Source organism: Ambystoma mexicanum, chromosome 14, assembly GCF_040938575.1.
Source record: "Ambystoma mexicanum isolate Mex_15411 chromosome 14, UKY_AmexF1_1, whole genome shotgun sequence".
NCBI classification, from domain to species: Eukaryota; Metazoa; Chordata; class Amphibia; order Caudata; family Ambystomatidae; genus Ambystoma; species Ambystoma mexicanum.
This window is the reverse complement of record NC_090940.1, coordinates 557886262-557956709: the sequence shown is the minus strand read 5'-3', so window position 1 is coordinate 557956709 and position 70448 is coordinate 557886262.

The window sequence follows — 70448 nt, the reverse complement described above, 5'->3', positions numbered from 1 at the left end:
CACTCGGGACTGAATCCACTTTAGGAAGGGGGTCATTACAAGTTTTCCGGTATCTTGCCGGTAATTCCGTTGGGATGCCGCCAAACTGACCCTACCATTTCCGCCTCCTGCTATCCTGTAATTTCCGGGATATTACGGGTGACAGAAAGGGCAGAAAATCCCCATTCCATGGAGTCTGGTTCAAGAAATACCAGCTGTTTTTTTGCCGGTGGGGTGAACCCCAACTGGCTGACAAGTTTGCCAGTCCGGGGAAATTGACGGTCATGGATTTTTTACCGGACTGGCAAACTTCTAGGGAACGGTGAAGGAAAAATCAGAGACAGACCATTCCCACGGCACAGGTGGTTGAGATTGGTAATGTGTCTGACTCTGCCCCAGCCCTCGCAGCCTATCAGATGCTGTCAAGTAATGTCCCTGGTGATCTGTAACTTGCAAGCCAGTCCCTCTGCAGACATGCTCCCTGGGCTCACAGAAGCTGTCAGCTGTTGGAGATGATAATAGCCGGCTATTGAGTGCTTTCTGGATAATGTGATTCGGGAAGGGAGTCGCACTGGCAGCCCTGGCGGTCATTTCTGCCTTTTCCACGAATGCGTCGCATACATTTCAGTTATTATCTTCCATTTAAAGAGGTGGCGCCGCCGCGCCGCACCTGGTGCTTTCTGTGCTATTTTAAGTTGCGCTCTCTGCACCGCGTCCGCTTACCGGGCGCTAATATTTTCCGCGAAAGTGAGAGATTTCTATGGAGTGACAAGGGAGGTGAGGCGCTGCAGGCGAGCAGAATGGCGACCTTCTCCCGCAGAGCGCTGCAAAGCGTCCTTAATGCCGGCTTGCATGGAATACAGCTCCCTGCACCGCAGGGACGTCACGTCACCAAATTAGGGGTAGCAACGGAGACCTCAGGGGTCGCAAATGACAAAGCCCTAAATGACGTCCCTGCCTGCACGGTTCTGCTACTGCCGGGCCCCACCCTTAGCCCTGCCAATGCAGTCCATTGCATTAATCTAAAGACTTGGGGAAATACAGGGATGCATTGAAAGGGCCAAGCCTGGGGTTCTGGATTGGCTTTATTGGAAGGGCCGAGCCTGGGGTTCTGGTCCATGGGAAGTGCCGAGCCTTGTGTTCTGGTCCATGGGAAGGGCTGAACTTGGGGTCCTGGCCTGGCTCCATGGGAAGGGCCGAGCCTGGGGTTCTGGCCTGGCTCCATGGGAAGGGCCAAGCCTGGGGTCCTGACCTGGCTTCCTGGGAAGGGCCGAGCCGGGTGTTCTGGCCTGGCTCCAAGGGAAGGGCCGAGCCCGGGGTTCTGGCCTGGCTCCACGGGAAGGGCTGAGCCTGGTATTCTGGCCTGGCTCCATGGGAAGGGCCGAGCCTGGTGTTCTGGCCTGGCTACATGGGAAGGGCTGAGGCCGGTGTTCAGGCCTGGCTCCATGGCAAGGTCCGAGTCTGGGGTTCTGGTCCATGGGAAGGGCCAAGCCTGGGGTTCTGGATTTTCTCCATGGGAAGGGCCGAGGCTGGGGTTCTGGCCTGGCTCCATGAGAAGGGCCAAGCCTGGTGTCCTGGCCTGGCTCCAGGGGAAGGGCCGAGCCTGGGGTTCTGGATTGGATCCATGGGACGGGCTGAGCCTGGTGTTCTGGCCTGGCTCCATGGGAAGGGCCAAGCCTGGGGTTCTGACCTGGCTCCCTGGGAAAGGCCGAGCCTGGTGTTCTGGGCTGGCTCCATGGGAAGGGCAGAGCCCAGGATTCTGGCCTGGCTCCATGGGAAGGGCCGAGCCTGGGGTTCTGGCCTGGCTCTATGGGAAGGGCCGAGCCTGGCGTACTGGCCTGGCTCCCTGGGAAGGGCAGAGCCTGGTTTTCTGGCTTGGCTCCATGGGAAGGGCCCGCAGAGCGCTGCAAAGCGTCCTTAATGCCGACTTGCATGGAATACAGCTCCCTGCACCGCAGGGACGTCACGTCACCAAATTAGGGGTAGTAACTGAGACCTCAGGGTTGCAAACGACAAAGCCCTAAATGACGTCCCTGCCTGCACGGTTCTGCTACTGCCGGGCCCCACCCTTAGCCCTGCCAATGCAGTCCATTGCATTAATCTATAGACTTGGGGAAATACAGGGATGCATTGAAAGGGCCAAGCCTGGGGTTCTGGATTGGCTTCATTGGAAGGGCCGAGCCTGGGGTTCTGGTCCATGGGAAGTGCCGAGCCTTGTGTTCAGGTCCATGGGAAGGGCTGAACTTGGGGTCCTGGCCTGGCTCCATGGGAAGGGCCGAGCCTGGGGTTCTGGCCTGGCTCCATGGGAAGGGCCAAGCCTGGAGTCCTGACCTGGCTTCCTGGGAAGGGCCGAGCCGGGTGTTCTGGCCTGGCTCCAAGGGAAGGGCCGAGCCCGGGGTTCTGTCCTGGCTCCACGGGAAGGGCTGAGCCTGGTATTCTGGCCTGGCTCCATGGGAAGGGCCGAGCCTGGTGTTCTGGCCTGGCTACATAGGAAGGGCTGAGGCCGGTGTTCAGGCCTGGCTCCATGGCAAGGTCCGAGTCTGGGGTTCTGGTCCATGGAAAGGGCCAAGCCTGGGGTTCTGGATTTTCTCCATGGGAAGGGCCGAGGCTGGGGTTCTGGCCTGGCTCCATGAGAAGGGCCAAGCCTGGTGTCCTGGCCTGGCTCCAGGGGAAGGGCCGAGCCTGGGGTTCTGGATTGGATCCATGGGACGGGCTGAGCCTGGTGTTCTGGCCTGGCTCCATGGGAAGGGCCAAGCCTGGGGTTCTGACCTGGCTCCCTGGGAAAGGCCGAGCCTGGTGTTCTGGGCTGGCTCCATGGGAAGGGCAGAGCCCAGGATTCTGGCCTGGCTCCATGGGAAGGGCCGAGCCTGGGGTTCTGGCCTGGCTCCATGGGAAGGGCTGAGCATGGTGTTCTGGCCTGGCTCTATGGGAAGGGCCAAGCCTGGCATACTGGCCTGGCTCCCTGGGAAGGGCAGAGCCTGGTTTTCTGGCTTGGCTCCATGGGAAGGGCCAATCCTGGGGTTCTGACCTGGCTCGCTGGGAAAGGCCGAGCCTGGTGTTCTGGCCTGGCTCCATGGGAAGGGCCGAGCCCGGGGTTCTGGCCTGGCTCCATGGGAAGGGCCGAGCCTGGGGTTCTAGCCTGGCTCCATGGGAAGGGCTGAGCCTGGTGTTCTGGCCTGGCTCTATGGGAAGGGCCGAGCCCGGCGTTCTGGCCTGGCTCCCTGGGAAGGGCTGAGCCTGGTTTTCTGGCTTGGCTCCATGAGAAGGGCCGAGCCCGGTGTTCTGGCCTGGCTCCATGGGAAGGTCCGAGCTTGGTGTTCTGGCCTGGCTCCCTGGGAAGGGCGGAGCCTGGTGTTCTGGCCTGGCTCCCTGGGAAGGGCAGAGCCTGGTGTTCTGGCCTGGCTCCATGGGAAGGGCCGAGCCCGGTGTTCTGGCCTGGCTCCATGGGAAGGTCCGAGTCTGGGGTTCTGGTCCATGGAAAGGGCCAAGCCTGGGGTTCTGGATTGGCTTCATGGGAAGGGCCGAGCCTGGGGTTCTGGCCTGGCTCCATGGGAAGGGCCAAGCCTGGTGTCCTGGCCTGGCTCCATGGGAAAGGTCGAGCCTGGGGTTCTGGCTTGGTTCCATGAGAAGGGCATAGCCTGGGTTTCTGACCTGGCTCCATGGGAAGGGCTGAGCATGGTGTTCTGGCCTGGCTCCATGGGAAGGGCCGAGCCCGGTGTTCTGGCCTGGCTCCATGGGAAGGGCCGAGCCTGGGTTTCTGACCTGGCTCCATGGGAAGGGCTTAGCATGGTGTTCTGGCCTGGCTCCATGGGAAGGGCCGAGCTTGGTGTTCTGGCCTGGCTCCCTGGGAAGGGCGGAGCCTGGTGTTCTGGCCTGGCTCCCTGGGAAGGGCCGAGCCTGGTGTTCTGGCCTGGCTCCATGGGAAGGGCCGAGCCCGGTGTTCTGGCCTGGCTCCATGGGAAGGTCCGAGTCTGGAGTTCTGGTCCATGGGAAGGGCCAAGCCTGGGGCTCTGGATTGGCTCCATGGGAAGGGCTGAGCCTGGGGTTCTGTCCTGGCTCCATGGGAACGGCCAAGCCTGGTGTCCTGGCCTGGCTCCATGGGAAGGGCCGAGCCTGGGGTTCTGGCCTGGCTCCATGGGAAGGGCCGAGCCCGGGGTTCTGGCCTGGCTCCATGGGAAGGGCTGAGCCTGGGGTTCTGGCCCGGCTCCCTGGCAAGAGCTGAGCTTGGGGTTCTGGCCTGGCTCCATGGAAAGGGCCATGCCTGGGATTCTGGCCTGGCTCCATGGGAAGGGCCGAGCCTGGGGTTCTGGCCTGGCTCCATGGGAAGGGCCAAGCCTGCGGTTCTGACCTGGCTCCCTGGGAAGGGCCGAGCCCGGTGTTCTGGCCTGGCTCCATGGGAAGGGCCAAGCCTGGTGTTCTGGCCTGGCTTCATGGGAAGGGCCGAGCCTGGTGTTCTGGCCTGGCTTCATGGGAAGGGCCGAGCCTGGTGTTCTGGCCTGGCTCCCTGGGAAGGGCCGAGCCTGGTGTTCTGGCCTGGCTCCTTGGGAAGGGCCGAGCCCGGTGTTCTGGCCTGGCTGCATGGGAAGGTCCGAGTCTGGAGTTCTGGTCCATGGAAAGGGCCAAGCCTGGGGTTCTGGATTGGCTCCATGGGAAGGGCCGAGCCTGGGGTTCTGGCCCTGCTCCATGGGAACGGCCAAGTCTGGCTCCATGGGAAGGGCAGAGCCTGGGGTTCTGGCCTGGCTCCATGGGAAGGGCCGAGCCCGGGGTTCTGGCCTGGCTCCATGGGAAGGGCTGAGCCTGGGGTTCTGGCCTGGCTCCCTTGCAAGAGCTGAGCCTGGGGTTCTGGCCTGGCTCCATGGAAAGGGCTAAGCCTGGGGTTCTGGCCAGGCTCCATGGGAAGGGCCGAGCCTGGGGTTCTGACCTGGCCCCATGGGAAGGGCCAAGCCTGGGGTTCTGACCTGGCTCCCTGGAAAGGGCCGAGCCCGGTGTTCTGGCCTGGCTCCATGGGAAGGGCCGAGCCTGGTGTTCTGGCCTGGCTTCATGGGAAGGGCCGAGCCTGGTGTTCTGGCCTGGCTCCCTGGGAAGGGCCGAGCCTGGTGTTCTGGCCTGGCTCCATGGGAAGGGCCGAGCCTGGTGTTCTGGCCTGACTCCATGGGAAGGGCCGAGCCTGGTGTTCTGGCCTGGCTCCATGGGAAGGACCAAGCCTGGTGTTCTGGCCTGGCTCCATGGGAAGGGCCCAGCCCGGTGTTCTGGCCTGGCTCCATGGGAAGGTCCGAGTCTGAGGTTCTGGTCCATGGAAAGGGCCAAGCGTGGGGTTCTGGATTGGCTCCATGGGAAGAGCCGAGCCTGCGGTTCTGGCCTGGCTCCATTCGAAGGGCCGAGCCTGGTGTCCTGGCCTGGCTCCATGGGAAGGGCCGAGCCTGGGGTTCTAGCCTGGCTCCATGAGAAGGGCCAAGCCTGGGGTTCTGGCCTGGCTCCATTGGAAGGGCTGAGCCTGGGGTTCTGGCCTGGCTCCCTGGCAAGAGCTGAGCCTGGGGTTTTGGCCTGGCTCCATGGAAAGGGCTAAGCCTGGGGTTGTGGCCTAGCTCCATGGGAAGGGCCGAGCCTGGGGTTCTGGCCTGGCTCCATGGGAAGAGCCAAGCCTGGGGTTCTGACCTGGCTCCATGGGAAGGGCCAAGCCTGGGGTTCTGACCTGGCTCCCTGGGAAGGGCCGAGCCCGGTGTTCTGGCCTGGCTCCATGGGAAGGGCCGAGCCTGGGGTTCTGCCCTGGTTCCATGGGAAGGGCCGAGCCTGGTGTTCTGGCCTGGCTCCATGGGAAGGGCCGAGCCTGGTGTTCTGGCCTGGCTCCCTGGGAAGGGCAGAGCCTGGTGTCCTGGCCTGGCTCCGTGGGAAGGGCCGAGCCCGGTGTTCTGGCCTGGCTCCATGGGAAAGGCCGAGCCTGGGGTTCTGGCCTGGCTCCTTGGGAAGGTCCGAGTCTGAGGTTCTGGTCCATTTAAAGGGCCAAGCCTGGGGTTCTGGATTGGCTCCATGGGAAGGGCCGAGCCTGCGGTTCTGGCCTGGCTCCATTCGAAGGGCCGAGCCTGGTGTCCTGGCCTGGCTCCATGGGAAAGGCCGAGCCTGGGGTTCTGGCCTGGCTCCTTGGGAAGGGCCGAGCCCGGGGTTCTGGCCTGGCTCCATGGGAAGGGCCGAGCCCGGGGTTCTGGCCTGGCTCCATGGGAAGGGCTGAGCCTGGGTTTCTGGCCTGGCTCCCTGGCAAGAGCTGAGCCTGGGGTTCTGGCCTGGCTCCATGGAAAGGGCCAAGCCTGGGGTTCTGGATTGGCTCCATGGGAAGGGCTGAGCCTGGTGTTCTGGCCTGGCTCCATGGGAAGGGCCAAGCCTGGGGTTCTGACCTGGCTCGCTGGGAAAGGCCGACCCTGGTGTTCTGGCTTGGCTCCATTGGAAGGGCCGAGCCCGGGGTTCTGGCCTGGCTCCATGGGAAGGTCCGAGTCTGGAGTTCTAGTCCATGGAAAGGGCAAAGCCTGGGGTTCTGGATTGGCTCCATGGGATGGGCCGAGCCTGGGGTTCTGGCCTGGCTCCATGGGAACGGCCAAGCCTGGTGTCCTGGCCTGGCTCCATGGGAAGGGCCAAGCCTGGGGTTCTGGCCTGGCTCCATGGGAAGGGCAGAGCCCGGGGTTCTGGCCTGGCTCCATGGGAAGGGCCAAGCCTGGTGTTCTGACCTGGCTCCATGGGAAGGGCCAAGCCTGGGGTTCTGACCTGGCTCCCTGGGAAGGGCCGAGCCCGGTGTTCTGGCCTGGCTCCATGGGAAGGGCCGAGCCTGGGGTTCTGCCCTGGCTCCCTGGCAAGAGCTGAGCCTGGGCTTCTGGCCTGGCTCCATGGAAAGGGCTTAGCCTGGGGTTCTGGCCTGGCTCCATGGGAAGGGCCGAGCCTGGGGTTCTGGCCTGGCTCCATGGGAAGGGCCAAGCCTGGTGTTCTGACCTGGCTCCATGGGAAGGGCCAAGCCTGGGGTTCTGACCTGGCTCCCTGGGAAGGGCCGAGCCCGGTGTTCTGGCCTGGCTCCATGGGAAGGGCCGAGCCTGGGGTTCTGCCCTGGCTCCATGGGCAGGGCTGAGCCTGGTGTTCTGGCCTGGCTCCATGGGAAGGGTCGAGCCTGGTGTTCTGGCCTGGCTCCCTGGGAAGGGCCGAGCCTGGTGTTCTGGCCTGGCTCCGTGGGAAGGGCCGAGCCCGGTGTTCTGGCCTGGCTCCATGGGAAGGTCCGAGTATGAGGTTCTGGTCCATGGAAAGGGCCAAGCCTGGGGTTCTGGAATGGCTCCATGGGAAGGGCCGAGCCTGCGGGTCTGGCCTGGCTCCATTCGAAGGGCCGAGCCTGGTGTCCTGGCCTGGCTCCATGGGAAGGGCCGAGCCTGGGGTTCTGGCCTGGCTCCTTGGGAAGGGCCGAGCCCGGGGTTCTGGCCTGGCTCCATGGGAAGGGTCGAGCCCGGGGTTCTGGCCTGGCTCCATGGGCAGGGCTGAGCCTGGGTTTCTGGCCTGGCTCCCTGGCAAGAGCTGAGCCTGGGGTTCTGGCCTGGCTCCATGGAAAGGGCCAAGCCTTGGGATCTGGATTGGATCCATGGGAAGGGCTGAGCCTGGTGTTCTGGCCTGGCTCCATGGGAAGGGCCAAGCCTGGGGTTCTGAACTGGCTCCCTGGGAAAGGCCGAGCCTGGTGTTCTGGCCTGGCTCCATGGGAAGGGCCGAGCCCAGGGTTCTGGCCTGGCTCCATGGGAAGGGCCGAGCCTGGGGTTCTGGCCTGGCTCCATGGGAAGGGCTGAGCCTGGTGTTCTGGCCTGGCTCTATGGGAAGGGCCGAGCCCGGCGTTCTGGCCTAGCTCCCTGGGAAGGGCTGAGCCTGGTTTTCTGGCCTGGCTCCATGGGAAGGTCTGAGTCTGGGGTTCTGGTCCATGGAAAGGGCCAAGCCTGGGGTTCTGGATTGGCTTCATGGGAAGGGCCGAGCCTGGGGTTCTGGCCTGGCTCCATGGGAAGAGCCCAGCCTGGGGTTCTGACCTCGGACCATGGGAAGGGCCGAGCCTGGTGTTCTGGCCTGGCTCCCGGGGAAGGGCCGAGCCTGGGGTTCAAGCCTGGCTCCATGAGGGTTACCAGACATTTGGTCGAAAAAAATTGGTCGACCAGACAAATGGTCGAACCAATTTGGTCGAAAACCAAATGGTCGAATTTTTTTATTTTTTTATTTTCACCTTTTTTTTTTTTTTTTTTTTTGGGGGGGTCCCCCTTCAACACCCAACCCCCTACCCCCTTTTTTTTAATAAAAACCCATTTTTGTAAAAAACGAAAACCCGAAAAATAAATATATAATTAAAAAAAAAAATTCGACCATTTGGTTTTCGACCAAATTGCCTCGAGCAAATGTCATTCGACCAGTTTTAGGTCGACCAAATGTCTGGACACCCTCCATGAGAAGGGCCAAGCCTGGGGTTCTGGCCTGGCTCCATTGGAAGGGCTGGGCCTGGGGTTCTGGCCTGGCTCCCTGGCAAGAGCTGAGCCTGGGGTTCTGGCCTGGCTCCATGGAAAGGGCTAAGCCTGGGGTTCTGGCCTGGCTCCATGGGAAGGGCCGAGCCTGGGGTTCTGGCCTGGCTCCATGGGAAGAGCCAAGCCTGGGGTTCTGACCTGGCTCCATGGGAAGGGCCAAGCCTGGGGTTCTGACCTGGCTCCCTGGGAAGGGCCGAGCCCGGTGTTCTGGCCTGGCTCCATGGGAAGGGCCGAACCTGGGGTTCAGCCCTTTCTCCATGGGAAGGGCCGCGCCTGGTGTTCTGGCCTGGCTCCATGCGAAGGGCCGAGCCTGGTGTTCTGGCCTGGCTCCCTGGGAAGGGCAGAGCCTGGTGTTCTGGCCTGGCTCCGTGGGAAGGGCCGAGCCCGGTGTTCTGGCCTGGCTCCATGGGAAGGTCCGAGTCTGAGGTTCTGGTCCATGGAAAGGGCCAAGCCTGGGGTTCTGGATTGGCTCCATGGGAAGGGCCGAGCCTGCGGTTCTGGCCTGGCTCCATTCGAAGGGCCGAGCCTGGTGTCCTGGCCTGGCTCCATGGGAAGGGCCGAGCCTGGGGTTCTGGGATGGCTCCTTGGGAAGGGCCGAGCCCGGGGTTCTGGCCTGGCTCCATGGGAAGGGCCGAGCCCGGGGTTCTGGCCTGGCTCCATGGGAAGGGCTGAGCCTGGGTTTCTGGCCTGGCTCCCTGGCAAGAGCTGAGCCTGTGGTTCTGGCCTGGCTCCATGGAAAGGGCCAAGCCTGGGGTTCTGGATTGGCTCCATGGGAAGGGCTGAGCCTGATGTTCTGGCCTGGCTCCATGGAAAGGGCCAATCCTGGAGTTCTGACCTGGCTCGCTGGGAAAGGCCGAGCCTGGTGTTCTGGCCTGGCTCCATGGGAAGGGCCAAGCCCGGGGTTCTGGCCTGGCTCCATGGGAAGGGCCGAGCCTGGGGTTCTAGCCTGGCTCCATGGGAAGGGCTGAGCCTGGTGTTCTGGCCTGGCTCTATGGGAAGGGCTGAGCCCGGCGTTCTGGCCTGGCTCCCTGGGAAGGGCAGAGCCTGGTTTTCTGGCTTGGCTCCATGAGAAGGGCCGAGCCCGGTGTTCTGGCCTGGCTCCATGGGAAGGTCCGAGTCTGGGGTTCTGGTCCATGGAAAGGGCCAAGCCTGGGGTTCTGGATTGGCTTCATGGGAAGGGCCGAGCCTGGGGTTCTGGCCTGGCTCCATGGGAAGGGCCAAGCCTGGTGTCCTGGCCTGGCTCCATGGGAAAGGTCGAGCCTGGGGTTCTGGCCTGGTTCCATGAGAAGGGCATAGCCTGGGTTTCTGACCTGGCTCCATGGGAAGGGCTGAGCATGGTGTTCTGGCCTGGCTCCATGGGAAGGGCCGAGCCCGGTGTTCTGGCCTGGCTCCATGGGAAGGGCCGAGCCTGGGTTTCTGACCTGGATCCATGGGAAGGGCTTAGCATGGTGTTCTGGCCTGGCTCCATCGGAAGGGCCGAGCTTGGTGTTCTGGCCTGGCTCCCTGGGAAGGGCGGAGCCTGGTGTTCTGGCCTGGCTCCCTGGGAAGGGCAGAGCCTGGTGTTCTGGCCTGGCTCCATGGGAAGGGCCGAGCCCGGTGTTCTGGCCTGGCTCCATGGGAAGGTCCGAGTCTGGAGTTCTGGTCCATGGAAAGGGCCAAGCCTGGGGCTCTGGATTGGCTCCATGGGAAGGGCTGAGCCTGGGGTTCTGTCCTGGCTCCATGGGAACGGCCAAGCCTGGTGTCCTGGCCTGGCTCAATGGGAAGGGCCGAGCCTGGGGTTCTGGCCTGGCTCCATGGGAAGGGCCGAGCCCGGGGTTCTGGCCTGGCTCCATGGGAAGGGCTGAGCCTGGGGTCCTGGCCTGGCTCCCTGGCAAGAGCTGAGCCTGGGGTTCTGGCCTGGCTCCATGGAAAGGGCCAAGCCTGGGGTTCTGGCCTGGCTCCATGGGAAGGGCCGAGCCTGGGGTTCTGGCCTGGCTCCATGGGAAGGGCCGAGCCCGGTGTTCTGGCCTGGCTCCATGGGAAGGTCCGAGTATGAGGTTCTGGTCCATGGAAAGGGCCAAGCCTGGGGTTCTGGATTGGCTCCATGGGAAGGGCCGAGCCTGCGGTTCTGGCCTGGCTCCATTCGAAGGGCCGAGCCTGGTGTCCTGGCCTGGCTCCATGGGAAGGGCCGAGCCTGGGGTTCTGGCCTGGCTCCTTGGGAAGGGCCGAGCCCGGGGTTCTGGCCTGGCTCCATGGGAAGGGCCGAGCCCGGGGTTCTGGCCTGGCTCCATGGGAAGGGCTGAGCCTGGGTTTCTGGCCTGGCTCCCTGGCAAGAGCTGAGCCTGTGGTTCTGGCCTGGCTCCATGGAAAGGGCCAAGCCTGGGGTTCTGGATTGGCTCCATGGGAAGGGCTGAGCCTGATGTTCTGGCCTGGCTCCATGGAAAGGGCCAATCCTGGAGTTCTGACCTGGCTCGCTGGGAAAGGCCGAGCCTGGTGTTCTGGCCTGGCTCCATGGGAAGGGCCGAGCCCGGGGTTCTGGCCTGGCTCCATGGGAAGGGCCGAGCCTGGGGTTCTAGCCTGGCTCCATGGGAAGGGCTGAGCCTGGTGTTCTGGCCTGGCTCTATGGGAAGGGCTGAGCCCGGCGTTCTGGCCTGGCTCCCTGGGAAGGGCAGAGCCTGGTTTTCTGGCTTGGCTCCATGAGAAGGGCCGAGCCCGGTGTTCTGGCCTGGCTCCATGGGAAGGTCCGAGTCTGGGGTTCTGGTCCATGGAAAGGGCCAAGCCTGGGGTTCTGGATTGGCTTCATGGGAAGGGCCGAGCCTGGGGTTCTGGCCTGGCTCCATGGGAAGGGCCAAGCCTGGTGTCCTGGCCTGGCTCCATGGGAAAGGTCGAGCCTGGGGTTCTGGCCTGGTTCCATGAGAAGGGCATAGCCTGGGTTTCTGACCTGGCTCCATGGGAAGGGCTGAGCATGGTGTTCTGGCCTGGCTCCATGGGAAGGGCCGAGCCCGGTGTTCTGGCCTGGCTCCATGGGAAGGGCCGAGCCTGGGTTTCTGACCTGGATCCATGGGAAGGGCTTAGCATGGTGTTCTGGCCTGGCTCCATGGGAAGGGCCGAGCTTGGTGTTCTGGCCTGGCTCCCTGGGAAGGGCGGAGCCTGGTGTTCTGGCCTGGCTCCCTGGGAAGGGCAGAGCCTGCTGTTCTGGCCTGGCTCCATGGGAAGGGCCGAGCCCGGTGTTCTGGCCTGGCTCCATGGGAAGGTCCGAGTCTGGAGTTCTGGTCCATGGAAAGGGCCAAGCCTGGGGCTCTGGATTGGCTCCATGGGAAGGGCTGAGCCTGGGGTTCTGTCCTGGCTCCATGGGAACGGCCAAGCCTGGTGTCCTGGCCTGGCTCCATGGGAAGGGCCGAGCCTGGGGTTCTGGCCTGGCTCCATGGGAAGGGCCGAGCCCGGGGTTCTGGCCTGGCTCCATGGGAAGGGCTGAGCCTGGGGTCCTGGCCTGGCAAGAGCTGAGCCTGGGGTTCTGGCCTGGCTCCATGGAAAGGGCCAAGCCTGGGGTTCTGGCCTGGCTCCATGGGAAGGGCCGAGCCTGGGGTTCTGGCCTGGCTCCATGGGAAGGGCCAAGCCTGCGGTTCTGACCTGGCCCCCTGGGAAGGGCCGAGCCCGGTGTTCTGGCCTGGCTCCATGGGAAGGGCCGAGCCTGGTGTTCTGGCCTGGCTTCATGGGAAGGGCCGAGCCTGGTGTTCTGGCCTGGCTTCATGGGAAGGGCCGAGCCTGGTGTTCTGGCCTGGCTCCTTGGGAAGGGCCGAGCCTGGTGTTCTGGCCTGGCTCCATGGGACGGGCCGAGCCCGGTGTTCTGGCCTGGCTCCATGGGAAGGTCCGAGTCTGGAGTTCTGGTCCATGGAAAGGGCCAAGCCTGGGGTTCTGGATTGGCTCCATGGGAAGGGCCGAGCCTGGGGTTCTGGCCTGGCTCCATGGGAACGGCCAAGTCTGGTGTCCTGGCCTGGCTTCATGGGAAGGGCCGAGCCTGGGGTTCTGGCCTGGCTCCATGGGAAGGGCCGAGCCTGGGGTTCTGGCCTGGCTCCATGGGAAGGGCTGAGCCTGTGGTTCTGGCCTGGCTCCCTTGCAAGAGCTGAGCCTGGGGTTCTGGACTGGCTCCATGGAAAGGGCTAAGCCTGGGGTTCTGGCCAGGCTCCATGGGAAGGGCCGAGCCTGGGGTTCTGGCCTGGCTCCATGGGAAGGGCCAAGCCTGGGGTTCTGACCTGGCTCCATGGGAAGGGCCAAGCCTGGGGTTCTGACCTGGCTCCCTGGGAAGGGCCGAGCCCGGTGTTCTGGCCTGGCTCCCTGGGAAGGGCCGAGCCTGGGGTTCTGCCCTGGCTCCATGGGAAGGGCTGAGCCTGGTGTTCTGGCCTGGCTCCATGGGAAGGGCCGAGCCTGGTGTTCTGGCCTGGCTCCATGGGAAGGGCCGAGCCTGGTGTTCTGGCCTGGCTCCATGGGAAGGGCCCAGCCCGGTGTTCTGGCCTGGCTCCATGGGAAGGTCCGAGTCTGAGGTTCTGGTCCATGGAAAGGGCCAAGCGTGGGGTTCTGGATTGGCTCCATGGGAAGGGCCGAGCCTGCGGTTCTGGCCTGGCTCCATTCGAAGGGCCGAGACTGGTGTCCTGGCCTGGCTCCATGGGAAGGGCCGAGCCTGGGGTTCTGGCCTGGCTCCTTGTGAAGGGCCGAATCCGGCGTTCTGGCCTGGCTCCATGGGAAGGGCCGAGCCCAGGATTCTGGCCTGGCTCCATGGGAAGGGCCGAGCCTGGGGTTCTGGCCTGGCTCCATGGGAAGGACTGAGCCTGGTGTTCTGGCCTGGCTCTATGGGAAGGGCCGAGCCCGGGGTTCTGGCCTGGCTCCATGGGAAGGGCTGAGCCTGGGGTTCTGGCCTGGCTCCCTTGCAAGAGCTGAGCCTGGGGTTCTGGCCTGGCTCCATGGAAAGGGCTAAGCCTGGGGTTCTGGCCAGGCTCCATGGGAAGGGCCGAGCCTGGGGTTCTGGCCTGGCTCCATGGGAAGGGCCAAGCCTGGGGTTCTGACCTGGCTCCATGGGAAGGGCCAAGCCTGGGGTTCTGACCTGGCTCCCTGGGAAGGGCCGAGCCCGGTGTTCTGGCCTGGCTCCCTGGGAAGGGCCGAGCCTGGGGTTCTGCCCTGGCTCCATGGGAAGGGCTGAGCCTGGTGTTCTGGCCTGGCTCCATGGGAAGGGCCGAGCCTGGTGTTCTGGCCTGGCTCCATGGGAAGGGCCGAGCCTGGTGTTCTGGCCTGGCTCCATGGGAAGGGCCCAGCCCGGTGTTCTGGCCTGGCTCCATGGGAAGGTCCGAGTCTGAGGTTCTGGTCCATGGAAAGGGCCAAGCGTGGGGTTCTGGATTGGCTCCATGGGAAGGGCCGAGCCTGCGGTTCTGGCCTGGCTCCATTCGAAGGGCCGAGACTGGTGTCCTGGCCTGGCACCATGGGAAGGGCCGAGCCTGGGGTTCTGGCCTGGCTCCTTGTGAAGGGCCGAATCCGGCGTTCTGGCCTGGCTCCATGGGAAGGGCCGAGCCCAGGATTCTGGCCTGGCTCCATGGGAAGGGCCGAGCCTGGGGTTCTGGCCTGGCTCCATGGGAAGGACTGAGCCTGGTGTTCTGGCCTGGCTCTATGGGAAGGGCCGAGCCCGGGGTTCTGGCCTGGCTCCATGGGAAGGGCTGAGCCTGGGGTTCTGGCCTGGCTCCCTTGCAAGAGCTGAGCCTGGGGTTCTGGCCTGGCTCCATGGAAAGGGCTAAGCCTGGGGTTCTGGCCAGGCTCCATGGGAAGGGCCGAGCCTGGGGTTCTGGCCTGGCTCCATGGGAAGGGCCAAGCCTGGGGTTCTGACCTGGCTCCATGGGAAGGGCCAAGCCTGGGGTTCTGACCTGGCTCCCTGGGAAGGGCCGAGCCCGGTGTTCTGGCCTGGCTCCCTTGCAAGAGCTGAGCCTGGGGTTCTGGCCTGGCTCCATGGAAAGGGCTAAGCCTGGGGTTCTGGCCAGGCTCCATGGGAAGGGCCGAGCCTGGGGTTCTGGCCTGGCTCCATGGGAAGGGCCAAGCCTGGGGTTCTGACCTGGCTCCATGGGAAGGGCCAAGCCTGGGGTTCTGACCTGGCTCCCTGGGAAGGGCCGAGCCCGGTGTTCTGGCCTGGCTCCCTGGGAAGGGCCGAGCCTGGGGTTCTGCCCTGGCTCCATGGGAAGGGCTGAGCCTGGTGTTCTGGCCTGGCTCCATGGGAAGGGCCGAGCCTGGGGTTCTGGCCTGGCTCCATGGGAAGGGCCGAGCCTGGTGTTCTGGCCTGGCTCCATGGGAAGGGCCCAGCCCGGTGTTCTGGCCTGGCTCCATGGGAAGGTCCGAGTCTGAGGTTCTGGTCCATGGAAAGGGCCAAGCGTGGGGTTCTGGATTGGCTCCATGGGAAGGGCTGAGCCTGCGGTTCTGGCCTGGCTCCATTCGAAGGGCCGAGCCTGGTGTCCTGGCCTGGCTCCATGGGAAGGGCCGAGCCTGGGGTTCTGGCCTGGCTCCTTGTGAAGGGCCGAACCCGGCGTTCTGGCCTGGCTCCATGGGAAGGGCCGAGCCCAGGATTCTGGCCTGGCTCCATGGGAAGGGCCGAGCCTGGGGTTCTGGCCTGGCTCCATGGGAAGGACTGAGCCTGGTGTTCTGGCCTGGCTCTATGGGAAGGGCCGAGCCCGGGGTTCTGGCCTGGCTCCATGGGAAGGGCTGAGCCTGGGGTTCTGGCCTGGCTCCCTTGCAAGAGCTGAGCCTGGGGTTCTGGCCTGGCTCCATGGAAAGGGCTAAGCCTGGGGTTCTGGCCAGGCTCCATGGGAAGGGCCGAGCCTGGGGTTCTGGCCTGGCTCCATGGGAAGGGCCAAGCCTGGGGTTCTGACCTGGCTCCATGGGAAGGGCCAAGCCTGGGGTTCTGACCTGGCTCCCTGGGAAGGGCCGAGCCCGGTGTTCTGGCCTGGCTCCCTTGCAAGAGCTGAGCCTGGGGTTCTGGCCTGGCTCCATGGAAAGGGCTAAGCCTGGGGTTCTGGCCAGGCTCCATGGGAAGGGCCGAGCCTGGGGTTCTGGCCTGGCTCCATGGGAAGGGCCAAGCCTGGGGTTCTGACCTGGCTCCATGGGAAGGGCCAAGCCTGGGGTTCTGACCTGGCTCCCTGGGAAGGGCCGAGCCCGGTGTTCTGGCCTGGCTCCCTGGGAAGGGCCGAGCCTGGGGTTCTGCCCTGGCTCCATGGGAAGGGCTGAGCCTGGTGTTCTGGCCTGGCTCCATGGGAAGGGCCGAGCCTGGTGTTCTGGCCTGGCTCCATGGGAAGGGCCGAGCCTGGTGTTCTGGCCTGGCTCCATGGGAAGGGCCCAGCCCGGTGTTCTGGCCTGGCTCCATGGGAAGGTCCGAGTCTGAGGTTCTGGTCCATGGAAAGGGCCAAGCGTGGGGTTCTGGATTGGCTCCATGGGAAGGGCTGAGCCTGCGGTTCTGGCCTGGCTCCATTCGAAGGGCCGAGCCTGGTGTCCTGGCCTGGCTCCATGGGAAGGGCCGAGCCTGGGGTTCTGGCCTGGCTCCTTGTGAAGGGCCGAACCCGGCGTTCTGGCCTGGCTCCATGGGAAGGGCCGAGCCCAGGATTCTGGCCTGGCTCCATGGGAAGGGCCGAGCCTGGGGTTCTGGCCTGGCTCCATGGGAAGGACTGAGCCTGGTGTTCTGGCCTGGCTCTATGGGAAGGGCCGAGCCCGGGGTTCTGGCCTGGCTCCATGGGAAGGGCTGAGCCTGGGGTTCTGGCCTGGCTCCCTTGCAAGAGCTGAGCCTGGGGTTCTGGCCTGGCTCCATGGAAAGGGCTAAGCCTGGGGTTCTGGCCAGGCTCCATGGGAAGGGCCGAGCCTGGGGTTCTGGCCTGGCTCCATGGGAAGGGCCAAGCCTGGGGTTCTGACCTGGCTCCATGGGAAGGGCCAAGCCTGGGGTTCTGACCTGGCTCCCTGGGAAGGGCCGAGCCCGGTGTTCTGGCCTGGCTCCCTGGGAAGGGCCGAGCCTGGGGTTCTGCCCTGGCTCCATGGGAAGGGCTGAGCCTGGTGTTCTGGCCTGGCTCCATGGGAATGGCCGAGCCTGGTGTTCTGGCCTGGCTCCATGGGAAGGGCCGAGCCTGGTGTTCTGGCCTGGCTCCATGGGAAGGGCCCAGCCCGGTGTTCTGGCCTGGCTCCATGGGAAGGTCCGAGTCTGAGGTTCTGGTCCATGGAAAGGGCCAAGCGTGGGGTTCTGGATTGGCTCCATGGGAAGGGCCGAGCCTGCGGTTCTGGCCTGGCTCCATTCGAAGGGCCGAGCCTGGTGTCCTGGCCTGGCTCCATGGGAAGGGCCGAGCCTGGGGTTCTGGCCTGGCTCCTTGTGAAGTGCCGAACTCGGCGTTCTGGCCTGTCTCCATGGGAAGGGCCGAGCCCAGGATTCTGGCCTGGCTCCATGGGAAGGGCCGAGCCTGGGGTTCTGGCCTGGCTCCATGGGAAGGACTGAGCCTGGTGTTCTGGCCTGGCTCTATGGGAAGGGCCTAGCCCGGCGTTCTGGCTTAGTTCCCTGGGAAGGGCTGAGCCTGGTTTTCTGGCTTGGCTCCATGAGAAGGGCCGAGCCCGGTGTTCTGGCCTGGCTCCATGGGAAGGTCCGAGTCTGGGGTTCTGGTCCATGGAAAGGGCCAAGCCTGGGGTTCTGGATTGGCTTCATGGGAAGCGCCGAGCCTGGGGTTCTGGCCTGGCTCCATAAGAAGGGCCAAGCCTGTTGTCCAAGCCTGGCTCCATGGGAAGGGTCAAGCCTGGGGTTCTGGCCTGGCTCCATGGGAAGGGCATAGCCTGGGGTTCTTACCAGGCTCCCTGAGAAGGGCCGAGCCCGGTGTTCTGGCCTGGCTCCATGGGAAGGGCCGAGCCTGGGTTTCTGGCCTGGCTCCATGGGAAGGGCTGAGCATGGTGTGCTGGCCTGGCTCCATGGGAAGGGCCGAGCTTGGTGTTCTGGCCTGGCTCCCTGGGAAGGGCAGAGCCTGGTGTTCTGGCCTGGATCCCTGGGAAGGGCAGAGCCTGGTGTTCTGGCCTGGCTCCATGGGAAGTGCCGAGCCTGGGGTTCTGGCCTGGCTCCATGGGAAGGGCCGAGTCTGGGGTTCTGGCCTGGCTCCATGGGAAGGGAAGGGCCGAGCCTGGTGTTCTGGCCCGGCTCCATGGGAAGGGGTGAGCCTGGGGTTCTGGCCTGGCTCCATGGGAAGGGCTGAGCCCGGGGTTCTGACCTGGCTCCCTGGGAAGGGCCGAGCCTGGGGTTCTGGCCTGGCTCCATGAGAAGGGCCGAGCCTGGGGTTCTGGCCTGGCTCCATGGGAAGGGCCGAGCCTGGGGTTCTGGCCTGGCTCCATGGGAAGGGCTGAGCCCGGTGTTCTGGCCAGGCTCCATGGGAAGGTCCGAGTCTGGGGTTCTGGTCCATGGGAAGGGCCGAGCCTGGGGTTCTGACCTGGGACCCTGGGAAGGGCCGAGCCTGGTGTTCTGGCCTGGCTCCAGGGGAAGGGCCGAGCCTGGGGTGCTAGCCTGGCTCCATGAGAAGGGCCAAGCCTGGGGCTGGCCTGGCTCCATTGGAAGGGCTGAGCCTGGGGTTCTGGCCTGGCTCCCTGGCAAGAGCTGAGCCCTGGGGTTCTGGCCTGGCTCCATTGAAAGGGCTAAGCCTGGGGTTCTGGCCTGGCTCCATGGGAAGGGCCAAGCCTGGGGTTCTGGCCTTGCTCCATGGGAAGAGCCAAGCCTGGGGTTCTGACCTGGCTCCATGGGAAGGGCCAAGCCTGGGGTTCTGACCTGGCTCCCTGGGAAGGGCCGAGCCCGGTGTTCTGGCCTGGCTCCATGGGAAGGGCCGAGCCTGGGGTTCAGCCCTTTCTCCATGGGAAGGGCCGAGCCTGGTGTTCTGGCCTGGCTCCATGGGAAGGGCCGAGCCTGGTGTTCTGGCCTGGCTCCCTGGGAAGGGCAGAGCCTGGTGTTCTGGCCTGGCTCCGTGGGAAGGGCCGAGCCCGGTGTTCTGGCCTGGCTCCATGGGAAGGGCCGAGTCTGAGGTTCTGGTCCATGGAAAGGGACAAGCCTGGGGTTCTGGATTGGCTCCATGGGAAGGGCCGAGCCTGCGGTTCTGGCCTGGCTCCATTCGAAGGGCCGAGCCTGGTGTCCTGGCCTGGCTCCATGGGAAGGGCCGAGCCTGGGGTTCTGGCCTGGTTCCTCGGGAAGGGCCGAGCCCGGGGTTCTGGCCTGGCTCCATGGGAAGGGCCGAGCCCGGGGTTCTGGCCTGGCTCCATGGGAAGGGCTGAGCCTGGGTTTCTGGCCTGGCTCCCTGGCAAGAGCTGAGCCTGGGGTTCTGGCCTGGCTCCATAGAAAGGGCCAAGCCTGGGGTTCTGGATTGGCTCCATGGGAAGGGCTGAGCCTGGTGTTCTGGCCTGGCTCCATAAGAAGGGCCAAGCCTGGGGTTCTGACCTGGCTCGCTGGGAAAGGCCGAGCCTGGTGTTCTGGCCTGGCTCCATGGGACGGGCCGAGCCCGGGGTTCTGGCCTGGCTCCATGGGAAGGGCCGAGCCTGGGGTTCTGGCCTGGCTCCATGGGAAGGGTCGAGCCCGGGGTTCTGGCCTGGCTCCATGGGAACGGCTGAGCCTGGGGTTCTGGCCTGGCTCCCTGGCAAGAGCTGAGCCTGGGGTTCTGGCCTGGCTCCATGGAAAGGGCCAAGCCTGGAGTTCTGGCCTGGCTCCATGGGAAGGGCCGAGCCTGGGGTTCTGGCCTGGCTCCATGGGAAGGGCCAAGCCTGCAGTTCTGACCTGGCTCCCTGGGAAGGGCCGAGACCGGTGTTCTGGCCTGGCTCCATGGGAAGGGCCGAGCCTGGTGTTCTGGCCTGGCTTCATGGGAAGGGCCGAGCCTTGTTTTCTGGCCTGGCTTCATTGGAAGGGCCGAGCCTGGTGTTCTGGCCTGGCTCCCTGGGAAGGGCCGAGCCTGGTGTTCTGGCCTGGCTCCATGGGAAGGGCCGAGCCCGGTGTTCTGGCCTGGCTCCATGGGAAGGTCCGAGTCTGGAGTTCTGGTCCATGGAAAGGGCCAAGCCTGGGGTTCTGGATTGGCTCCATGGAAAGGGCCGAGCCTGGGGTTCTGGCCTGGCTCCATGGGAACGGCCAAGTCTGGTGTCCTGGCCTGGCTCCATGGGAAGGGCCGAGCCTGGGGTTCTGGCTTGGCTCCATGGGAAGGGCCGAGCCCGGGGTTCTGGCCTGGCTCCATGGGAAGGGCTGAGCCTGGGGTTCTGGCCTGGCTCCCTTGCAAGAACTGAGCCTGGGGTTCTGACCTGGCTCCATGGAAAGGGCTAAGCCTGGGGTTCTGGCCTGGCTCCATGGGAAGGGCCGAGCCTGGGGTTCTGGCCTGGCTCCATAGGAAGGGCCAAGCCTGGGGTTCTGACCTGGCTCCATGGGAAGGGCCAAGCCTGGCGTTCTGACCTGGCTCCCTGGGAAGGGCCGAGCCCGGTGTTCTGGCCTGGCTCCATGGGAAGGGCCGAGCCTGGGTTTCTGCCCTGGCTCCATGGGAAGGGCTGAGCCTGGTGTTCTGGCCTGGCTCCATGGGAAGGGCCGAGCCTGGTGTTCTGGCCTGGCTCCATGGGAAGGGCTGAGCCTGGTGTTCTGGCCTGGCTCCATGGGAAGGGCCCAGCCCGGTGTTCTGGCCTGGCTCCATGGGAAGGTCCGAGTCTGAGGTTCTGGTCCATGGAAAGGGCCAAGCCTGGGGTTCTGGATTGGCTCCATGGGAAGGGCTGAGCCTGCGGTTCTGGCCTGGCTCCATTCGAAGGGCCTAGCCTGGTGTCCTGGCCTGGCTCCCTGGGAAGGGCCAAGCCTGGGGTTCTGGCCTGGCTCCTTGGGAAGGACCGAGCCCGGGGTTCTGGCCTGGCTCCATGGGAAGGGCGGAGCCCAGGGTTCTGGCCTGGCTCCATGGGAAGGGCCGAGCCTGGGGTTCTGGCCTGGCTCCATGGGAAGGGCTGAGCCTGGTGTTCTGGCCTGGCTCTATGGGAAGGGCCGAGCTCGGCGTTCTGGCCTAGCTCCCTGGGAAGGGCTGAGCCTGTTTTTCTGGCTTGGCTCCATGAGAAGGGCCGAGCCCGGTGTTCTGGCCTGGCTCCATGGGAAGGTCCGAGTCTGGGGTTCTGGTCCATGGAAAGGGCCAAGCCTGGGGTTCTGGATTGGCTTCATGGGAAGGGCCGAGCCTGGGGTTCTGGCCTGGCTTCATGGGAAGGGCCAAGCCTGTTGTCCTGGCCTGGCTCCATGGGAAGGGTCAAGCCTGGGGTTCTGGCCTGGCTGCATGGGAAGGGCATAGCCTGGGGTTCTGACCAGGCTCCCTGGGAAGGGCCGAGCCTGGTGTTCTGGCCTGGCTCCATGGGAAGGGCCGAGCCTGGTGTTCTGGCCTGGCTCCATGGGAAGGACCAAGCCTGGTGTTCTGGCCTGGCTCCATGGGAAGGGCCCAGCCCGGTGTTCTGGCCTGGCTCCATGGGAAGGTCCGAGTCTGAGGTTCTGGTCCATGGAAAGGGCCAAGCGTGGGGTTCTGGATTGGCTCCATGGGAAGAGCCGAGCCTGCGGTTCTGGCCTGGCTCCATTCGAAGGGCCGAGCCTGGTGTCCTGGCCTGGCTCCATGGGAAGGGCCGAGCCTGGGGTTCTAGCCTGGCTCCATGAGAAGGGCCAAGCCTGGGGTTCTGGCCTGGCTCCATTGGAAGGGCTGAGCCTGGGGTTCTGGCCTGGCTCCCTGGCAAGAGCTGAGCCTGGGGTTCTGGCCTGGCTCCATGGAAAGGGCTAAGCCTGGGGTTGTGGCCTAGCTCCATGGGAAGGGCCGAGCCTGGGGTTCTGGCCTGGCTCCATGGGAAGGGCCGAGCCTGGGGTTCTGGCCTGGCTCCATAGGAAGGGCCAAGCCTGGGGTTCTGACCTGGCTCCATGGGAAGGGCCAAGCCTGGCGTTCTGACCTGGCTCCCTGGGAAGGGCTGAGCCCGGTGTTCTGGCCTGGCTCCATGGGAAGGGCCGAGCCTGGGTTTCTGCCCTGGCTCCATGGGAAGGGCTGAGCCTGGTGTTCTGGCCTGGCTCCATGGGAAGGGCCGAGCCTGGTGTTCTGGCCTGGCTCCATGGGAAGGGCTGAGCCTGGTGTTCTGGCCTGGCTCCATGGGAAGGGCCCAGCCCGGTGTTCTGGCCTGGCTCCATGGGAAGGTCCGAGTCTGAGGTTCTGGTCCATGGAAAGGGCCAAGCCTGGGGTTCTGGATTGGCTCCATGGGAAGGGCTGAGCCTGCGGTTCTGGCCTGGCTCCATTCGAAGGGCCTAGCCTGGTGTCCTGGCCTGGCTCCATGGGAAGGGCCAAGCCTGGGGTTCTGGCCTGGCTCCTTGGGAAGGGCCGAGCCCGTGGTTCTGGCCTGGCTCCATGGAAAGGGCGGAGCCCAGGTGTTAGGAAAGATTTCGTAATTGTAGGGAATTTTCCTTCCATGTGGCAACCCCTAAACTTTTTGCTATTGTTTTTAACCTTGTTGTTGACTTTGCCAGAGAAGTACAGCCTTCTGCCGCACTTCTCTGGGCTTTCGCTCCTTTCTTATGGGGAAACTGACATGCCCTTAAAACAGTCAGTACCGGGGAACGTGGTTTCCCGTAGTTTCTTTAATCGTGTCGCCATTTTAGTGCAACACGACACAAGAGGGCACTGTAAGCTAAGTTACAGCTCTCTTGGGTCTCTAGCCTTCTACAGACCCTAGATACTCTTTTAGGAATGTATTTGATCGGTGCAAGTCATTCAGGGACTCGAATGGTGGCAGCGATCGTATTGTTTATTTTGAGCTCCTTTTGGCGTTCTGAGCACGTTTTTGCACTGAACCCAAAATGGTGGCCTGGCTCCCAAAATGGCCAGGCCGCGAGGCTCCTTTGTCTTGTCCACTGACCGTCTTGCTCCCTTCACCTTCCCCAGGTCCGGCGACCCGGGGCCTTCCTTATTTGGGCATGTACTTTCCCACGAAACGTGGTTGCTTTCGCGGGCTTCTACATGTCGTTTGTGTGCCTCCAGGGTGTGGGCTGGGATGTCTGGTCCCAATACACATCCTGGGTGCCAGAGAGTCTGGGGTGGTGTGAATGCCTGGGACCACCGTGGTCCGTGATTGGTCCACGTATGGTATGTGTGTTGATGAGCGGATCTCCCATTGGCTCCCCTCCGTTTTGGCGCGAAGGGAACCGTGGATAAGAGGGAGCTGGAAACACCACTGCCATGTCGATCTCCTGAGTTCTCACGAACGAAGGAATACAGGAGCCAAGTATCCTGCAACCCAGAGGCTGGACCGAGGAATCGCTGGTGACCCGCTGAAGGAATCCTCCTTTGCACTGCTGTCGTCCTGTGAAACCCTTTTCCTCCTTGGATCGAACCAGAAGGCCTGTACTGGTGCTTCGACCTTTGGAATAGCAGGAACAGCTATTCCCGGCGACTTCATCATCTCCTGCCAAGTAAGCCTTCGGAAGGGTCTCTGGGCCATCCAGTTGACTGACCAGCTTACAAGGGAGTCCTGCTCTGTAACTGCCGCCAGGTTGTGCTGTATTTCGAGTCCTTGTCACTCTCCCACGCTTCGTACGCTTGGCGTCCCCAGGTCTGAAGGGAGGAGTGTACATTTGGCTTGAATACACACAGCCGCTCCGTTGTCCTGCTGCGGCAACAAAACTGTGCTGGTTTCGTCGATTGGGACGTCTTTTTGCTCTACACGACTACGAGGCGTTCCCTGCTCTTCTGAACCTGCCAGCTGCTGAAACTAACGTGGAGAAGCCTGGGTCTGCTTGCTTCGGGGACCGGTGAGTAGTTTAGCTAGGATCTGGTCGCCCTCCTGCAGTATCCCATTGCTTTTCCCTGCTGTGTAAAAACAGCACCCTTTTGGCCGTACTCGCGCTCTGCTTCTGCCCGCTGTGGAGGCTGCGCTTGAGTTGCGGAACCTGTTCTCCTTCTGCTGTGCACTAACCCGAACTGCCTGACTTCCTCCGAAGAGCTTCCCCTTTTGCCCGTTGGCACCGGCGTGGCAGGTACTTTGAGCACAAGGCTCCACTCTTGGCAGGGCTCGGACTTCCATCTAGTTAGGTGCCTCTAAAGGCGAACTGAGTCTAAAGCGTTATCGCACTGCCTGTTTTCCTTCCCTGGCAGGTGGACTACATATTTCGTGCTTTAAACGCTTGCGACTGTGTATTTGTATATATATTGTGTTGATTTGGTATGTGTTGGCTTAATACTGTGTTATTGTGATTTTCTCGCTACGGTCGTTGTTTTAAAGGCCTTAAAATAAATGTGTTTATATTTTTGATATAACAACTGTTTGGAGTAGTTTGTTAGCGCTCTTGCTTTGTGTGCTCATTGCGGGCTTTCAGTCACCCTCACCCCTCTTGAGACCTAGTCTTGACCGCCGCGATCGCTACCTTGATTGGTCTGGCTTGTCCAGAGGTTACCCTGTTCCAAGTAATTAGGTTGGCCTTCTGAACTTCTGCGCCACCAGGACAGAGTTCAGAAATCCGTCTTAACAAATTGGTGTACAGCGGTGGGATACGACTGAAGGTATCCAGTGTTGCGCTCGAACTAAGGCATTTCAGGTTATTCCAAACAGTACACGTAGTGAATTGTTGTAATATAACTTTAAAAAGGCCATAGTCCTATCAAACAGTATGGAAGCAAATACCTTGTTAACTTTAAATGCTTCCAAATCAGAAACGCTGAAAAAGATGTGTGCGGAGAGAGGTGTTTCCTCTCAAGGCACAAAATTGGAAATGATCCAGAGAATCGTGGCGTGGCAAGAAGCGCAGCTTGACGCTATAACTTCCGAGGACAGTGCAGAAGGTGGTGGGGCTGCTCTCACTGGCAGAACCGACGGTTCTGCCGCTGCACTGATCCATCGCGACCACGAGGACAGGGAGGATGTAATGTCTAATGTTTCCTCTGCCAGTGTTGATGGGGAGGCTATGCTTGAATTCAAGAAGCAAGAGCTGCGGTTTAGGCAGCAGGAGCTTGAATTCAGCATAGCCAAACTAAAAATCGAACAGGCAGAAAAACAGAAAGACAGGGATCACCAGTTGGAACTGGCCAAGCTTCAGGTTGCAAATGGATCCAAGGGTCCTGGACATGGTTCTGGGGCTTCCTCTCATCCACGGTTTCCAAAAGATCTGCTCAGTGTGTATGAAGAGAGGAATGACATTATGGACTGGCTGAATGCGTTTGAGTATGCATGCGAGGTCCAGGAAGTTGACAATGCTGATAAGATTGCGTGGTTGCTCAGTAGACTGCCCCATTCTGGCTGTAGTGCCATTATGGAAATGTCGAAGGCTGAGCGGGCTGATTTCGCAATGTTAAAGCAGACTCTCATTTTAAAGTTTGGGAAGACTCCGGCCCAATATTTAAAGCGTTTTCGAGAGTATAAGAAAAAGGAGGGTGGTACTTGGGTATCTTATGTCGCTGAATCTTTGAAAAACTTAACTGGCTGGGTCGAAGGTTATAAGGTTTCTACCTTCGAAGGCATGATCAATCTGGTCATGCTGGAACACATTTTTGCTTCTTCTTCCCCGGAGCTTAAGCAGCATTTGGCCGATTCGAAGGAGATAGATCCTAAGAAGCTGGCCATTGCAGCAGACTTGTGGGTGTCACATCGAGTGTCCCATAAGGACAAAACTCATCCTGGTAAGCAGGAGGAAGGGAAAAAGTCCAAAGATATGGAGGGTGGGGAATCTGCTAAATCTTCTTCCCATAAGGGCCACAAAAAGAAAAACAAGGGTAAGACACAAGAGAACTAACAGGGTAGTGGAGGTGCGCCTCCGAAACAGAACTCTGGTTACAATAAGCCTCCCTACGTAAACAGACCCACTGGGGCTTGTTTTTCTTGTGGAGCAACTGACCATGTGAAGGGGGATCCCCGTTGTAAGGTTAGACCTTTGGGGGTCCACTCCGCTAATCTGGCCTTCTCCTCCTACGAGGAAGAAGAGATTACAGGAGCATCCTTCTCCTCAGACTCATTTCCCAGCGGAATAGAGGCTGAGGTAGTTTTAGTGTCCCTGGGTTCCTGGGAGCCTAAAGTCGCAGAGGCTTATGCTAGGATTCCGGATAATACCAAGCACTACTTTAAAGACAGTGTGCTGATCAATGGAGTGGATACTCCAGCTCTTAGGGATAGTGGGTGCAGTCGAACTGTAGTGGATTCTACCTTGGTAGACTCAGAGGAAGTTGCCAGAGCTACTCTGATGCCCACTAAGTTGGCTGACGGCCCCCTCCGTATGTTTCCCGTGATCCCTGTTAATCTAACTTTAAATGGTACAGCAGTCAGGATTCCAGTGAGCATTCAGAGAAACGTCCCGGGAAAGGTCTTGTTGGGCAATGATCTCAGAGCTTTAGGGCTCGTAGGAGACACTGCCGAAAGACCCTACACACGGTCTCAAGCACGGGCAGCATTGGCCAAGTCCAATACGCCGCCCCAGCCGAAGGGGAAACCCAAGGCGAAAGGAGTCTACAAGTCAAGACGGGGGAAAGAGAATATTCCCCCGAGCTCGCCTACCACTGCGGTGGAGGAAGTTGGTCAATCGCCCGAGCCTGACGAGGAGGTGGCGATGCCTGAAGTATTCGACCCCAACGATCATCCTGAACTAAAAGACTTGTTAGTTGAAGGAGGTCCTGATAGGGACGAATTCAGTAAAGGCCAACGTGAGTGCCCATCTCTGGAAGGCCTAAGGAGACAGGCCTGCTCCCAGCTTGAGGGTGAACCTCCTGGGAAGCATAGGATTTATTGGGAAGGTGGACTCCTGTATAGTGAGCCCACAGAGTCTACAGAAGGAGACCATAGGAGGTTGGTGGTTCCCCTTGCTGTTAGGCCCTTCCTCCTGCAGTTGGCGCATGAAGTTCCCCTTGCTGGTCACCTTGGTATGAAGAGGACCAAGCAAAGGTTATCCATGCACTTCTACTGGCCCAAGATGGGGGTGCAAGTAGAAAGTCACTGCAGGAGCTGCGCCTCCTGCCAGTTGTCTGGTAAGGTTGGCGCGACAATCCAAGCTCCGTTGGTACCGCTCCCAGTTGTGGGGGTACCATTTGAAAGGGTAGGGATCGACATCGTTGGTCCCCTTGACCCGCAAACATCCTCGGGCAATAGGTTTATCCTGGTGCTGGTCGACCATGCAACCAGGTATCCTGAGGCCATCCCATTGAAGACTGTAACTGCCAAGTCAGTTGCAAAAGCTTTACTCGGCATATTTACTAGGGTTGGCTTCCCTAAAGAAGTTGTGTCAGATCGTGGCAGCAACTTTATGTCGAAGTATATGCAGGCTATGTGGAAAGAATGTGGGGTCACCTACAAGTTCTCTTCTGCATACCACCCCCAGACCAATGGTCTGGTGGAGCGTTTCAACAGAACGCTAAAGAGCATGATTGGGGCTCTGGAGGAGCCCCAGAGAAGAAAATGGGATCTTCTTTTACCATGCCTACTGTTTGCCTACCGAGAGGTACCACAGGAGGGTGTTGGCTTCAGCCCCTTCGAACTTCTGTTCGGTCATCCCGTACGGGGACCCTTAGCCATCGTCAAAGAGGGATGGGAGATGCCCACTCCCCCTGTTACTACCAATGTAGTTGACTATGTGCTAGGGCTCAGAAAACGGATGGTACTTCTGATGGGCTTGGCTAGTGATAAATTGAAGGCAGGGCAAGCGCTGGTGAAACATTGGTATGACCAGAAAGCTTCCCTCATCAACTTTACACCTGGTCAGCAAGTCCTGATCATGAATCCAATAAGGCCTCGTGCTTTACAGGACAAATGGTCAGGCCCTTACACAGTGGTGGAGCCCCTGGGTGAGGTGAACTATTTAGTGGACCTTGGAAGGCCTGGACAGGCTCCAAAAGTGTTCCACGTAAATAGGCTGAAGGCTTTCGTCCCAAGAGTCGAAATCGCAGCACTGCTACTGGCGTCAGACGTTGAGGAAGAGGAGTCAGAACCTCTCCCCGACCTGTTCCAGAGCGGTCCTTCAGATAGCTCCGTTGAGGGTGTCCGAGTGGCCCCTCACCTGACTTCTGATCAGCAGGCTGAGGTGAAAAGTTTGCTTAGGCAGTTTTCCCCCCTGTTTTCACAGTCCCCTGGTTTGACACCTTGGTGCAAACATAACATTGACACAGGAGACAGTGTACCTACCAAAAGTAGGGGATACAGGATGTCAGATAAAGTATGGTCTTATATTAAGACCGAGGTCAACAAGATGTTAGACCTTGGGGTGATTGAACCCTCTAGTAGTCCTTGGTCCAGTCCTGTGGTGTTGGTTCCAAAAGCAGGCACTTCTGAATTGAGGTTCTGCGTGGATTACAGGGCTCTGAATGCTGTCACCAAGAAAGATGCACACCCCTTGCCTCGAACAGATGAGCTGGTGGATACTTTGGGTGCCTCCAAGTACCTCAGCACGTTTGACCTCACTGCTGGCTATTGGCAAATAGCTTTAGCAGAACATGCCAAGGAGAAGACAGCATTTTCTACTCCAGACGGCCTTTACCAATTCCGGGTAATGCCGTTCGGGTTGAAGAATACACCTGCCACTTTCCAGAGGCTTGTGAATCATGTGTTGAATGGGTTGGACGAATTCTGTCTTGCATATCTGGACGATATAGCAGTTTTCAGTGCCACCTGGGAAGACCATGTGAAACACCTCAGGATTGTGCTCCAGGCTCTTCAGAAAGCCCACTTGACCATAAAGGCTAGTAAATGCCAGATTGGACAAGGCTCAGTGGTTTACCTTGGACATGAAGTAGGTGGAGGGAGGATACAGCCTCTACCCAGTAAAGTACAAGCAGTACAAGACTGGCCTACCCCCACTACGCAAACCCAAGTGAGAGCCTTCTTAGGACTCACGGGGTTATTATCGCAATTTTGTGGCAGACTATGGTACCATAGCTGCTCCTCTGACTGCCCTCACAACTCCGAAGAAACCCAAGAAGGTAACTTGGACCGACGAGTGTGAGAAGGCCTTCAATGGCTTGAAAGACTCCTTGTGCCAGGCCCCTGTGCTCAGGGCCCCTGATTATCAAAGACCTTTTATCGTGCAGACGGATGCCTCTGACACTGGGATAGGAGCTGTACTATCACAAGTAGATGAGAAGGGTAAGGAACACCCTATCGGTTTTATTAGTCGCCAGCTTAAGGACAGAGAGCTCAGATGGTCCACGGTAGAGAAAGAATGTTTCTCTGTTGTGTGGGCCCTAAGGAAGCTGAGGCCCTACCTCTATGGGACCCACTTCACTGTGCAGACTGACCATAAGCCGTTAAAGTGGCTAATGAACATGAAGGGGGAGAATCCAAAGTTGCTTAGGTGGTCCATAAGTCTTCAAGGCTTCGACTTCACTATTGAGCATAGACCAGGTGTCCAACATAGCAATGCTGATGGGTTGTCCAGAATGTTTTACCGACCTGAACAAGAGACTCATCCAGGGGTGGATTAGTTCCCCCTGTCCATAGTCTGGGAGGGGCGAGTGTTAGGAAAGATTTCGTAATTGTAGGGAATTTTCCTTCCATGTGGCAACCCCTAAACTTTTTGCTATTGTTTTTAACCTTGTTGTTGACTTTGCCAGAGAAGTACAGCCTTCTGCCGCACTTCTCTGGGCTTTCGCTCCTTTCTTATGGGGAAACTGACATGCCCTTAAGACAGTCAGTACCGGGGAACGTGGTTTCCCGTAGTTTCTTTAATCGTGTCGCCATTTTAGTGCAACACGACACAAGAGGGCACTGTAAGCTAAGTTACAGCTCTCTTGGGTCTCTAGCCTTCTACAGACCCTAGATACTCTTTTAGGAATGTATTTGATCGGTGCAAGTCATTCAGGGACTCGAATGGTGGCAGCGATCGTATTGTTTATTTTGAGCTCCTTTTGGCGTTCTGAGCACGTTTTTGCACTGAACCCAAAATGGTGGCCTGGCTCCCAAAATGGCCAGGCCGCGAGGCTCCTTTGTCTTGTCCACTGACCGTCTTGCTCCCTTCACCTTCCCCAGGTCCGGCGACCCGGGGCCTTCCTTATTTGGGCATGTACTTTCCCGCGAAACGTGGTTGCTTTCGCGGGCTTCTACATGTCGTTTGTGTGCCTCCAGGGTGTGGGCTGGGATGTCTGGTCCCAATACACATCCTGGGTGCCAGAGAGTCTGGGGTGGTGTGAATGCCTGGGACCACCGTGGTCCGTGATTGGTCCACGTATGGTATGTGTGTTGATGAGCGGATCTCCCATTGGCTCCCCTCCGTTTTGGCGCGAAGGGAACCGTGGATAAGAGGGAGCTGGAAACACCACTGCCATGTCGATCTCCTGAGTTCTCACGAACGAAGGAATACAGGAGCCAAGTATCCTGCAACCCAGAGGCTGGACCGAGGAATCGCTGGTGACCCGCTGAAGGAATCCTCCTTTGCACTGCTGTCGTCCTGTGAAACCCTTTTCCTCCTTGGATCGAACCAGAAGGCCTGTACTGGTGCTTCGACCTTTGGAATAGCAGGAACAGCTATTCCCGGCGACTTCATCATCTCCTGCCAAGTAAGCCTTCGGAAGGGTCTCTGGGCCATCCAGTTGACTGACCAGCTTACAAGGGAGTCCTGCTCTGTAACTGCCGCCAGGTTGTGCTGTATTTCGAGTCCTTGTCACTCTCCCACGCTTCGTACGCTTGGCGTCCCCAGGTCTGAAGGGAGGAGTGTACATTTGGCTTGAATACACACAGCCGCTCCGTTGTCCTGCTGCGGCAACAAAACTGTGCTGGTTTCGTCGATTGGGACGTCTTTTTGCTCTACACGACTACGAGGCGTTCCCTGCTCTTCTGAACCTGCCAGCTGCTGAAACTAACGTGGAGAAGCCTGGGTCTGCTTGCTTCGGGGACCGGTGAGTAGTTTAGCTAGGATCTGGTCGCCCTCCTGCAGTATCCCATTGCTTTTCCCTGCTGTGTAAAAACAGCACCCTTTTGGCCGTACTCGCGCTCTGCTTCTGCCCGCTGTGGAGGCTGCGCTTGAGTTGCGGAACCTGTTCTCCTTCTGCTGTGCACTAACCCGAACTGCCTGACTTCCTCCGAAGAGCTTCCCCTTTTGCCCGTTGGCACCGGCGTGGCAGGTACTTTGAGCACAAGGCTCCACTCTTCGCAGGGCTCGGACTTCCATCTAGTTAGGTGCCTCTAAAGGCGAACTGAGTCTAAAGCGTTATCGCACTGCCTGTTTTCCTTCCCTGGCAGGTGGACTACATATTTCGTGCTTTAAACGCTTGCGACTGTGTATTTGTATATATATTGTGTTGATTTGGTATGTGTTGGCTTAATACTGTGTTATTGTGATTTTCTCGCTACGGTCGTTGTTTTAAAGGCCTTAAAATAAATGTGTTTATATTTTTGATATAACAACTGTTTGGAGTAGTTTGTTAGCGCTCTTGCTTTGTGTGCTCATTGCGGGCTTTCAGTCACCCTCACCCCTCTTGAGACCTAGTCTTGACCGCCGCGATCGCTACCTTGATTGGTCTGGCTTGTCCAGAGGTTACCCTGTTCCAAGTAATTAGGTTGGCCTTCTGAACTTCTGCGCCACCAGGACAGAGTTCAGAAATCCGTCTTAACACCAGGGTTCTGGCCTGGCTCCATGGGAAGGGCCGAGCCTGGGGTTCTGGCCTGGCTCCATGGGAAGGGCTGAGCCTGGTGTTCTGGCCTGGCTCTATGGGAAGGGCCGAGCCCGGCGTTCTGGCCTAGCTCCCTGGGAAGGGCTGAGCCTGTTTTTCTGGCTTGGCTCCATGAGAAGGGCCGAGCCCGGTGTTCTGGCCTGGCTCCATGGGAAGGTCCGAGTCTGGGGTTCTGGTCCATGGAAAGGGCCAAGCCTGGGGTTCTGGATTGGCTTCATGGGAAGGGCCGAGCCTGGGGTTCTGGCCTGGCTTCATGGGAAGGGCCAAGCCAGTTGTCCTGGCCTGGCTCCATGGGAAGGGTCGAGCCTGGGGTTCTGGCCTGGCTGCATGGGAAGGGCATAGCCTGGGGTTCTGACCAGGCTCCCTGGGAAGGGCCGAGCCTGATGTTCTGGCCTGGCTCCATGGGAAGGGCCGAGCCTGGGTTTCTGGCCTGGCTCCATGGGAAGGGCTGAGCATGGTGTTCTGTCCTGGCTCCATGGGAAGGGCCGAGCTTGGTGTTCTGGCCTGGCTCCCTGGGAAGGGCGGAGCCTGGTGTTCTGGCCTGGCTCCCTGGGAAGGGCAGAGCCTGGTGTTCTGGCCTGGCTCCATGGGAAGTGCCGAGCCTGGGGTTCTGGCCTGGCTCCATGGGAAGGGAAGGGCTGAGCCTGGTGTTCTGGCCCGGCTCCATGGGAAGGGGTGAGCATGGGGTTCTGGCCTGGCTCCATGGGAAGGGCTGAGCCCGGGGTTCTGACCTGGCTCCCTGGGAAGGGCCGAGCCTGGGGTTCTGGCCTGGCTCCATGAGAAGGGCCGAGCCTGGGGTTCTGGCCTGGCTCCATGGGAAGGGCCGAGCCTGGGGTTCTGGCCTGGCTCCATGGGAAGGGCTGAGCCCGGTGTTCTGGCCAGGCTCCATGGGAAGGTCCGAGTCTGGGGTTCTGGTCCATGGGAAGGGCCGAGTCTGGGGTTCTGGTCCATGGGAAGGGCCGAGCCTGGGGTTCTGACCTGGGACCCTGGGAAGGGCCGAGCCTGGTGTTCTGGCCTGGCTCCAGGGGAAGGGCCGAGCCTGGGGTTCTAGCCTGGCTCCATGAGAAGGGCCAAGCCTGGGGTTCTGGCCTGGCTCCATTGGAAGGGCTGAGCCTGGGGTTCTGGCCTGGCTCCCTGGCAAGAGCTGAGCCTGGGGTTCTGGCCTGGCTCCATGGAAAGGGCTAAGCCTGGGGTTCTGGCCTGGCTCCATGGGAAGGGCCGAGCCTGGGGTTCTGGCCTGGCTCCATGGGAAGAGCCAAGCCTGGGGTTCTGACCTGGCTCCATGGGAAGGGCCAAGCCTGGGGTTCTGACCTGGCTCCCTGGGAAGGGCTGAGCCCGGTGTTCTGGCCTGGCTCCATGGGAAGGGCCGAGCCTGGGGTTCAGCCCTTTCTCCATAGGAAGGGCCGAGCCTGGTGTTCTGGCCTGGCTCCATGGGAAGGGCCGAGCCTGGTGTTCTGGCCTGGCTCTGTGGGAAGGGCCGAGCCCGGTGTTCTGGCCTGGCTCCATGGGAAGGTCCGAGTCTGAGGTTCTGGTCCATGGAAAGGGCCAAGCCTGGGGTTCTGGATTGGCTCCATGGGAAGGGCCGAGCCTGCGGTTCTGGCCTGGCTCCATTCTAAGGGCCGAGCCTGGTGTCCTGGCCTGGCTTCATGGGAAGGGCCGAGTATGGGGTTCTGGCCTGGCTCCTTGGGAAGGGCCGAGCCCGGGGTTCTGGCCTGGCTCCATGGGAAGGGCCGAGCTCGGGGTTCTGGCCTGGCTCCATGGAAAGGGCCAAGCCTGGGGTTCTGGATTGGCTTCATGGGAAGGGCCGAGCCTGGGGTTCTGGCCTGGCTTCATGGGAAGGGCCAAGCCAGTTGTCCTGGCCTGGCTCCATGGGAAGGGTCGAGCCTGGGGTTCTGGCCTGGCTGCATGGGAAGGGCATAGCCTGGGGTTCTGACCAGGCTCCCTGGGAAGGGCCGAGCCTGATGTTCTGGCCTGGCTCCATGGGAAGGGCCGAGCCTGGGTTTCTGGCCTGGCTCCATGGGAAGGGCTGAGCATGGTGTTCTGTCCTGGCTCCATGGGAAGGGCCGAGCTTGGTGTTCTGGCCTGGCTCCCTGGGAAGGGCGGAGCCTGGTGTTCTGGCCTGGCTCCCTGGGAAGGGCAGAGCCTGGTGTTCTGGCCTGGCTCCATGGGAAGTGCCGAGCCTGGGGTTCTGGCCTGGCTCCATGGGACGGGAAGGGCTGAGCCTGGTGTTCTGGCCCGGCTCCATGGGAAGGGGTGAGCATGGGGTTCTGGCCTGGCTCCATGGGAAGGGCTGAGCCCGGGGTTCTGACCTGGCTCCCTGGGAAGGGCCGAGCCTGGGGTTCTGGCCTGGCTCCATGAGAAGGGCCGAGCCTGGGGTTCTGGCCTGGCTCCATGGGAAGGGCCGAGCCTGGGGTTCTGGCCTGGCTCCATGGGAAGGGCTGAGCCCGGTGTTCTGGCCAGGCTCCATGGGAAGGTCCGAGTCTGGGGTTCTGGTCCATGGGAAGGGCCGAGTCTGGGGTTCTGGTCCATGGGAAGGGCCGAGCCTGGGGTTCTGACCTGGGACCCTGGGAAGGGCCGAGCCTGGTGTTCTGGCCTGGCTCCAGGGGAAGGGCCGAGCCTGGGGTTCTAGCCTGGCTCCATGAGAAGGGCCAAGCCTGGGGTTCTGGCCTGGCTCCATTGGAAGGGCTGAGCCTGGGGTTCTGTCCTGGCTCCCTGGCAAGAGCTGAGCCTGGGGTTCTGGCCTGGCTCCATGGAAAGGGCTAAGCCTGGGGTTCTGGCCTGGCTCCATGGGAAGGGCCGAGCCTGGGGTTCTGGCCTGGCTCCATGGGAAGAGCCAAGCCTGGGGTTCTGACCTGGCTCCATGGGAAGGGCCAAGCCTGGGGTTCTGACCTGGCTCCCTGGGAAGGGCTGAGCCCGGTGTTCTGGCCTGGCTCCATGGGAAGGGCCGAGCCTGGGGTTCAGCCCTTTCTCCATAGGAAGGGCCGAGCCTGGTGTTCTGGCCTGGCTCCATGGGAAGGGCCGAGCCTGGTGTTCTGGCCTGGCTCTGTGGGAAGGGCCGAGCCCGGTGTTCTGGCCTGGCTCCATGGGAAGGTCCGAGTCTGAGGTTCTGGTCCATGGAAAGGGCCAAGCCTGGGGTTCTGGATTGGCTCCATGGGAAGGGCCGAGCCTGCGGTTCTGGCCTGGCTCCATTCTAAGGGCCGAGCCTGGTGTCCTGGCCTGGCTTCATGGGAAGGGCCGAGTATGGGGTTCTGGCCTGGCTCCTTGGGAAGGGCCGAGCCCGGGGTTCTGGCCTGGCTCCATGGGAAGGGCCGAGCTCGGGGTTCTGGCCTGGCTCCATGGGAAGGGCTGAGCCTGGGTTTCTGGCCTGGCTCCCTGGCAAGAGCTGAGCCTGGGGTTCTGGCCTGGCTCCATGCAATGGGCCAAGCCTGGGGTTCTGTATTGGCTCCATGGGAAGGTCCGAGTCTGGGGTTCTGGTCCATGGGAAGGGCCGAGCCTGGGGTTCTGACCTGGGACCCTGGGAAGGGCCGAGCCTGGTGTTCTGGCCTGGCTCCATGGGAAGGGCCGAGTCTGGGGTTCTAGCCTGGCTCCATGAGAAGGGCCAAGCCTGGTGTTCTGGCCTGGCTCAATGGGAAGTGCCGAGCCTGGTATTCTGGCCTGGCTCCATGGGAAGTGCAGAGCCTGGTGTTCTGGCCTGGCTCCATGGGAAGTGCCGAGCCTGGTGTTCTGGCCTGGCTCCATGGGAAAGGCCGAGCCTGGTGTCCTGGCCTGGCTCCAGGGAAAGTGCCGAGCCTGCTGTTCTGGCCTGAATCCATGGGAAGGGCCGAGCCTGGGGTTCTGGCCTGGCTCCATGTGAAGGGCCGAGCCGTGTGTCCTGGCCTGGGGTTCTGACCTGGCTCCCTGGCAAGGGCCGAGCCTGGTGTTCTGGCCTGGATCCCTGGGAAGGGCCGAGCCCGGTTTTCTGTCCTGGCTCCATGGGAAGGGCCGAGCCCGGTGTTCCGGCCTGGCTCCATGGGAAGAGCCGAGCCTGGGGTTCTGGCCTGGGTCCATGGGAAGGGCCGAGCCTGTGGTTCTGGCCTTGCTCCATGGGAAGGGCCAAGCCTGGGGTTCTGGCCTGGCTCCATGGGAAGGACTGAGCCTGGGGTTCTGGCCTGGCCCCATGGGAAGGGCCGTGCCTGGGGTTCTGGCCTGGCTCCATGGGAAGGGCTGAGCCTGGGGTTCTGGCCTGGCTCGTAGGGCCAAATAGGAGCCAAGCCAGGGAAATGGCTACAGGAAATAGGGGAGGGGCCTGTAATGGGGGCAATAAAAGGGGCCAAAAGAGTTTTGGGGCAACAACTAAGGCTAAAGGGGCTAGGGGGCAATAAAGAGGGCTGGAGGCAAGAAAAGGGTCTAAACTGGGCTTGTGGCAGCAAAAGGGCTTATGGTGTTGGGGGCAACAAAGGGGATAGTGGCAAGAAATGTGGCTAGAGGGCAACAAAAGTGGCGAAATGAGACGGGCATCACATTGGGCAAGAAAAGGGATAAAAGGAACTAGGTGAGAAAAGGGTCTTAAGGGGGCAAAAACGGGCCAAATGGGACTGGGGGCAACAAAAGGAATTCAAGGTGTTGAGGTAACAAATGGGGATAAACCTGACTGAGATTATCAAAAGGGGATGGGGCAATGAAAAGGGATGAAGGGGGCTGGGAGCAACAAAAAAGGCTAATGGGGAAAGAAAAGGGACTGGAGCGAGAAAGGGGGCTAAAGGGTCGAGGAAAGGGGCAAGAGTGGTTAAGGGCAACAAAAGAGACTAAATAGGACTGAGGGTCAAAAAAAGGGCAATGCGGGACTGGGGTAGCTAAAGGGGCTGGGAGGCAACAAAGGGGGCTTAATATGACTTGGGGGGCAAAAAGGGGGCCAAACTGGACTGCTGCAGCTAAAGGGTTTGAGGGGAAACAAAATGGGCTAAATGGGACCGTCGGTCAAAAATGGGCAAAGTGAGACTGGGTGCAGCAAAAGGTGTGGAGGGGCAACAAAAGGGACTAAATGGGACTGGGTTCAAAATGTGACTCAGGGATTGCTAAAGGGGTTGGGGAAACAAAAGGAGTTAAACGCGACACTTAATGGGTTCGAAGCAACAAGGGGCTAAAGGGTACTAGTTAGAGGGGAGAAAAGGAGCTAGTGGAGCTCACTTACTTTTCACTTATTTAAATTTGCTGCTGCTTCACAGCACCAGTTGAAAGTGTTCCGGTCCTGCCCCAGCCTTTCAATGATTGGCTTAGACGGGACAAAAAAAAGACACGCTCCTGGTGTGGCAGCAGCACTTAGAGACGCAAGTCTGCCTGACTTGCAGCCCCGGCGCCTGACTTCCTGTCCTGCCCCAGCCAATCAATGAGTGGTTGGGGATGGACCGGAATTCGGGCTGCCGCAACCGGAAGTCAAGCGGACGTGCTCCTGTAAGTGCTTCTGGCACACCAGCAGCACGTCTATTAAATGTTAAATGTTAAAGTTATTTGTACCGCGCACCGTCACCAACGGAATTGGTCCCCAGGCGCTCTGGCGGATCTGTAAACGATAAGGTGGGATGGGTTAGTAAGGTGAAGAGGGAGTAGGATAGCGAGAGGAGTGGTGTTCTGTTGGCAGCTTCAACTCGGTATGCACCGGATGCTGAGCTTTGGTGCTGGTATTGTATCGGTGTCATTCCGCGTGTGCTGTTGCTCCGGCTTATGTGTTGTTGCAGTGTTGTGAAGTGCGTGCGGCTTGTTGTGCGAGAGATGGTTGTGTGAGTTTTTTGAGTGCGATAAGTATGCAGAGTTTGAGCTTATATTGGTTATTGGGTTACCTGACCCTTACCATGCTAACAATCACAGTTTGTCCAAGTGTGGCACTTGTTGGCCTTCACAATCCCATCCAGATTCCGCGCGGTCCAATGTCTAGCATTCCATCTAGTTGTGTGCATGCCAACATTCACAATTCCATCCAGATGCGGCGCAGGCCAGTGTCTAGAAATCCGTCCAGGTGTGGGCATGCCAACATTCACAAGTCCATCCGGATGTTACGCAGGCCGGCGCTCACAATTCTAAGTGTGGCACATGCCAACATTCAAGCTTCATCCAGGCGCGGGCATGCCATCATTCAGGCAACCCTATCTAGATGCGACGCAGGCCAATGTTCACAATTCTAAGTGTTGCACATGCTAGTCTCCAAGTTTCGCATGGTGCGGGCATGCCAACATTCAAAGTCCCATCCAGATGCAACGCAGGCCAACATTCACAACTCCATCTAAGTGTGGGCATGTCGACATTCAGGTTTCACCCAAGTGCGGGCATGCCAACATTCAAAGTCCTATCTGGATGCGACGCAGGCTTACATTCACATTTCTATCTAGGTGTGGTCATGCCAACATTCACAATTCCATCCATGTGTCTGCCGGTCTGGATAAGGTGCGTCTGGTACGTACGAGTGGATGAGTCACTTGAGGGCTTTCGTCTGGGTCTAAGTATGTGATCAGTCTCTGGAGCCTTCCATTCATGGCTATTTTCCATGATATCTTATGCTCTGTCGAGTGGTTGGTTCTTTGGGTTGAGTGTTTGTCCAATTTGAGAGTGGCCGAGGTTGGAGTTATTTTCGTCATTGTTTTAATGTCTGGGCATTCTACTGCATCTCTGTTGTGGTTACGCTGTGAAGAGCCATGATTTGAGGAGTTTCCTGAATGCTAGGTGGTTTTTTGTGTTCCGTATATTCTTGGGTGGGTCATTCCAGGTTTTGGGTGCCTGGTGAGAGAAAGAGGATCCTCAGAGTTTTTTTCTGTTGTAGGGTTTTGGTTCCAGGCATATGTCGGTGCTTGATCTTAGTGTTCTAGTCGGTTGATGTAGGCGTAGTTTGTCGCTTAGGAATTCTGCGCCTTGTTTGTGTATTGCTGTGTCCGTGATGCACATGGACTTGAACTTTATTTGCTGTTTTAGTGGTAGCCAGTGTAGTATTTTTAGCGCGGGTGTGATGTATTCTCTTCTGGGTAGCTTGAGGAGGAGTCTGGCTGCTGCATTTTGTATGTTTTGCAGTTTTTTTAGATGTCGTTCGGGCATGCCCAGGCATAGTCTACTCTGCAAATGATCAGAGCGATGATGGTAAGTGTTTTGTTGGCGAACGACAGGAACGGTAGGATCCTTTTTGCTGCTCGCAGGAGGAAGAAACATTTCTTGATTACCAAGTTTACTTGTGGCTCTAGAGTGAGGTTGTTATCCATCAGGACCCCTAGTTTTTTTTTTACAGTTGATGGTTCTGGTGTGGTGCTGAGCTCTCTTGGCCAGGGGATGTAGTTGATGTCTTCTTCCTTTTTTGAAACAATCATTATCTCTGTTTTGCCTGGGTTGATTTTGAGATGGTTGAGGTTCATCCAGTTGAATATGTCACAAAGGCAATTCTCTAGTGTGGTGTTTTCTTCTCGGGTGTTTTGTATGTTGAAGATTATTTGAGTATCGTCGGCGTAGTTGTAGCATGTGAGGCCGTGTTTTTTGATGAGTTTGATTAATAGGTACATGTACATGTAGATGTTGAATAGAAGCGGGGAGAAGGATGATCCTTGTGATACTCTGCACGTGGAGTCTCTAGGTTTGGATTTAAAAGGTTTCATCCATGCTGTTTCTGTTCTGTTTGTTAGGAAGGATTTGATCCATAGTAGGGCAGTGTCTGTTATCCCTAGTCATTCTAATCTCTTTATGAGGATGGCGTGGTTGACAGTGTCGAAAGCTGCAGACAGATCGAGGAGGATCAGGGCGGTACTTTTGTCCGAGTCTGCGTTTGTTTTTAGGTCGTCCCATATTGAGAGGAGAGCTGATTCTGTTCCTCTCATAGGTCTAAAACCAACTTGTGCCTGGTCTAGTAGTGTAACGCTCACCTGATTCCCACGGAGGCGCTGGTCTAGGCAGGAAGGAGTCTGTGACTCGAAAAGTGATGTGCAGGACTCGATTGGCTTCTGGGGCTAAGCCTCTTCGCACTGTGTGTCGAACTCGAAGGGTGAGATTTCTTAGATAGGTGAATGCTGGGCTCTCCATCTGCGTCTGGTGCAGGGTGCCGTTGCCAGTTCCTTCACTGGGTGAAACGTAGGCCTCTTAACATCAGAGGATCGCAACCGCCGTTAACAGCACGAGCGGTGAGTTTCCGGACACCTTTTAGTCCATATAGTCTTTAGGTGTGTGGACACGTAAGTATTGAACAGGGCTCGGAATAATGCTTTCTTCTATTTGTTTTGCAGGGCTCTAGCGTTAGAAGATGGAATGAAGAGAGCCAAAGCTGGAGCCAGAGCCTTGGAAAGAAGCGCTTGGAAATGCGTGAGTAAATGCAAGCGCTTTAACTGTCTCTTTCCTTCACAGCTGTGCGTTCGTGCTGAAGAGGTGCTGGAAAACGCCGGAGTAGTTGCAGGCGCTCTATTGTGGAGAGCGCGATGGGCGTAAGTAAATACCTGTCTAATGTCTCTTCTTTTGTCTTTCAGATGCTGGGTTGCAGTGTTGAAAACATCTGGAATTCGCGGATTGCCGGTAAGTAATAACTATGCTTTTGTCTCCACAGGCGGAGGTGCAGCGTGAAGAAACGGTCGCTGCCGATGGACCAGGTAAGGAATGCGTTGCATGTGAAGTCGTCGTGCTAACCTGTTGTTTCTTGTCTTTTACAGGCGCTGCTGAAGACTGGATACTGGAATGGTAAGTATTGTTCTTGCAGGTACAGGATCGGAAGAAGAAAAGCTGGAACAGACTCGGTGAGCGTTCTGCTGCAGATGCAGAATAACGTGAAGCACGCTTCATCAATCGGGTGTGGTTTAAATAGCCTAGGAGTGATGAGGCGTCTTCCTCCACGGCCCCGCCTAGGTAAGAAAAGAGTTCCTGTTCCAGAAGAGTTCCAGTGTTGTATCCAGGGCGTGGAGCTTGCCCCACCCAGGTAAGAAAATAGTTCCGGCTTACAGAGGATTCCTATGTAGCTGGTAAGTAAGTAGCATGGTCTGCTGCAGGTAAGTCCACCCAAGCATCTTCACACATATTATGAGCCCGGCGCTTCCAGTGCCGGGACCGATGGCTTTGATGAGCCTGGTGCCACCGGCGCCAGGACAAGGTCCAAAAGGTCCCAGTAGGGACCGGCTGGTGCCTAGGCTTAGGATTAGGGGCCTGCTTCCAAGGACGTTAGGCTGGTCCTGGCTCCTTGGAAGCAGTGATCATGACAGCACCCCCCCTCAAGGCCCCTCCTAAGCGTGTCTTCTCCAGGGGTTTTGGCTTGTCGGGGTGATTCAGATGGAATTTCTTGACCAGACGAGGTGCGTGGACATATTCTGAGGGTTCCCAAGATCTTTCCTGGGGGCCGTATCCTTTCCAATCAATCAGGTAATATAATTTAGATTTGGCGATTTTGGAGTCTAGGATGTTCTTTACTTCGAATTCAAGTTCTCCTTCTACCAAAACAGGTTCTGGGAGTTTAGTCAATCGGGTTTCTGGTTGTACTGGTTTTAATAAGGAGACATGAAAGACTGGATGTATTTTCATATGCGCAGGTAATTCCAATTTGACAGCCACCGGATTAACTATGGCAGAGATGAGATAGGGTCCAAGGTATCTTGGGATGAAGGTGCGGGGTCCTTTTAGAGGCAGGTGCTTAGTGGATAACCAGACCTGGTCTCCTACTGCGTAGTGAGGGGCCTCTTTACGGTGTCGATCTGCTCCTTTTTTGAATTGAGCTTTAGCTCTTTGCAGATGGGCAGTGGCTTCCTTAAAAGCACGAGTGATCTCCGAGTGCAAGTAATCCACAGCAGGTGTTTCGAATTCTTGGGGAGGATCCAGGTTAGAGGTTCTAGGATGGTGTCCGTATAATAGGAAGAAGGGAGTCTTCCCGGTTCCAGAATGAGTCGAATTGTTGTAAGCGTATTCCGCGATCCAAAGAATATCCTTCCAAGGCTTTTCAGTTTGTTGGAGCATGCAACGTAGATATTGCTCTAAAGTCTGATTTGTCCTCTCGGTTTGTCCGTCAGTTTGGGGATGGTGACTGGTTGAAAGTCTTACATCAATTTGGGCTAGACGACAGCAACTTCGCCAAAAGTGGGAGATGAATTGACTTCCCCTATCGGAGACCAAAACCGAGGGAAAACCGTGTAACCGAACGATGTTTTCTAAGAATTCTCGGGCCAATACTGAAGCTGAAGGTAGGCCCTTCAGGGGAATGAAGTGAGCCATCTTGGAGAATAGATCCACGACTACTAAAATGGTATTATACCCTGAGCATGGAGGTAAGTCCGTGATGAAATCCATGGACAGGGTATGCCATGGACAGGGAGGGATGTCTAATGGGTGTAATAGGCCGGCTGGTTTCTCCTTCTGACTTTTATTCTGGGCACACACACCGCAGGAGATTACAAAGTCTCTAATATCCTTCTTCCATGATGGCCACCAGAAATGTCTTTTGATCTTTTCCATGGTTTTGGTAATGCCAGGGTGACCCTCCATTAGAGAGTCGTGAGAACAGGAGATTACTTGTTTTTGTATTTTCTCACAGGGCAAGTACAATCGTCCTCGGAAATATGGTAGGTCTTGATCCACTGAGAATTCTTTTCCCTTTAATTGCCAGTCCTGCAAATCGGCCGGATTTAGGAGTGATTTGACTGTAGTCTTGATGCCTTCAAAGGATTGAGCGCTGACCAAACCCAAAATCCTTTGTTCTGGGATTATGGGTATTGGTTCTGGATTGGTCAAATGTTCATCTACTCCCATCCGGGAGAGAGCATCTGCCTTTCCGTTTTTACTGCCTGGTCGATAAGTAATTATAAAGTCAAACTCAGCCAGAAACAGAGCCCAGCGAAGCTGTCTGGAAGACTGAGCTTTGGCTGTCTTCAGATATTGTAAATTGCGGTGATCAGTCATTACGGTGACTGTGTGTCTGGCTCCCAAAAGATAATGCCGCCAGGCTTTAAAGGCCAATCTGATGGCTAAAAGTTCCTTGTCTGTAATTGAATAGTTGATCTCGGGAGCCGAGAATTTGCGGGACCAAAAGGCTACAGGATGTAATTGGTGTGTGACCGGATCTCTTTGTGATAAAACTGCCCCCATAGCAAGACTAGAAGCATCCGTTTCCACGATGTAGGGGAGTTCTGGGCGAGGATGTTTTAGAACAGGTGCAGAAATGAATTTAGCTTTTAAGTCCTGAAAAGCTTGTTCTGCTTCAGTAGACCACTCAAAACGTTTGTTCTTCTTTAACAGAGCGGTGATGGGCTGGACTATCCGAGAGAATTCAGGAATGAATCTGCGGTAAAAGTTAGCGAAGCCTAACATGCTTTGAACTCCTTTTACAGAGGTTGGTGATGGCCACTTAATGATTGCATCGACTTTCTTTGAATCCATATGGACTCCGTCAGGTGACAATATGAATCCCAGGAACTCAACTTCAGTTACGTTGAAAACGCATTTTTCAAGCTTAGCAAAAAGGTTATGTTGACGCAATCTCTCGAGAACCTCTTTGACGTGTCTCGGGTGTTCCTCTTCAGATGATGAATAGACGAGGATGTCATCAATGTAGACAACAACACACACATCTATGAGTTCTCTAAGGACATCGTTCATAAAATACTGGAAAGCGGCAGGAGCGTTACAAAGTCCAAAGGGCATCACTTGATATTCGAACAGCCCATACTTGGTGCGGAATGCCGTCTTCCATTCATCGCCCTCTTTTATTCGTACCAAGTGGTAGGCTCCTCTGAGATCCAACTTTGTATAAATACATGCGTCTTTGACTTGGTCCAGGAGTTCAGGGATCAAAGGTAACGGGTATCTGTTTTTAACGGTGATTTGATTCAGGGCGCGGTAATCTATGCAAGTCCTAAGGTCTCCTTCCTTTTTCGGAACGAAGAACAAAGCCGAGGAAGCTGGAGATTTTGAAGGACGGATAAACCCGTTAGCTAGGTATTGGTCCAGATATTGTCTGAGGTGAAGATTCTCTGGCTCGGTGAGGGCATAAATCCTACTGCAAGGAGGAGTTGTTCCGGGTATCAGGTCTATTTGACAGTCGTAGGACCTATGAGGAGGCAGGGTGTTAGCTTGGTCCTTCCGAAAGACGTCTTGGAATTCCTGGTATTCGGGAGGTAATTTGGGAACCTCGGAAGAGATCGCTGCCAGTGAAACATCAGGCCGAGGATAACAGGTGGTAAAACATTCTGGAAACTGAACCGTCTTTGCTCGCCAATCGATCTGAGGATTGTGCTTCTCTAACCAAGGAATTCCCAGAATGATCTGGAACTGAGGGGCCTTGATCACATCGAACACGATTTTCTCCCGGTGTCCATCTTGGCTCACTAACGTCACTTCTTGGGTGGCATGCGTTACTGGTCCGGAGGCTATCTCCGTGCCATCCACTGTAGTAATGACTTCTTTTACTGCCTTAGGGACAAGAGGTAGATTCATCCTTGATACCATTTCACGGTCCACATAATTACCGATTGCTCCGCTGTCGATGTAAGCTTCAATTGCATGCAAACGATCCAGACGTTCTGGGCTAATGAGGACCATAGGCACCACGAAATGCGAGGTCACGGGACAGATTTTAACGCTCGGCAAGAGGACCTCTACACTTGTCGGGCTAGGTCGTTTCCCTACTCAGAATTTTGGGTACAGGTATCTGCGGCTCCTACAGCCTTCTTAGCTGGTTTCACTGGGCAGTCTCGAAGAAAGTGCCCCGAGTTTCCGCAATAGAGGCATAATTGCAGCTGTCTTCTTCTTTCCCACTCCTTTTGAGTTAAAGGTCCTTTCATGCCCCCTAGTTGCATGGGTTCCATGGTGTCGGCTCCCCTAGTAGAGGTCTGTGGTTTAGAAAATACTCGGGTATCAAATTTGGAACGATCAGCCTTCCTGTTCTGTAATCGGTGGTCCAATTGGACAACTAAGTCAATATAGTCTGAGCATTCTTGTGGAGGATTCACAATTTGAGCTAACACATCCTTGAGCTCTCCACGCAGGCCTCTGTAGAAAAGCGTTATTCTTTTATCCTCCGGCCATTGAGTTTCCACTATAAGTCTATTGAATGAGGCAATATAAGTCAAGAGGTCTTGATTACCCTGTCGTAACGAAAGGAGTTCATTGTCCAAGGCCTGCCCCTGGGCATGTCTTGCGAACAGTTTCTCCATGCTGGACTGGAAGGCCTGAAAATCGTGAAGGACCGGATCATCCTGAGTGACCAAAGGGATCGACCAATCTGCGGCACTGCCACTGAGATAAGAAAGCACGAAAGCCACCTTGGTCTGGTCTGTTGGAAAGGCAGCTGGGCGACATAAGAAGTGTAGGCGGCACTGGTTGATAAACACTGCAAATTTCTTTGGGTCACCAGAAAAGCGTTCGGGTGGAGCCAAAGGCACATTACCGGGTAGATTGATTTGCACTGGATTTGAGGATGCTGAAGGGTAACTTACTCCTGGAGCGGGCAAAGGAGTCTGTCCTGCCTGCGTTTGTAGTAATTGCCTAGCGAGGTCCTCCGTTCGCTCCTTGGATATTATCAGCTCTCTTCTCAAAGAGTTTGTTTCCTGACAAGCTGCATGTACCTCTGCTCTTAGTTCCCCAAGCAATCGGGCCAGTTGGTCTGTGTCCGAGGTTTCCATCGCGCCTGGGTAGGAGTTTTGTGGTGTGGCTTTGCGTTCTGTAACGCTCACCTGATTCCCACGGAGGCGCTGGTCTAGGCAGGAAGGAGTCTGTGACTCGAAAAGTGATGTGCAGGACTCGATTGGCTTCTGGGGCTGAGCCTCTTTGCACTGTGTGTCGAACTCGAAGGGTGAGATTTCTTAGATAGGTGAATGCTGGGCTCTCCATCTGCGTCTGGTGCAGGGTGCCGTTGCCAGTTTCTTCACTGGGTGAAACGTAGGCCTCTTAACATCAGAGGATCGCAACCGCCGTTAACAGCACGAGCGGTGCGTTTCCGGACACCTTTTAGTCCATATAGTCTTTAGGTGCGTGGACACGTAAGTATTGAACAGGGCTCAGAATAATGCTTTCTTCTATTTGTTTTGCAGGGCTCTAGCGTTAGAAGATGGAATGAAGAGAGCCAAAGCTGGAGCCAGAGCCTTGGAAAGAAGCGCTTGGTAATGCGTGAGTAAATGCAAGCGCTTTAACTGTCTCTTTCCTTCACAGCTGTGAGTTCGTGCTGAAGAGGTGCTGGAAAACGCCAGAGTAGTTGCAGGCGCTCTATTGTGGAGAGCGCGATGGGCGTAAGTAAATACCTGTCTAATGTCTCTTCTTTTGTCTTTCAGATGCTGGGTTGCAGTGTTGAAAACATCCGGAATTCGCGGATTGCCGGTAAGTAATAACTATGCTTTTGTCTCCACAGGCGGAGGTGCAGCGTGAAGAAATGGTCGCTGCCGATGGACCAGGTAAGGAATGCGTTGCATGTGAAGTCGTCGTGCTAACCTGTTGTTTCTTGTCTTTTACAGGCGCTGCTGAAGACTGGATACTGGAATGGTAAGTATTGTTCTTGCAGGTACAGGATCGGAAGAAGAAAAGCTGGAACAGACTCGGTGAGCGTTCTGCTGCAGATGCAGAATAACGCGAAGCACGCTTCATCAATCGGGTGTGGTTTAAATAGCCTAGGAGTGATGAGGCGTCTTCCTCCACGGCCCCGCCTAGGTAAGAAAATAGTTCCTGTTCCAGAAGAGTTCCAGTGTTGTATCCAGGGCGTGGAGCTTGCCCCACCCAGGTAAGAAAATAGTTCCGGCTTACAGAGGATTCCTATGTAGCTGGTAAGTAAGCAGCATGGTCTGCTGCAGGTAAGTCCACCCAAGCATCTTCACACATATTATGAGCCCGGCGCTTCCAGTGCCGGGACGGATGGCTTTGATGAGCCTGGTGCCACCGGCGCCAGGACAAGGTCCAAAAGGTCCCAGTAGGGACCGGCTGGTGCCTAGGCTTAGGATTAGGGGCCTGCTTCCAAGGACGTTGGGCTGGTCCTGGCTCCTTGGAAGCAGTGATCATGACAAGTAGGCAGTGCTCTTCTATGAATTCTTGGGTTATTTGGTAGACGTACGTTTCTAGCAGTTTGGCCATGTAGGGTATGTTGGAGAAGGGTCTGTAGTTGGATAGGTCCTCTGCGTTTCCTGTTGTGTCTTTGAATAGCGGCTTGATGTGAGCTGATTAGAAGGCCTGTGGTACTTTACCTGTTGAGATTGAGAGGTTGAGGAGGTTCCTGTGGTATTCCATGGGGGTTCCTTGTTTGAGAATCGTTTTGTATATGTCCGGGGGGCAAGGGTCTTCAGGGGAGCCTGATTTGTTGCTTTGGTTTACCAGTTTGACGAAAGCCTCAACTGATATTTCTGGGAAGTTTCGTAGCTTGTTTGCGTGTTCCTCGTCGGTGTCGGTGGGGTTTGAGCTGTGATCGCTTGGTCTGTTTTGCATGGTGTGTTGGATGGAGGTTATTTTGTTTTTGAAATGGTCTCCGAGGTCCTCGCAAAGTTTCATCGATGGAATTGGCGTGTTGTTGCAGCCCGGTGGGTTTTTTATTTCGTTTATGATTTTGAATAGTTATTTTTGAGCGTTTGGTACTCAGAAGATTCGGTTGTTGTAATGTTTCCTTTTTGCTTTTTGTATTTCCTTTTTATATGAGCGGATCTGTTGTAGGAATTTCAATTTGTTTGCGGTGGTGTTGGTCCTCCATTCAGATTCTAGTTTTCGGTTTTTCCTTTTCATGGTGTTGAGTAGTGGGGTGAACCATTTTGCTGTGGTTTTCTTGCGTGATAGGGTGAAGGGCCTTTCTTTGTCGATGTCGTCTAGGGTTGTTGCGATCCAGGTATGAATTAGGGCAACTTTTTTGTCTAGGTCTGCTTCTTCCATGGTTGATGCTTGTGGTTTGCTAAATTCTAGGAGCTTGGTTAGGTTGGAGTTTTTTTTGGTTCTCCAGTTTCTTTTCATCATGATGGATTGTTTTTCTTATTGCTTTTTTGTTGGAGCGGCTGTTGTGATTATGAATGGAATGATGAGGTGGTCGCTCCAAAGTATTTGAATTGGGGGTGCCGTGGTGATGAGGTCCTTGTTGGCGAAGATTGCGTCAAGTGTGTGCCCTGCAGAGTGGGTTGCTCCTTTGACTAGTTGCTATAGTTTCATGGCTTCTAGTTGGGCGGTTAAGGATTTTTTGTGTGGTTGTGGTTTCTTCGTCGAACCAGATGTTGAAATCTTAGAGGATGATCAGATGATTGTACTCATGATACAACAAACATGATTTTTGGAACATCATTTAACCTATAGTTAGCGTTAACTTCAGGTGCGCCACAAGGTGACTTGAAAATTCTGTTCTTCATAAATTGTGACACACTCGGCAGTCTGAGTGTTACTAGTCACCACCAAGCAGCACCCAAATTACCTTTATCAAAATAAAAACACTGTCAACCAAAGTCCAATTCGCTATAAATTGTATTTGAGACTGCAAATGTATAAACAATCAGATGATTGTACTTGATGGCAAGGATGGTGACTGCTTCCGTGAAAGCGTCTATGAAAGTCGCATCGTAGGTTGGTGGTCTGTATATCAGTATGAATTTCAGGTTAGTTTTGGGGTTTACTGAAAGTCGTAGTATTAATGATTCGCATTTATCGATGTTTAGTGGATCTTCCATTTTGATGTCCAGCTGTTCCTTGTAGATGATCGCTAGTCCTCTCCCTCCTTTGGATTTTCTGTTTGCTTGGATGCATTTGAAGTCTTCAGGCAGGCAGTTGTTGAGGGTGATTTTGTAGTTGTCTTCTAGCCATGTTTCGGTTACAAATAGGATGTCTATGCCTCCTTCTGACAGGAGGTCGTATATTTCAGTTGAGTGTTTGGACATTGACCTTGCATTTATTAGGTTACAGTGGATTCGCTGGGTGAGATTTTGTTTTGAGGTTGTTTGTTGTTCAAGTTTGTAATTGTCTGTTCGCAGAGTTTCCACATTGATGTCGGTAGGATGAAGAACGGCGACGGCTGCTTCTTCATTGAAACGGTCCAATAAGTTGATAACAGGGCTGATTAGTCTTGGTGTTTCTGCTGTGATGCTATTCGGATGAAGATCAGCAGTGGTTTCTTCATTTAGTCCCATTGTTGGGTGGGAGGTGGTATTGCTAGTTGTCGGTGCTTCGCCATATCGTGCGGGATGTAGTGGAACTCGACGTTTCCCCTCTGTTCTTGTGATGTAAGGTGTGATGGGGTCGGAGCCCTCCCACTCTCTTGTTGAGTGCTCCCATCTTTTTTCCGCGTGTTTCATGACATTTTTTGCATGTTTCGAGGTTTCCGTGTTGGGGTGTCGGTGCACCGTGGTTGTTGCGAGGTAAGGCGTGAGGTATAAGGATTTTTCTCTTGTAGATTTTGTTCCGGTTGTTTTAGGCGCGTTTCCTTCCAATGGGGCTGCTTCTTGTGGGTTTTGTCAGTGTTCTGTGTTTGCGTCTCTTGTTGCACGATCTTGTTCTCTTTCTTGGTGTCCTTTTCTGGTTGTGGCCATTTTCCAGTTTAAGTGCAGGCGTAGTAAGGTGGTTGGTTCTCTATGCTGTGTTGTGCAGTCGCAGTGACCTCGGTTTTTCCTTCTCCGGAAACGCTGGGTTGTTCTCTGGCTCAGTGTTGCTTTTCTGTCGGTGGTTAGGGTGTGTTTCCTAAGGGTGCACTGTCGGGGGGGGTGTGTGGTTAGGCTGTTAACGGTCTGCCAGAATGGGACTTAATTGAGTTAGTGGTGTGTTACCGGTATTGATAGGGTACTGAACTGAGCGCAGTTAGATTGTATGAGAGACCTGTATAGTGGGGGGACGCCTATCAGTGCAATCTAAGCATCATACACAGCAGTTTGGAGACAGAACCCCTGCTAGATTTGAGAGACCTGTATAGTGGGAGAGAGGCCTATTAGTGCAATCTAAAAATCATACAATGCAATTTGGAGACACAACTCCTGCTAAATTTGAGAGACCTCTATAGCGGGAGAGAGGCCTATCAGTGCAATCTAAACATCATACAATGTAGTTTGGAGACTGAACTCCTGCTAAATTTGAGAGACCTGTGTAGTGGGAGAGAGGCCTATCAGTGTAATCTAAACATCATACAATGCAATCATCATCTTTACTTTGCGATTGGTAAGTGGCTCGGAGTCTGGGGTATAGTAGTTGCTCTACTCCTGACCCAGGACACGCCTACCTTACTGGTCCTTGTAGATGATGGTTGACGGCCAGCCACTGCTTCCCCTGCAGACACCGGCTGACACTTCTTGGATCCGCCTCTGTTTGAGCCACCCTTGGCCTTAGGGCCCTTAGCCGCAGGGCTGCACGGGCAGAAGGGCTATTAAATAATTTTTTTGTAGAGGAGTGGGCGGGCACCCCTGAGGCCCGTGGCCGACCCCCGCTTTGGGCAGGCACTGACCCAACAGGAGGGTCAGGTCAGAGCTCTGGGGGGGGCTTCAGTCGGCCCAATACCTACCTATCTCGCCTAGCTCTTCTAATCTGTTCCTGGGATCCAACTGAAGCTCTGCTAAAGCACCTCATTCTTCACCTGTGCTACCTCTATTAATCTACTTGTGGATCCAGCCCCAAAACTATCAAAATACTTAATTCCCGGCCTGTGCCACCTACACTAATATATTTTTGGGATCCAACCAAAGCCCTGCTAAACCATCTAATTCCTGGCATGTGCCACCTTTGCTAATCTATTCCTTGCATCAAAACGAAGCCCTGCCAAATCACCCAATTCCTTGCCCGTGCCACCTCTACTAATCAATTCCTCCTATCCAACCGAAGCCTTGCCAAAGCACCTCATTCCTTGCCTGTGCCACCTCTACTGTTCAATTCCTCCTATCCAACCGAAGCCCTGCCAAAGTACCTCATTCCTGGCCTGTGCCACCTGTACTAATCTATCCCTGGGCTCCAACCCAAGCCCTGCCAAAGCACATCATCCTTGGTCTGTGCCACCTCTACTAATCTATTCCTGGGATCCAACCGAAGCCCTGCCAAAGCTCCTCATTACCGACCTGCGCCACCTCTTTTCGTGTACTCCTGGGATCCAACCCAAACCCTGCTAATGCATTTAATATCTGGCCTGTGCCACTTCTCTTATTAGACTCTCAGGATCCAACCAAAGCCCTGCCAAAGTACCTCATTTCCCACCTGTGCCTCCTCTCCTAATCTACTCATTGGGTCCAACCCAAGCCCTACCAAGCTGAAAGCCAAGAAAGCATACCATACCACAAGAATCTAATCAGCAACAAACCCACAAAAAGAAATATTTGGAAACCAAAAGGAAAAAACCAAAGGTCATGCATCAGCATCGAACTCTTGCAAACCCTATGCAACATCATCACGGCCCACCTAAGAGCACACATAGAAGCAATACAACAGGCCATCGAAACATCCCGCAGGACCACAAACAACACCCTTCCTGAAACCAGAACCCCAACAGCCAATACAACACTCATTCGGTCTGAACCTAAATCAAGGGCATCTTTCATGAACTGTTAAAAGATACCAACACAGCTGGATCTCCCATCAACCCATGCCCACCAGATATCTACAAAAAGCTACTCACACAAAACCCTCTACATCTTACTGAACCTTACACTAAAAACTTGAATGGTACCAAAGTCATTCAAATCAGCATATATCGAACATCTCCTAAAAGATGAGAAGGGAAATAAAGATGTCCCTACTAACTATAGGACCATATCAAATATCCCATTCCCAGTGAAAACCCTGGAGAACAACATGTGTAAAGAACTACTCAACCATGTAGAAAGCAACTGGATACTTGCTCAATCCCAGGTTGGTTTCAGGCCCATGAGAGGAACAGAATCAGCACTCCTCTCCATATGGGATGACCAAATAATTAACATGGACAACAACACCCAATCGTCCCTCGTACTAATGGACATATCCGCTGCCTTTCATACGATCGGGAACACAATCCTAATCAAGAGACTTGCAGGAATCCGGCATATGAAGCTCTGCAGTACAATGGCTGAAATCTGTTCTCAGCGACCAAACAGAAAGAACCCACATGCCATCATTCCCATCTGTAATGACGCAGATGAATGGGTCATTACCACCTTACGCCACACCAGTACCACAAAGGCGAGAGATGTTACAAACTGAGACAGCCTTACCAACTCATTAATCTAAGGATGCTTGAAAATATGAGTTAAAATAAGCTCCATGAAACAATATGCTTAACTAAAGTGAATGTACATGCAATCTGCCCTAAAGGATTAGTTAGATTGTGTGACACAAGTAAGGACTAAAAGTCGTTTGTAGAATGCACAAATAGTGTGCGGTATAAATAGTGCAACACAATCTAAAGGGACTTGAGATTCCTGTGTACCAAGAAAGGGACTCACCACACTGATAGGGCAGTTGGATTATAGATAGATAAGATGCTGAATACACGGGCAGGGACACCATCGTATGGCAGACATAGTATACGAATAGATGCGGCTAATGGTCACCAATATGGAAATGGGAAGACAATAGTGCAGCCATTTTCCTAATGCAGAGGACGCAGCAGGTCTCAGAAATAGCACAGCCTCAGAACATAAAATGCTGAATTTACAAAAACAGATGTATTCTAGAAAATCGTTCAGAGCCCCGACAGTAGCTCATGGCCCGAGCCAAGGTCAGGAACAAGGAAGGGAGCAATAGATGAATAGGAACGCAGGCACAAGATAACTGTTCCCAGGACAAGAAGCAGTAGACTCACAAGTTAATTAATCTAATAAGAGCACAAAACGACCATTGATGTCCAGGTGCACAGGATCAGTACAGCCAAACGACTTTATAGAAAGTAATTGACTAGCGTCCCAAGTGGCCACAAATAACACAACATGCACAACAGAATTGGCTAAAACCTTAATGAATAAAGGAAATCCACTCTCGAACACGTGACCTGCTAACACGTGATCCGCTCATGAAGAACAGTGGCTATTCGTTTACAAGCCAAACACTGATACGACACCTGCAGAACTCCCTCAGTACACACACAGACACCAGATGGCACACCATGGCCAAGTAAAAAGGAAAGGGAAGGCCTTATGACCTCGGGATGACCAGGAGTGTTCTTTAATTGGAAGTATGGCAGACAACTGAATTCTCTTTCTCCACGTATGTCTCGCTCATATCTTGACGTCTCCTCGAAGTGTCCAAGGTTGATAATCTAGGTGCCAACCAATGGAAAGTCCCCTTGCCACACCGCCTATGCTGGATAATGCCAACCAATTTGTTGTCCCTTTAATGATGTATTAGAGCTATCTTAAAACAAATAAATCAACCGTGTCCTATCTGTAGATTTATGGGTGCCTTTGGCGGCTGAAAGGAGACCCGTAGTGGGATGGCTCCAGGTGGAGCTATCAGGTAGGCATCTACCAATAAAATAACTAACCCCTATGGATCTTATATGTAGTTTGAGTCAATAACCAACCCAACTTCCCCGTATTTTTTGTAAACTGATAGTGTAATCCAATGTCATCTCCCAGCAACCCATGTCCACCGGATATCTATAAAAAGCTACCCACACAAAACACAAAACCATCTACATCTTACTGAACCTTACACTAAACACTTGAATGGTACCAAAGTCATTCAAATCAGCATATATCAAAGCGCTCCTAAAAGATGAGAAGGGAAATATAGGTATCCCCACTAACTATAGGACCATATCAAATATCCCATTCCCAGTGACTATCTTAGACAACAACGTGTACAAAGAACTACTCAACTATGTAGAAAGCAACTGAATACTTGACCAAATCCCATGTTGGTTTCAGGCCCATGAGAGGAACAGAATCAGCACTCCTCTCCATATGGGATGACCTAAAAAGTAACATGGACAATAACACCCAATCGTCCCTCGTACTAATGGACATATCAGCTGCCTTTGATACGATCGGGAACACAATCCTAATCAAGAGACTGGAGGAATACGGCATATGAAGCTCTGCAGTACAATGGCTGAAATCTGTCCTCACCGACCAAACAGAAAGAACCCACATGCCATCATTTTCATCTGTAATGACGCAAATGAATCGGTCATTACCACCTTATGCCCCAACGCCGCACCACTACCACAAAGGCGAGAGATGTTACAAACTGAGACAGCCTTACCAACTTATTAATATAGGCATGGTTGAAAATATAAGTTAAACTAAGCTCCATGAAACAATATGCTTAACTAAAGTGAATGTACATGCAATATGCCATAAAGGATTAGTTAGATTGTGTGACACAAGTAAGGACAAAAAGTTGTTTGTAGAATGCACAAATAGTGTGCAGTATAAATAGTGCAACTATTATAAACTGTTATATTATATTATTATTATAAACTATTATAAAGGGACAGGAGGTTCGTGTGTACCAAGAAAGGGACTCACTACACTGGTCAGGCAGTTGGATTATAGGTAGATAAGATGCTGAATACACAGACAGGGACAGCATCGTATTGGCAGACATACTAGATGAATAGACGCAGCTATAGGTCACCAATATGGAAACAGGAAGACAGGAGTGTAGCCATTGTCCTAACGCAGAGGACTCAGCAGGTCTCAGAACCCAATATGCTGAATTTACAAAAACATATGTATTCTAGAAACTCGTTCAGTGGTTCATGGCCAGAGCCAAGGTCAGGAACAAGGAAGGGAGCAATAGATGAATAAGAACGCAGGCACAAGATAACTGTTCCCAGGACAAGAAGCAGTAGACTCCCAAGTTAATTAAATTAATGAGAGCACTAAATGGCATTGATGTCCAGGTGCACAGGATCAGTATAGACAAAAGACTTTATAGAAAGTAATTGACTAGAGTCCCTAGTGGCCACAAAGAACACAACATATTTTGCTAAAACCTTAATAAATAAAAGGAAATCCACTCTCAAATATGGTACCCTAACACGTGATCTGCTCATGAAGAACACTGGCTATTCATTATGAGCCAAACGCAGATAAGACACCTGCAGAAATCCCTAAGTACACACACAGACACCAGATGGCACACAAGGCCAAGTAAAAAGGAAAGGGAAGGCCTCATCACCTCACGATGTTCAGGAGTGTTCTTTAATTGGAAGTATGGCAAACAACAGAATTCTCTTCCCCCACGTATGTCTCGCTCATCTCTTGACGTCTCCTCAAAGTGTCCAAGGTTGGTAAGCTTGTTGCCAACCAATGGAAAGTCCACTTGCCACACCGCCTATGCTGGATGATGCCAACCAATTAGTTGTCCCTGTAATGATGTATTAGAAGTAGTATCTATAGTGGGATGGGTCCAGGTGGAGCTATCAGGTAGGCATCGACCAATAAAGTTACTAAGTCCTATGGATCCTACATGTAGTTTGAGTCACTAATCAACCCAACTTCCCTGTAGGTTTTGTAAACTGATAGTGTAATCCGATGTCATCACTGATGTAGTTTTGGTACAGAATTCACTTGTAATTGTTGAAAATGTTAAGAGCTATGAGAACAAGATGCTTGTATGGTGTCCGAGCTACGATTCATTGTTTCAATAAAGCTGGGTTTTGATGTGCACCTGAATCATGCATCATTGAGTATTATTCTGTTTAATTTGTGTTCTTGGGCGCACCTTTACACATTGAAACACAACAAATATTACATGCTGTTTACCACAAGGCTCAAGCCTCTCCAAACTCCTCTTCAGCATCTATATGACCCCCCTATTTAAACTCATTCAAGCCATGGACTGACTGCCTAAAACTACGCAGATGACACCCAATTCATTTTCAAGATAACTAACAACAAAGACCTGGACAATGCCCTCAATAAATGCATCACTGATATAAACACCTAGATGGCAAACACAAACTCAAACTAAACCCAACCACAACAGAAATACTAATGGCTGCCACAAGAAAACAGTCCAACACAGACATCCCTCACATGGTCCTCGACCATGGGAACCCAACAGAAGATAGCAACAGTGATAGCAACTCTGGGACTCCTCATGGACAACAGCCTCACCTTGGGACAAGTCATTGCAATAGCTAAAAAATGCTTCTACCTCCTCCAATTAATACGAGGGATCGTCCATTACCTCAACTATGCACACAGAACCCTTGCAATCATTTCCTTGATATTTTCAAGGATAGACTATGCCAATAGTTTGTACATGGGGGGGGGTCTGGAATTGAAAGTTTTATGTACTCCTATAGCACACTGATGCATTATAATATTGAGTAGTGTGATAAACATGGACTATTCATCGCTTCTCGCCTGGCCTGAGGGGAGCCACCCTGTTTGAGGCTAGGGAGGTTAGTCCGCTAAGCTATGGCCTCTCCTAGGGGTCTTGGCAAGAGGGACCACACTAGGAGTGACTGCCCTCTTGGAGACAAGGACTCCCATTACCAATAAGGAACTCTCGGTCCAGAGGACATTATGTGCCTACATGGAAATCGGGTAGACTGTTTTGAATCCACCAAGTAGTGACATTTCCTCAATATCTTTGGTTTCAGGTAATGTTGGATCTCGCCTGAACGCCACAGTCAAAGCGGAAAGACAGACCACTTTTGTTTCAGATGACGTACATAAATCCAGGAGGAACTTTGAAGCGAGAAGAGTAACTCCTATGCAGAGGCAAGCCTCTGACGAGAAGTTATCCTGCAGGGGCAGAGCCACGCTAGACTGAAGAGCCAGCAGTGGTGTGGAGGGCGAGTAAATCGCTAGGTGGACGCTTGAAGGCTGGCATCCTGACCTTTTGGGAAGCCAATGTCGGAAACGAGACATAGACAGAGAAGCAACTGTCTCATCTTGTGGAACGACCACAACAAAGCCGTGGTGGTTGTGGGGCCTGTAAGCAATACTGACACTGAAACTAGACTTCAGAAGGGATCCTGGATCCCTGGACTCAGCACAAAAAATGCATTTGCTGCTGAGATGAGCAACAGCAGGGAAGCAAACGCTCCAGAGGAGCTAACTCATTTGAGAGGTACGAACATTGATCATCCAAGCTGGGTAAGCCGATGAGGTTACAGGAGCCTGATAAACCCGAGAAGAGAGAAAGCAAGCCCAGCAGATGGCCTTAGGTCTTCGGAGAGCCCTGAGAAACTGAGAGACTTTGACATAAGGGACACAAACACTCCCGAAAAGGTAACACTATTGAGAGAGGTGGACAACCACACAGGTTATGGGAGCCAGAAAAACCAGAACAGAGATAAAACAAGCCTATCAAAGGGCCATAGGGCTTTTGAGAGCACAAAGCAACTGAGTGACTTTAAGTTCCGAGGCTAGGAAAGCCACAAAGGTTACGGGAACCAGACAAACCCAAACAGAGATAAAATAAACCTGCCAGAGATCCATTGGCTTTTGGAGAGCCCTCAGAACAGAGAGACAGGACAAACTGGAGAAATAGAGAACCTGGAGGGTTTCAATCATTAAGTATCATATCATAACTTTGTCAAGAACAAATTAATACATGTCAGTACTGGATTAAGAAAACCTTTCTTCCTTGAAAGAAGGAATTGTATGGAATCAAGTCTTGACCTACAAACTTACATAGAGGTTGAGAACTGTGTTTTGATAAAACAAGAACATTTTACAGAACCAAACTGTGTTTTGATAAAACAAGAACATTGTGGAGAACCAAGTCTAAATTGGTGGAATCGTACAAGGAAAACATTTTCTCCCGAGGAGATAGAAAATTGTAAAGAACTGAGATTTGACCTGCAGAATCCACAGTGACGTTGTGAACTGTGTTTAGCGACATTGATGTACTTATGAATCCTGTGGACAAGAAATCCAAGTGATTGGACCAGGCAGAAGCCACAGACAGAGGCTACTGCTCTGGGACGCCCTATTCCTGTTAAGGGTTCCTAAGTGGTAGGGCCAATTAGACATTAGGATTTGGACGAAGGACTGTTTTCTTTAGAGCACCATTACGTTTAGTTAATTAGGCAGGTAACACCCCTCATCGTGCACATAATAGTCAGAGTCCTTATTCTGGTTCACCACAGTAGGTACTGCAAACTGCCATGTTTACACAACTGTTTCTAGCCCGTGTGATGTGTGGTTTTAGGCTTTGCTGTGCATGTCCTTGCGAAGAAAGCTCTTCACTTAGTGTGTGGCCATGTGTACGCCTACCATCGCTTCACACCTCTCACTTCTGAGGTGTTTGCTTTTTTGCATATCTAAGCATGCTTTAGACTCCCACTGCAAGGGTGCAGAAGTAGACTCGGGACACAAAGGTGGCATGCTTGTTGGTAGAGACTTTTATTTAACTGAAAATAAGGAAGAACCCTACCTGTCCCTATGACTAAGGGGTTTCCCTGTCTCAACCAAACCTAAGGATAATGTCAGAATGCCCATCAAAAGTATAAAGTCCACTGTCCTGTGTCCTAAACCTTACACTTCAAAAGAAAACCTATAACTAAGCTACACCCTGCTTAGTACAGGATGACTCAATTCTTCGGGATGCTTTAGGCAGTTCAAAGTTCCAAAACAATATTGGGAAAGCGTCTCCCTTCCCCAAGTGTTCCTTAGCTTCTTTTTATCAAAAGTCTCTTTATAACAGTTCTGTCTTCTGCCAAAGGCTATGACTCCCTACTTGTGGTCTTCTCGTGATTTGTGCCAAAAGGATCTTTCTCTCCCCCCTGGGCTTTCTGTGACTTGTGCCAAAGGTTTTCTTCCCCTGGACTTCTCATGCTTTATGCCAAAGGTTTTCTTCCCCTGGACTTCTCATGCTTTGTGCCAAAGATTATATTTCTCTGGACTTCTCTTGTTTTTGTTTTATGGCAAAGGTTCTCTTACCCTGGAATTCTCATCTTGTTCTGTGGGTCCCAAACCCCTTTACTAACTCTGTAATGCCTCTTAACTAGGCCTGGTTCACTGACCTGCCACGCCTCTTTTCCAGTCTCTCTGGGGTACTCTTTCACCCACTGTGCTCTCAATTGGTCCCTCTTGATGTTTGTGTCCTTGCCCCCTCCTCTCATAATTTGGCCAGGTTCACTACCCCTGCCAGGGCTTTCTTCCAGTTTCTTTGGGCTGCTCTTTCACCCCCTCCATTCTCAACGTGTCTCTGTTCTCTTTCAGCTTTGCAATCTCTTTTAAATAGGCCCAGTTCACTGTCCTGCCAGACCTCTCATTCAGTCTCTTTGGGGTGCTCTTTCAACCCCTCCGATCTCAACTGGTGCCTCTCTTCTCTTTCAGCTGTACAGTGTCTCTTATCTAGGCCTGGTTCACTATCCTGACAGGCCTCTCTTCCTCAGGGGTGCTCTTTCACCTCCTCATTTCTCAACCTGTGTCCCTCTTTGGTCCCACTATGATGACGAAGATGATTCTGCACTTCCTCCCAACAACAGCTTCTGGGGTATCCCTGTGCCTTACCAGTCCCCCTCCACATACCTTTTTACTTGGTCGGTGAGGGTTCCGGTCCTCAGAAAAACTCAACAACTTCTGCGACTTCCGCTGGGCTCTCGCGGTCTTCTTTCGGCAGCTGTACCACACTGGTTTCTCTTTGCACGTCCAGTCTCACCTGGACCACTTGGGCGGCTTTGCTCTTGCCACCAGGCGCCGGATCTTAAAACCAGGTAAGTCGTGATGCTTCTCCACCTTGCTGTTCTCTGCCTCTCTGTTCCGGTAGTTGGATCTGCCGCACGAACTCTCCTCGGCATTCCGCTCCACTGCAGGAAGCTGCTCTGGGGCAGGACAGTCCCAGAGGGTAGTTCATTGTCAGTTTGTATGTCCTGACGGCTTTCTAGCTTCTAATAGCTAGCATGTTCATATCGGTGTCACATAGGGCTCTTCCTCGTGACAGTACTTTAGATGTTATCCTTATTCACTCTTCCTTGTCATAGTGTTATTTGCCTGATAAACACAATTACTATCTATAAGAAAATTAATGGAAGCAAGAGGGGAAAGAGAGGTTTTCACTTGTGTTGAAGTCTTGTACTGTCGTTGGTTTGTTGTTGTCCTGTTGCTTGCTTTCTACTAATAAATTGTACACCAATCTACCAGATCAGTCAGTGGTCATGTTTCCACAAGTTTGGTGCCTGCGACTTTGGATTTCCACAGCTCTGTGGCCAAGTCCAAGGGTCACCGGGCGCACCTCCCGGTGATCCCCGTTGGCCCAGGAGAGATGATTTTGTTGGAGGGGAGAACTGGCGGCAGGGGCCCCGAGACTCAGGGAAGGTGGACAGAGCAGATGCAGAAGAAGAGCCGTCTGAAAAACGTGGGTTAGTGAAAAAAGGTAATTGCATCAATGTATTGTCTTGTATAGGTTTTGTTTGATAAAGGGGTTGGGGTAAATGGTTGTCTCTGGTTAAACAATTCTGAAATATGAAAACTGTTGTGGTATAGGAGAGAAGGTACCCTGCCTACAGAACTGTTTATCTGAAGAAGAAAAAGTAAAGGTGGTTGGCCACACCAGCTTAGAATAAAAAGCAAAAAGCAGCACATCCATGCTCCCTAATGATTTAAGAGGACATGAGACCGCTGTCCTGGTCAGAGTAGCGTGGTATGGGTCACGGACTAGGATGGATGTGTTCTGTATGAGTGTGAAGAAAATATAGTGGATGAGAGTCCTGTGGTTGTTCTGTCTAAACCTGTACCTTGATACTTAAACCTAAATGGGCAACTCAGTTGCGAGCTTTGGTTTATATTTCATACTCTCCCCCACCCAAGTCTCTGAAATACGCTGAAGTACCACTCTGCATTGTGGGTAGCGTAACAGGGGATAGAGGCTGTGAACCAGAAGTCATCTGATTCTGACCAATACTCGCTGGTGCCACTGACATTTCCACGGGGGAGGAACAGAGGTCAGGTGGTGATACCTGCGCCTCTGGATAGACGTGGCAGGCAAAGCAGCTAGCTATGAGCTGTAACAAATCCACCAGGTATGAGACATGATAGCGTCCCAATGTAGATGGAGTTAGGAATGGGCCTGGATCCATAATAAGTCATACCTTGTGTTACCCTTGTGAGAATGCATTCAGGTCAGTCTAGACAAGTAACACTTCCTCCTAAAGGAAGTCCAGAACACTTCATGTTTACTCACTACTCACCCAAAGCATGTAAGTACCTGGATAAATGGCACAAATATACAAAGTGAGTCACCTAGACACTTCCCCTAGGAAGGTACATTTGACTTAGATAAGATAAACCTACGTAAGGCATTTGAAAAGAAAGGTGCATGTATACACCAACTGCAATGGGGCAGCTATTTAGACTGGTGTACCTGAGCTACTAAGAGACAGACTGAGTCCATGACATGGGCACTGAAAGACACCCAAGTAAAGCTCCTGGAGCAAGTTAAATCTGTGAAAACCGAGTACTCCAATATTCTGGTACTGGCCCACAAAGCCGGGTACAAATGTTTATATCCCATAATCCAATGGGATTCCCTGCCAAAGAAAACTCCTGAAGACATTCTGGACACTTACAACCCTGCCATTTTAAATGTTGCACCCGACCATCAACGGGCTAGCCCAGACTCTACCCAAATGCCGACCTATCCTCAATCCACCCCAATAAACCCTATTGTGGGCCAGTTCACTCCTGAAATATGAGCCCAGATTTCCAAAATGTATTTGCCTTCCACAGCCATGTTTGAAGGGCTCCCATATTTGACAGCCAACACCAGTACTGTTGCATTCCTGCTCAGACAGCACCCTGGAGGAGGCAATACTTTAGTTACTGTGCATGCGCCCTGGAGTGCTACTGATTTATTCAATATTGTTCAGAGATTCCCAAAGATACGAGAAGATCCCATTAAGTTCCGAGAAGTACTTCAGGTTATAATAGATTTCTATCACCCCTAGTGTGTTGATTTAAATCAATTATTTTGCGCAGTGCTGCCCACAGACACATTTACCCTGTTGAATGTTCATGCCAACTAGCCAGCTGAAGAACCTGTCACACCAGGCACTTGAAAACATTTACTAATAGACTGGTGAAAACTATTCTTGAAATCTGTCCCCCAAAGACTAATTGGTCCAAAATAAATGTGTGCAAGCAAGCCAAGGGTGACAATCCTGCGGAATACCTTGAATATTTTCAGCATTGTTTTGAACAATACTCTGGAATCATTGATGCAGCTATTATAGTGCTCCAAGCTGTGGTGGCTCAGTTTGTTATGGGTTTGCAACCTAAGATATCAGAGGGAAATAAGACAGTGCTAATAGGGTGGGAAGGAAAGGGTTTGGTAGAGGTTTTATTGACTGCACAACACTTCCATGAAAAGGTTGAAAGATGGAAAGAAACTACTGAAATCAAACTTATGGCATTGCAAATAAAGAGTTTGCAACCTACCCAGGGAAGGGGAGAGTTGCGCCGCATGGTAAGAGGAGGAGGACTGGGAAGAGGGAGAGGAGCACCCCTGCCACATGAACCAGGGCAAACTGCTGAGAGGTATTAAACGAACACGTGCAGTGATCAGTGTAATTACTGCAAAGAGTTTAGACACTGGAAAGCCGAGTGTCCACATCGGTCTCAGTATGACGGACGAGGTCCACTGCCAACTGCGCTAAGTGGAATGACTAGGTCCCAGCCTCTACTGACACCACTCCAGACTGATGGTTAGTTTTGCCAAGAGTTCTTCGAACTTGTTGCACCACTCATATTGATTGATTCTACTGCCATGTACGTTGATTGTGTTATTGCTGGTCAAAGTATTTCATGTTTTGGTTACACTAAGGCATCACGCTCCACACTAAAAGCTTTAGAGTGTGCCCACATTATGCATTCTGATGAAATTGTTAATGCTGTAGGTATAGGGGGTACACCAATAGCCCATCCTGTGTCTCCCGTCTTACGGTTACGATGGGTCCAAATTCCGACCAACATGCATTCTTGGTGAGTCCCTGTTCTCATGTGAATTTGCTTGGATTAGATTTATTGTCTAAGCTATGCTGCTCTATTTACTATTCCCCTGATGGTGTATACCTTGACATCCCCGCTCACAGAAAGCACAAGGTGCAAGCAGTATTACAGGAAATTACTGATTCAAACCCTTGAGACAGGGCCGACACCCCCCTCTAGTGACAGGAACTGTTGCACCAAATCCTGACCATGTTTTGGTCATCCCATGCAAATGACGCTGGTTACATGGTTAATGTCGGACCAGACAAATTGACTCTTAATCATGCCATCCCTCTGCCATGTGTACCTCAGTACCATATTTCCTGACAGGCTGTAGAAGACATTCACCCTGTAATAGAATCCCTTCTACTGTAAGATCAAAGAAATATCGAGGCTGAGTACCACAAATGAAATATACCAATCATGGGCTGAAAAGATTCACAGATATTTTATTCTGTACAGTTTACAAAGAAACACAGATAGCTATCTGGCTCTCAACACCTCGCAATGTATACCAGCCTGACAAAGAGAGGTGAGAGAGTGCTGGACGTCTAAACATTTGTGCTTTTTTACAATTTCGAATAATATTGTCCTGCCTCTCTTCATGTTAATAATTTGTGGTCTAGAGTTCGTACCTAGTTCACATACAGCTTATACAATAATATGCAAAGGATTACATAGATTTGCAGTTCCATGAAGGCACAATGGTGGTGTATGTTCTCGGATCCCGCGGTAAGCCTTGTTCTACATTTCTGCACAATGCAGTTCAGCCTGAGTGTACACTCGAGGTTTGTTCTTCATTGTCCCAACATTTATACAAGGATGAGTCTTATGTGCGCAGACAAAACTTAGATGACAGTTCATATGGAGCGCAAGGTCTCTTTACCTAGTCTAAACAGTCGGCTCTCGGACAGCCTAAACATTATCAGGACTCAAAGGTCAGGAGGCTTGGTTACAAGCTGAAAACACAGTCTACCATTTTAGAACGAAGAGACATACGAATAGAAATCAAAATGGCGGACGGATCTTAAAATGGCGGCAAAGTCGATCCAAAATCGGAACTTTGCAACACGGTTTTCTCTGTAAAGCGATTGGGCTTAGGCTAATATAAATATAAGGAGGCATTATACATTTACCGTTTCACACTACAACCAGGTAATATTGTACCAACTTGTAGTCCCTGCAATACTCAAGATTTTGCCTACAAAAAAGCTAGGTAAAGAGGATTATCGTTTCACTCAGGGCTTACGTGCAGTTAATGCAGCCGTCTTATTGGCTACCATTCGGTCAAACATTCCCTACACAGCCAAGTACTTCACTGTTGTACATCTGTGTTCAGCATTTTTCTCGATATCTATACACCCTTCAGCCAGTATCTGTTTGTCTTTACCCATAAATCCATGTGAACCCTGGGACCTGGGCCCCTTTAAGACGGGGTAGCAATACTTAGAGATGGATGGGAAAGCAAAACTTACTCATACATCAATAATCAAACCGAGTCAGGAAGCTGGCAAAACTTAGTACTGTTTTATTAATAATTGTCTAAAACATGGAGTTACAACAGACATCAACGGACGTTCGCTCGATTTCTCTCAACATGTTTCATGAAAGAACACACATTTATAGCAAAAATGTGTCATCATTGATGTCACACTACTTGGCAAACTAAGAAAACCTACTTCGGGATGTGATAGGCCTAACAGGAACATCGAGGTATACGTTCCATACTGACGGGGGTTGTGATTGGGGCTTTAAGATTAGATGGACAACTAAGCCCATCCCAAGTGCAAGTCATCTTCCGTATCATACTAATATTCGACACTCTATTAGTTACACAAACTATAGGGCTCTTTGATATAGGCACGCTTATACCCTTCTGGAACATTGCACTTGCTAGCAGCACGCAAGCTGGTTACCCCAGGTTCTGGGAAGGTTGGCCTGGCCATGCCTCCCCACCAAATTAGCCCAACATCTATCATCACTCCTGCAGTCTGTCATTCAATTAGGCTTTGAACTTAGCCTTGTAGAAGCTCACTGTGCCTGAGAATAAAAGGGAGTGTGGCATGGTCTTATCTTCTGGTTTCGTTGTAGCTCGACCCAAAGTCTATTTCGATCTGACCATGTGACTGGAGACCACGTTTTCAAGCTCTTTCTTGCATATAATACTATTAAATTGTGAACTCTTGACTCCTTCAGTGTTTTTCCATCATTCCACCTCAAACAGAAGTTGTTTTTTTCTTACGTTCATGTAGCTTCTTGACAGACAACCAGGCTCATGGTGGCCTCGACTCTTGGTGCTGCGCCAGCCAGCCTTTCTTGAATTCTCCTTCGCCATCAGCTATTTTCCAACTGTGCCACAGTCAAGCCCTTTCTCTTCAATGGGTTTTAAGCTTTCTAAAGTGCATTGTGGATCATCCAGATTCTATATATTTCTATGTATATACATTGGCGCATCGCCACAAACTATTCACTACGTAACCAGCCTCAGGATTACTTAGTCTGCTTGCGTTACAGCATCTGTACAAGTGTAAAATGACTTTGCATTTTCTTCAGTGTTTCCTCGCACAAGCATCTTCATATCGATACCAAAATGTTGCTTAGCTTCGACACCTCCTCTTCAGATCTTATAAAATATTTATGTTCCTCTTTCATTTGTGTCTTTTTCTAAGTGCGTCAGTTCTGCTATGCGTGGCGTCACCAGTCGTCTTTCTCAATCATTTTCATACTTCTTCCGATACTCTGCCCAGAAGACCATTATTTCTTTGTGAATGCATGTAGGGTTTTCTCAATGGATTCCTTGTCTCAAGAATTCTTTGCAGTATAGGCATCCTCACTGGCACTGCACATGTCACAATTTCCGGTTCCCAACATATAGGCGACATGGGGGGCGGAGCTTCTGGTAGGGGTATTTGGCTCTTCCTCTACACATGCACTATACGTTCACTCATCTTCCAATGGGATACATAGAGAGCCCTAACCTATTCGCCCACATTTGAAAGAGAGATTTTGACTCAGTTCAATTGCTCAGGTCAACACTGGTGCAGTACGTAGATAATCTGCTCCTAGCCTCTCCTTCCCTGGAAGCATGTGAGGAAGACGCTTTCATTCTATTGACAGCACTTGCTGAAATTGGTCACAACGCATCTAAAGACAAGTTACAGTTGTGTCTGCCCCATGTGCGATACCTGGGCAAAGAGATTTTAGCTGGGGAAAGACATCTGTCCCAAGATCAGATTACAGTGATCCAGAAAGTCGCCAAGCTCCAGACCAGAAAGCAAATGAGAGAGTTCCTTGGGATAGTCAGATACTGCAGGGAGTGGGTCATGTGATATGTAACCATAATTAAGCCCATTCAAACCCTCACACACGATTAGACACCTGAGCCCCTGCCATAGCCTCAGAAAGTTGAAGATGCTTTTTCCATAATTAACAAAGCACATGCAACAGCTCTGGCTTTAGGTTTGCTGGATTATAGTACGCACTTTGTGCTGTACTGTGACATACAGAATGGTTCTGCTCAAAGTGTGTTCACTAGTTACACAGTGACAAGCATCAGCCCATATCCTACTACAGTGTAATCTTGGATACAGTAGCCGCAGGACTCCCAACTTGTCTGTGACCCATCGTCACTGCTGTTTTGTTGATAGAAAAGACTGATTCCCTGCTACAAGGTCATCCTGTCACGATTGCAGCTCCCCATGCCGTGCTATCATTATTACTTAAAGGGAAGACACAACATGTGTCCAACTCCTGTCTCACTCGATATGAAATGTTGCTCATGTCTGCTGCTAATGTAACCTTGAACCAATGTTCAGTCTTGCATCCTGCTTCTTTGCTGCCAACCCTGCAGTATGGATAACCGGATGACTGTCGGACAGTTGTAGAGATACATATGACCCTGTGCTGATTTTATCAGATGTGCAGCTGTTGAACTCCAATCTGATCCTTTTCATGGATGGCTCATTCTGGGGAATTGGTCTCTGGTTATTCTATATGTACCCTGCATGACGTCCTGGAAGCTTATTGATTGCCATTGGCCAAATCTGCACAGGTCGCAGAACTCATAGCTTTCACCAGTGCCTGTGCCTTGGCTCAGGATAGATCAGCCACGATCTATACCGACTCTGGGTATGCTCACAGGGTTGTGCACGACTTTGGTGTTCCCTGGAAGCATTGTGGGTATTTAACATCCACGGGCACCCAGTATTGAATGGGAAATATGTGTTGGTTTTATTGAATTTGTTGTTATTCCCTGCAGCTGTAGCTATTGTTAAATGTAGAGGACATGATCCCTCTCAGTCATAAACAGCCCAAGGAAATACGCTAGCAGATGGTGCCGTTCATTCAGTGGCCTTAAACGGGACCCTGGCACCTTATGAGATTCTGGTTTGTGTTGCGTCCCACAGTCGCTGATTGCCTCCCTTTCCAGCCTGGCAGTCTTCCAAGACCAAGCCCCCCCGAGGACAAAAAGGTGACCTGGACCCAACGTTACTGTATGTTGGGAGTAGACTCCCTGTGGCGTTACCCAGATGCCCACCTGGTGGCACCGAAGCTACTCCTCCCCTAGCTGGTTTGTGAAGCTCACCACTTCAGGGAAGAATTCTATGATTGTCCTCCTGAATCGAGATTGGATGGCACATGGTTTAGCCTCTATGGCTAAAGGTTATTGTGAAAACTGTGTTACGTGTTTAACACACAATGTTGGAAGAGCGGCACCCACAGGGATGTCTGGCATCCAGTACCAGAGGGTCTCTTCCTGCACGTGCAGACAGACATCATGCAGCTCCCCACCTGCATGAACTACCCATTTAGAAAGCAGACGATATTAGAGTGGCAAAACACCCATTGTGGCATTCTACATGCATGCTAGACTGGTGGAAATAAGCGCAGTGGCATTGTTGAGCTGGTCCTAGTGCTTTGCACACATATGTAATAACCTGACCAGTAAAACAGGTGCCTTGTTCGCTGTCTATACTGAGGGGCTGTCCAAATCAGGAAATAAACTCTGTCAACACTCTTACCCACAGTGTAGCATGCATGTAGAACGCCACAATGGGGATCTTAAGCTAAACCTATCTAAAGTGTGTAAAGAGACGGGACTGAAATTGCCCCAAGCCCTGTCTCTGGTTTCCATGCGAAACAATCCCCAGTGGAAACACAAACTACACACACAATCCTCACAGGTCGTCCCACGAGAAAGGGAATTGCACCCCCAGCAATCCTCGACATCCAAAGTTTGCCTTTAGAGGATGACACTTAATCCAATACTGTTGCATGTTGATTAAAACAAACTGTTTGATCTCTCCACGCTCAGGTCGGTGAAGCGCTGCCTGCACCAGCAACAGAGCCCTGCAAACCTTTACAGCCAGGAGAATGGGTCCTGGTGAAGGTCCATTAGTGGACATTTGCGCTCCAGCCCAGGTAACGTGACAAATTTCAGGTTCTCCTAATTACACTCACAGCAGTTAAATGTGCTAGGATCATGGCCTGGATCATGCAGCACACTGTTGCAAGATTTCCACCCCAGCCGACGACCCCACCTATCTTGTTCGGCTTGGCTCCACTCCCATCGTGACCAAAGACTCCTCCACAAGTGATGCCTCCAGTCATTGGCCGATGTCATACCCTTCCAGCACTGCTGGAACAGTCAGTGCCAGAGGACAAGGGCACGGCCCTCGATTATCCATTATGGTCATGTGCTGAACCACAACCCACAGCTTCTGAACCTCTTCCACATGCTGAGGGTGCTGTAGACGCTAGTGCTAAGGCTATTTCCTCCGTCGGTCAAAGCCCCAGAGGGAACAAACCTGATTCAGGTCCTACATCTGGCGTACCACCTTCAGTGTTTGACCCCCCTGTATCTCACAACGCAGAGCCCAAAAGGTATGCTTTGTGATCTTGCAGAAGAGCTCAGAGAACCAGTAGCTCTGAACAAAGTGGCAACTGGCCAGGTTACTTGTCCCTGGATTTGTCCCCTCAATGACGATGAATCCCCCTGGCAAGGAGTGGAGGCCAACACTGCTGACTCGCTAATACCTGCAAGTTATGGCGCCTGCTGTTACCACCTGAGGGTCATTCTCTTTAGTTTAATGATCCTTATATGCACATGGCTCGGGTATTTTGGAAATCGCTAGTTGGGAACTTTTAGCTGTAACTTCCGATGACTAATTATGGTCTAAGGAATTCTTTAATCAATACCTGATTTTTGTTGGAACGTTTGAACAGTGACATTTACTTTGCTGCAACTACCCAGAGCCTATAAAACCTTGAACTGAAAGCTCTGGCCTGGCAAGCTTAGTTCACTTGTGCCCTGCACATCACCTGCCCTGATGAACTGAAAAGAACTTTGTCTTCTAGCCATCAACTTTTGCACTGGTGCAACCACCTGATTCTTGGACCTGTATATTGTGAGAAACCTGACGGTTTCCCACTCACACCCTCAGAATCTTCTATTCAGGTGGCCAGTGAAGGGCTATCGCTTTTGGATCCCGACCGTGGTGGTGGACAAGCGAGGGAGGATCACCTGAGTGGAGGGTCACGGGGGACTGGGAGGAGAATGTCCTAGGGTGAGACATGGTATTTCCCCAGTCCTAAGAACACCTTACCCTACTCTCCCGCAGCCTTTGTGGGGTGTTTACACTCTCACCTCATCTCCCCCTCCCCATTTCCAAGAAATACTGAGACGAGGAGGAGGCCTCTAGGATCAATGAGAATTACCCATGGGAATAACATGGGGAAAGTAAGGGCAACCGACATTAGAGATAAACTTTCTCCCACTAATAGTCAGGCGTGGATAGGTAACCATTCACACCTGACTCCACTTGACCGTTTGTTCAGCTATAAAAGGTGTGGTCAGTCACTGAAACTTGAGCAAGCTTGGGATGCAGTCCGGTCCAGGGAAGCCCAGAAGCGGAGAGGAACTGGAGCTGCAGGTAGGAAGAAGATGGCACGTGGAGACGCTGGCCTGGTGTGCGTGGGCTGTAGCATGGTGAGGGAGCCGTGCCTCCAAGGAGCCGGAGAAGAGCTGGCTGCATTCCACAGGGGAGGACCCGCAAAGTGCTTGTTCCCTTGGGGCCAGTGCTGACCCCAAGGGTTCCTGAGGGGGAGGTGGTGAGACCATGAACTCCATGTTGCATTGCCTGAAGGAGCTGCCTCTCTAATTGACGCTGCCCAGTGAGTTTCAGGAAAGAATGTGAGAGAAACACCGGGAGTGTGCGTTTAGATGAAAGCGGAGTGGGTGAAAGGCACAAACAAGAAGGCATAGAATCAGAAAGGAAGAAAAAGTGCGAAAGTTAAAAGTGAGAGAAAAGTGAATAGGCTGAAAGTGCAGCAAGGAGACAGAAAGCAAAGGCAAGCTTGCAAGAAAAGCAGATTGGGGCGAAAGACAAATAGAAGCCTGATTGAAACGGAAAAAATATGGTGAATGGTCCACAATTAGAGATGGGCACGAGAAAGGTAAAGAAGAGTGCCTGGGTCATGCAAAGGAAGGTGCAAGTGTGCCTGGAATCAAAAGAGTGTGCAAGGTTGCACAGAAAGCACAGCACGTTATTAAGAGGGTGCAAGCGTGCACAGAAGGAAAACCAGAGCAACAAAGTGCCAGGGGAACGTTAAGGAAGGTGCAAATGTGCATGTAAAGGAAAGCAGAAGAAAGCAAAGGACCAGGGGCACCTTAATGATGGCGCAAGTGTTCACAGAAAGGAAAGCAGAAGAAAAGGGATGCAAAGAGCATCACAACGAAATAAAGAGGTGATAGAAGATTGTGAGAGTCAAGAGAGGGGCAAGAGGATCAGAGTGGTAGCGCCTAGGAAAAGCAAAACGCCTGGCGTTTTCAAAAACCTCTGATTCTACCCTATGAAAGAATGACTTATGAATTCAAGACATAACTGTAATACACCAGGTGCTGTGTTTGGAAGCTAGAAGAGGCCTAGAGCTTGGGGAAGGAAGGAGACCCTGAGAGCCCTATTTAAGAAATCAAAGTACATCCCGATAAAGAACTGAGTTTTGAGTTTAACAGTTGGAAGGGGCCTAAGCTTGGGGAAGGGAACCCTAAAAGGCCTAACGAAGTCAGAGACTTGTTGAGTTTTGTTGAACCGGTAAAGAGGATTGAAGTGTGGGGAATGGAATCCCGGAAAGCTTACAAAAGGAACTGTGTTGTTATGGTGAAGCTGAAGCTTGGCGAAGGGAGCCCCAAAGAACTGAAAGACATTTGAAGGTAATTGGAATAGCTACAAGGGACCTGTGTAGAAGCTCTGTGGATTGCATTAATTTGTGTGACAGTGACCCAACAACAACTGGTGAAAGACCACCTGAAACCAATCCATTTTTGTTGAACCACTAATTTTCTTATTTTTAAAAGGACTTCCTATCACATTTTTATATAGAGTGAGGGCAAGCATAGGTTTAGGCACAGACAGACTTTTACTTTGGACTTTTAGACAACGACGGCCATTAGAAACATCAATTGAGTGAATTTTCCCTTTTGAGTTGAGGCCAGTCAGGCATTACACAAACACAAGAACTTGAGTCAATAAAGGTTTTTGAAGCGCTTTATAAATCAATAAATACAAAATACAAATACAAAACAAACC